We start from the raw sequence: 72,089 nt of genomic DNA, 5'->3' as shown, positions 1-72,089 counted from the left end.
TCTTGGTTCTGCGATGTACTCACTTGGTTCTGTGTTGCACCCTCTTGGTTCTGCGATGTACTCACTTGGTTCTGTGTTGCACCCTCTTCGTTCTGTGATGTACTCACTTGGTTCTGTGTTGTACCTTCTTGGTTTTGTGATGTACTCACTTGGTTCTTTGTTGTACCTTCTTGGCTCCGCGATGTACGTACTTTGTTCTGTGTTGTACGCTCTTGGTTTTGTGTTGTACCCTCTTGGTTTTGTGATGTACGCACTTGGTTCTGTGTTGTACACTCTTGGTTCTGCTATGTACCCTCTTGGTTTTGTGATGTACTCACTTGGTTCTGTGTTGTACCCTCTTGGTTCTGTGATGTATTCACTTGGTTCTGTGATGTACTCACTTGGTATTATGTTGTACGCTCTTGGTTTTGTGCTGTATCTTCTTGGTTCTGCGATGTACTCACTTGGTTCTGTGTTGCACCCTCTTGGTTTTGTGCTGTATCTTCTTGGTTCTGCGATGTACTCACTTGGTTCTGTGTTATAGCATGTTGTTCATGGTGTACATGGCGGTTCTGGGATTTTATTCCTTGGTACCATGTTCTGCTTATGAAGCATATATACTACACACCTTTCCAACAAGTGCTTACGCGGTTCTGTCTTTCGCCTTCTTTGTTCTATGTTGCCTTTTGTGTTTTTGTTTTTCCTTTTTATTTTTCATACCCTGTTGCATTCACGGGGTTGTATTTATTCTTATTGGTGTCATCTTGTGCTTACGCCGTTCTTTGTTGTTCCTTCGTTGTACTATGTTGTGGTTATGATACCTATGTGCTATACAGCTTTTGAAAAAGTTGAAACAGGTATTTTTATTCAGATTTATTAAAAATAATATGTGAGGATAATTTGTGTTTCGCGGGAAAACTCGAGTACTGGTCTTTTTTGTTTGCCGTTCAGCTGTCGGCGTGTCGTGATACAGTTATTGCCCCTGGCGGTTTGGCACGATTCGCCACGCCAGGCGGCGTTTTCTTGAGGGTAGGAGTCGCTTAAACACAGACATGTAGTCAAGTTTCTTCTCTGTTATCTCCTACCACTGTATTTATCGCTCTGAGTTTTGAAGCGATAATAACAGGACGTCATTTTCGCGGTTTTGAGAGCACGCTTACTCACAATTTTCATCATTATCGTCACGTATCTCGCCTTTTTAAGCATAATAACGCAGGTGGCGCAAAGCGATGCCATAGGCAGCCGCTAAAAGCGACAGTTGTAAATACATTCATTATTTTTGGCAAAAGCGAAAACTAGCTAGTGTTTGCCTGGGAAAGGAGACCTAATCAACAACTTACAGATTCGTAGATTAACAAAATTTGTGAAGAGTGAGATGTTTTGAAAGCTTAAGTTTGACATTGTCACAAAATGACTCAATGGTCCTGCAAAAGCTTTTCCATCCCTTGAATTCAACACCAATGCAACGGCCTAGTTGATTAAAAGTTCGTACCGTGCTATGGATAAGGACGATGTCTTTTTTTCTTAATGCATCGTTTTAATTTTTTCTTTGGGGATGGTGGCCTGGTCATACATCAATCGTACACAAAGTTATGGTTCAATCCCGGTGTTGGACAGGAAATTCCTATAATAAAATTCCTTCGTACACATTGTCCATGGAGCCTTGGTGAAAACACGAGGTGGAAATAGTTCGACGTTCTCATTGTCCATGGAGCCTTGGTGAAAACACGAGGTGGAAGTGGTTTGAAGCGGGTTTGATCTCTTGTTTACACTGCATTTCCAGCCAAGGTCCATGGGACATTATAAAATCCTTCAGCATTTACTTTGCCTGCATTCCCATGAATAAGTCGCATTGTACTTCAGTCACTGGCTCAGGACATAACTTTCAAAGTCAAACGCTCCGGCCGTAAGTGGAAAGGTCTGCCAGCAACTTGCGGATGGTCATGGGTTTCCCCGGGCTCTACCTGGTTTCCTCCCACCATAATGCTGGCCGCCGTTGTGTAAGCAAACATTCTTGAGTACGGCGTGAAACACCAATCAAATAAATAAGTGGACTACTGTACATCTTTCGGTGTTTCTTAGTGAGGCAGCAATATATGACCTAAATACCGTTTAAAAGCGACTTTAAACCCTAAACTATCAAATACAAATACCAATGTCTTCTCTGAAGTTACCATTTCCTCTGTTTTATATGTATATATAATTGCTATGATATATTACAATGCTTTGGCTTCCTTTGACATTCCGTTCGTGGGTTTCCACCCAAGTTGTGCTCGGTTTCCTCTCACTATAACGCTGATCGCCGTCGTATACGTGAAATATTCTTGCCTTTTGTCCCTTTCTCGTTGCTTTATTTATTTATAGATTCTAATGCATTACAGGTGTCAATAAGCTATGCAAAGAAATGTAAAGTAATGATAATATTGGAACATCTTCCTATGCGCTATATATAAACACCTTTCCTCTCATGCCATGGTCATTTCGATATTTTAATTAAAATCTTCCTTAACATAATGTAGTCTTGAACATGGACATGTTAAGATAAGCAGATGGTCCTAAAGTGTTATGGCTTTCAAGGTAAGTTGAACTCAACATTTGAAAGGCTCCAGCTCAAAAAAAATATTTCCTTTCAAAACGAAGTAGAGTTAAGCCTTCAGAGAGAAGAGAAGGTAAAGTAAGCCAGTGGGCAAGCAATTATCTCCCTTGGTTGGCGGAAGTGGCACCATCCGCACGTGCTGGCCGGTATCATGACGGCCCTGTGTGTTCTGCGCGGGTCTTGCTTCCGGTATATGTGACGGCCAGTTTTTACGGGCATTGTGATAATGGCGCAGAAATCAAGACACTGAGCGATAGAGTAATTGCACTATAATTTCTGCTCATTTGTTGTCAGACAAAGAACGATGAGGAAAATTGTTGTCGAAGAGCCGGGAGTGTCAAACACGAGGCTTTGCGGAAACTAACGCCGGTGAAGAGACGACACAGCTCTTCATCACCAGCTATTACGACCAAATTTTCGAGGAGTCGAAGACGCGTAAAATGACTCTTCGGTAATCAGCCTTATTAGGGCATGAAAGTGACATGAACAGCTGATTTCCCTCGGATCGCAACGACCCGACGGTTAAACATTTGTCACTTGTCACTGTAACTTCGACCATCTTGATCTCAATTCCTTCCATTACAGCGAATTATATCTGGTTTACTGCTCGGCGTTTGTAGCGCTGACGGCAGCAATCGGAAACGAGGGCCAACCCAACTGAAGACGCAGCCGGCCGGGTGTCCAATCCACCCGTCAACCCGTTTTTCTGCCAATTTTCTCTATTTTCTCAGGCGACAGGGCTAACCACCATTCCCTCTCCTCAACAGCGACGGTCACACGGGGTAGTAAATGGCACGCCGTTAACCAGGTGGATCAGACAAGACCCTGCTCTTTCCTATCTCGTCTTTCACCGATGTGATACTAACCGCATCTTCCAGAGCTCCTCATTCACTCTAAACACCGATCCTTTATCCACTTAAAAAACGACAAGTTGTCCACTTCGCTTAAAGGTCTTTTGTTGATACAGTGGCTTTTTCCTCCACTTGATTTGGAACTAGGAGCCAGTAATTGTGTAGAGGTTCGACAAAGTAGCTCTCTCTATTTCGACAGGATCAGGCGACTCCGGCTAACTGGTAGCATCTTGACAAATTCGATTTTAACGAGGTCCATTACCGTAACACTGGCGCGTACTAAGTTGGTCAAATTCGAACATGACGTGTTCAACCTATAATGCTGCTTACTCGCGTGTGCGATAAAACATTTCCAGGGGATCAGAAGCTATTGCAGAATTCTACTTAGTTCCCGTTAGAGTCATATCTTTCAGATCATAATGAATGACTATCTGATTATAATATACACTGAACTAGAGCTACATCATCCGTCGTGTAGTTAACATCAAGCACGTTTACGTATAAATGTCCACATCAAAAGATTAACATTTACATCAAACTTGGTGTGTGTCTATATTAAACCCAAACCAATCACGTTCACATCAAACACACTTACACAAAACACGTTTGCATCAAACACACTTACACCAATCGTCTACATCATACACGCTTACAGCAAACACGCTTACTTCCAACTTGTTTATATCAAAGACGCTTACATCAAACACGTTTATGTCAAATACACACCCATCACGTTCATATCAAGCAAATTTACATTAAATACATTTACAGCAAACGCGCTTACACCAAACGTCGACGTCATACATGCTTTAATACAACAAAAACAGATTTACTTCAAACTGGTTTATATCAAGCAAACTTACATCAAACACGTTTATGTCAAATACACACCCATCACGTTCATATCAAGCAAATTTACATTAAATACATTTACAGCAAACGCGCTTACACCAAACGTCGACGTCATAGATGCTTTAATACAACAAAAACAGATTTACTTCAAACTTGTTTATATCAAACACACTTACATCAAACACCTTTATGTCAAATACACACCCATCACGTTCATATCAAGCAAATTTACATTAAATACATTTACAGCAAACGCGCTTACACCAAACGTCGACGTCATAGATGCTTTAATACAACAAAAACAGATTTACTTCAAACTTGTTTATATCAAGCAAACTTACATCAAACACCTTTATGTCAAATACACACCCATCACGTTCATATCAAGCAAATTTACATTAAATACATTTACAGCAAACGCGCTTACACCAAACGTCGACGTCATAGATGCTTTAATACAACAAAAACAGATTTACTTCAAACTTGTTTATATCAAACACACTTACATCAAACACCTTTATGTCAAATACACACCCATCACGTTCATATCAAGCAAATTTACATTAAATACATTTACAGCAAACGCGCTTACACCAAACGTTGACGTCATAGATGCTTTAATACAACAAAAACAGATTTACTTCACACTTGTTTATATCAAGCAAACTTACATCAAACACCTTTATGTCAAATACACACCCATCACGTTCATATCGAGCAAATTTACATTAAAAAAATTTACTGCAAACGCGCTTACACCAAACGTCGACGTCATACATGCTTTAAATACAACAAAAACAGATTTACTTCAAACTTGTTTATATCAAACACACTTACATCAAACACGTTTACATGAAACTCACTCACATCAAACAGCCTATTTATCAAACATGCTTATATCAGACATACTTCAAACACGCTTACATTAAACACTTTAATCAAACATGTTTGAGTCAAAAGCTTATCATACACGTTCACAATAAACACAAATCAAACGCGTTTATATAAACAGACCTCTATCATAACATTCACATCAAACGCATCTACATCAAACACGCCCAAATCAATCGTAATCACATCCAACGAGCTAACATCGTAAACTTTTAAATCAAACACACTTGCATTAGACACGTTCAGGCCAAAGAACTTTTATATCAAACACATCAAGCAAGAGTGTTTATTTAAAAACACGTGCACATCAAGAGCGCTTGCATAAAATGTTTACATCAAGATAGTTACTGATCGTTGGTGGAATAAAATTAGACGGGGATGTAAATGAGTCACGTGATCTTGACCAGAATTTTAGTATTGCTAAAATTAAGAAGTTCCATGTGATAATTTGGGTTGGATGTTTAGTTCAAATACTGTGGCAACATCACGCTATCCTTTCAAAACTACACGTGTCGTTTGTAAGTTACTGAAAGCTGGACATTGAACTCACAGCCAGTTAACTACACAGGGTGCTTGTCAGTCACTGAACTCTTAACATTGACCTCAACATCAGTCAAACTACACGTGTGCTTGTCAGTTATTAAAAAAAGCTGAACATTGAATTCACAGTCACTCAGCTACACGTTGTGCTTGTCAGTTATTGAAAGTTGAACACTGAACTCACAGTTAGTCAACTACACATAGTACTTGTCAGTTACTGAAAGCAGAACACTGAACTCACTATTAGTCAGCTACACACATAGTGCTTGTCAGTTACTGAAAGCTGAACACTTAATTCACTGCCAGGCAACCACACGTAGTGCTTATCAGTTACTTAAACCAGAACACTTAATTCACTGCCAGATAAACTACAACGAGTGCTTGACACTTACTGAAAGCTGAGTATTAAACTCACAGCTAGTCAACTACACGTAGTTCTAGTCCGTTAGTGAAAGCAGGACACTGATCTGGCAGTTACTCAACTACACGTAATGCCTGTCAGTTATAGATAGCTAAACATTGATCTCACGTCAGTTATTAAAATCTCAAAAATTAATTCACAGTGATTCAGCTACGCGTAAACATGGAGTACTTGTCAGTCACTGAAAGCTAAACATTGGTAATTTATCTGAACACTCTTTTTAGTTCTCTAAAGCTGAACAACTTATTGAATATTTTACTAGAACAAAGAGCCGTAAGGGGATTTTAACACTGTAAGTGTGGATAAGAGGACAGGTCAGTCAAATAAAGACTTCTCGCTGAAGACTACATTTATTAATTTATTTGCCAGCAGTAGGATCACGAAGCTGTCTTATACTTAGTCAAACTTATTCTCAAATTTGGTATTACTCCTGAACTTAAACTCGATTGCAAAATAAACACTAGAAGAAACTGAGGTGCTGTAGAAACCATATCCATCTCTGACGTCATTACTGAAAGATGTGAAATATCAAAATGAAAAATCAAAGTTATTTTACATATCTTCAAATCTGTCTTTAAATCTTCTGTGCGATCAGACTTCATGTATTTTCTCTCAGTTTTGCGCACAATCGATGTGCTCTTAGAATTCAAGTCGAACGCATTTTTACCTAAATGAGCGCAAACAACACACTGATCATTAATTCTAACCACGGTATAAATATTAAAGGGAACCAGTGGTTGGTAAGTATCGGATATCGGTGTGAGTGAATGGTAGATGGCTTGTCCAAATGACACAGCATTGTGATGCCTTGTAAGTTATTCAGCGGTCTGACAATTGTCCGGGGTAAAATTTCTCCAGTAATTGCGATTTTTCCGGCTCGCTGGTCGACCCGGCTACCACGTCATCATGCCAAAACGACTGCTCGCCGTGTCGAACTTAACCCAATGGTCCTTCATCCGAGTCGACAATGGCTTTCGTCTGCGTCCGGGAAAGAAAAATGTATCAATTATGAAACAAACTGGAAACTGTGTCTTACAGCATGCAAGATTGGCCGGGTCGTCTTCTTCTCGTGTGCATTGTCGACATTCTGGCTGGGAACAAAAGACTTCTAGTTTTCTCGCCGCCTTTAGAAGTATCGTTTACGCATGACCAATGACGGTGAGGAAACACAGGCCCCTAGCGACAAGACATCGCTGTCCGTCACCTGTCTTGCATTCAGTCACTTTGAAACCTTATCCTTGTAACTTGTTTTCCGGCAAAGTGTCTTTTGATCCTGTGTGTCGAACCATGGCTGAACTCGACATAAGACCTTTCTCCTTCGTCATAGTTGAAAACATGTTTATGCACTCGAAGAGAATATTTAAAATTTAGGGCCGCTGGATAGCACAAAATGCAATACTTAAGCGAACATTTTCAAAGTTGATTAAAATGAATATGAACAGGAACTATTGAATTCTACCAGTCTTTCTTTTTCCTGAATTATGACTTGAACATCCGGAACGACTTGTTTTAAACAGAACATGGATAATTGAGAATCAGTTGGAATCCATGTTTTAACACTAACTCCGCTTTGTTGAATATCAGGAGAAACCGTGAGATGTTTGAGTTACAAAGACGTGATGACAGGAACCAGGCAAATGGTGATGTTTGTTAAGAAGGCCGTGACTAGGACTGAGAAACCCGAAAATTGGAAGGTTTATACCAGGCTCTATGACTGAGAAACCAGAAAATAGGAAGGTTTGTACACGATTTTTATGACTGAGAAACCAGAAAATGTATGTTTGTACAAGACTCTATGACTGAGAAATCAGTGAATGTTTGTACAGACTCAATGACTGAGAAACTAGAAAATGGGAAGGTTTATTACATAGACTAGAGGACTGAGAAACTAGAAAATGGGAAGGTTTATTACATAGACTCTTTTGCTGAGAAACCAGAAAATGGGTATGTTTGCTACATAGACTCTTTGGCTGAGAAACCAGAAAATGGATATGTTTGCTACATAGACTCTTTGGCTGAGAAACCAGAAAATGGGTATGTTTGCTACATACACTCTTTGGCTGAGAAACCAGAAAATGGGTATATTTGCTACATAAGCTCTATAACTGAGAAACCAGAAATGGGAATGTTTGTTACAAAAACTCTTTGACTGAGAAACCAGAAAATGGGAATGTTTGTACAGGACTCTATGACTGAAGAACCACAAAATGGGAATGTTTGTTTAAGACTCTATGACTGAGGAACCACGAATAGTTATGTTTGCACAAGACTCTGTGACAGACAAAACAGGAAATAGTTATGTTTGTTACAAAGGCTTTATGACTGGGAAAATTTGTTCGTTTCGGTCCATGACGTGATCGGATCGTTGGCATGTCTCCTCCATCAGTAAACCTGACTACTGTGGTATGGTAATCAAATATTCATAAAGGCGGTAAATATCACTAATGGGATAAATAAAATAAAATTAAATAAATAATGACAACTACTAAGATACTTGTGTAAGGAGACTTTTTATTTAGAGCTGGAATTACAAAGATGCCCTGCGGATGGTCGTGGGTTTCTCCCGTACTGTGCCCGGTTTCCTCCCACCATAATGCTGGCCGCCGTCGTAGAAGTGAAACATTCTTGAGTACGGCGTTAAACACTTATCAAATAAATAAATCAAAACAAAGATGTGTGAAAGGTTCTTGATTTTAGCGATAAACAACATTAAGTTACACGACAATGTATGCCTACTTCCTCTGTCACAAATAATCTATCGACTTTCGTTCATGTTTCATTGACTGTGACATTGTGACGCTGTAATGAGATTAATCAGCCAAGCCTTTGGGAGCTTGACTTTTTCACGTCACCAACATATGTGGCCATAGACTACATTTTTCAAACTGTCATATTTAACATTTTATGTGCAAATGCTATCGAAAAACTTAAATATTGACCTTTTTCTGTTGTAATCATTCCTTCAAAACAAAATGTAAAAAAGTCGTGTTTTGAGCATTACTGCAGATATAACTTCAATTTTTTTTTCACACCCTTACACAAATTTCAAAACATAATGATTTGTCAGTTAGTTTACAAAAAGCATTTACTCCTCCTGCATTGATTATTTGTAAATGAAACTTAATGAATCTTAAGCCTTTATCAGTTAATTTGATCGAGTAAATATAGCTGATCAGTTGTAATAAATATTGCAACCTGAACTTAAGTTAATGACGTGAAGTATATATTTGAAAAATGGCAGTAAGTTGTACACGTGACTATAATAAACAAGCAGATTGTGTGCTCATGGCCAAGAACAGAAGCACGGACATTATGTCTTGGATTTCAGGAGATGATATCTCGTAATTGCTACTCCGAGGAATATTTCATTAAAAGCTACAAGCTGCCATTTTAGGTATCAACGCATAGAAAAAAAACATGGACGTAGGGTGTACTTGACACGTTTTGTGCCAGTAATAAACGCTTTGTTGTGGGATCGTGACGTTGGATGGTGGGGGAGGGATGCTGAGACACAGGTAAGAAAACAAAATAACGGGTTTTAATCACCACACGCAGAGGTATATTTGATGAATGACCATATGCGTGATCCAGGTAAACGTACGTACAAGGGCTCGCCGAGACAATTCGCGTTGTTGGTTGCTTTGTGCCTTTCTAAGATCATTCATCATGCCTCCTGCAAACGTCAGCGTTCCGGCAGGGGGTCGGGCAATCTAAATTGGTGAGTTTCCTCAACACCATTCCTTGCGAAGGGAGAGAAGCTGAGCGAAACCCACACAACGTAGCGATCAAACTCGACGAAAACAAGGCGAGGTGCGGGATGACGACCGTGGGGCTAGACCGACCCCGTCCTCAATCGCAAACCTTTTAATCAGTAATTCATCGGGGTAATATTCACCATTGTACGATAAATTCAGAGGAGAAGTCGTTATAAATAACGGTTTGTCATCGTACAAAAGGCGACGCTAATGAATTCAAGGCACCAGCCGTCTAAAGAACACAGATTCAAGCGTCGACAATATCTGATGGCAGATCGCGCGCTCTATATTGGCATAACGTTACACGGGTAATCAAGACGCCTCTCGCTGCGACACCCATAAGGGGCCAAAAAAGGGCATCCATTTATTACCCCTGGGTCAGACTGGGTTAAGAGAGCACAGATGGAGACGATGAAAAATGACATTTGACATCGTGTAGTGATTTTTGTTGATCATTTGCTTTGCAGTTCGTCACATGGAGACCCTAGCAATTTTGAGTGTCATTTCACGATGTTAGCTGCTCATGATTTATCATGAAATACGGCTGCCTTCCTCTGTCTGACATTTGCAGTTTTAACACCATATCCCAACCAGGCTCTAATTTTCAGTGAATCTATGCGTCGCAAAAGACATTCGTACACCAGCAGACAACCAAAAAGGACTTTTCAGCTGACTATAATCGCAAGGTCAATTCAGATTTACAGTCTATAATATAAATCCTCTCTGTAAGCCTACCTAATAGATTTATTAACCACTAATTCAAATATATATATATATTTTCCATATATTTGTATATATATATATATATATATATATATATATATATATATATATATATATATATATATATATATATATATATATTTTCCAATAAATCAGTTGTTATACCGGTAAGTTAGACATTTGCTATTTCGGATATTTCCCCAATCATTTTTGTGATCAGTCAAGCAATCTATTTATCAGTCACTCCAGCAATCATTAACACCATGATAATACTATACAAGACGTACAGAATAGGGAGTAAATCCAGAGCAGCGACGAGTGTGGTAGCTGGCAAATGATCACACGTATCCGGTGAAATACAACCTCTTGTCAGTTTACATCAGTTAGGGTTTATTGTAGCTGTTCATGCATACCTATTGTAACCTGTAAATGCATAAACAGTAGCAATCTACACGCCGCCTAGCACAATGGCTTAAGCAGAATAAGGTAAAAAAATCCATTGATGTAAAATGAAATTTATGAGACGTCACTGCTCTAGAATTCCTAAAAATGCGGTGTTATCATCACATTTAATATACAATAACATTAAAACAATGCAAAGAGATGAGATGAAATATCGAGGGCATAGCTAACAATGCTCTGGTATAAGTTATTTTTTCGGATTCTCGGATAAAATGGTCGTAAAGCAAAGGAGATAGTTCCTAATGCTCACTCGCAAAGCCTACAGACTACCATCTGCACCATGTATTGTTCTAACTTGTTAATAGAGACATTGATTTCCGTCGCTCCGATAAAGCAATGAAATCAGAAATAGAAAATTACACAAGAATCTTAAATATTGGTAATAGAACGTGAAAGGAACTTCATATTCTCACATGCTCACATGTATAAAATTTTTCATTTTAAGGAAACATTTTATGTACAAAAGAAAGAAAGCCTTTCACCTGCTTGGGCTGAGTTACTTCCCTTGTTCTATAGCTCTTTGGGCAATATCTGTCATATCATAAGATATTTAACACCGAAGCTAATTTTGCCAATGTAATTACATTTTCAATGATTCTTCTGAGGAAACGCGTTGCCCTTCGGCATATATCTGGTTGAACATTTCAAAACGAGACATGCAATACATCAAAACAAGCGTTAACACAATCCGGAAACAGCGATGTTTTGATGCATATAGATAGACAGCATCTACGTTCGATATTTATTCTACATCAGCCACGATATTATGCAAAGTGAGCGGGTCTCTGATCTCTGTAGTCGTTGTCCAGTTACGTCCTACGATCGATCAAAGCGATAAGTGACTCTAGCTGGATTGCGACTTTACGTCAGGTGTGCCAGGGTTCTAGAACCAGGCGCGGCGGTTTCGTCAATGATCTTGAATACCGGGAGTTCAACGCCGTTTTGTTTCTCACATACTCTGGAGGGAAAACGTAAAAGTTTAATGAAAGAAATATGAATTTGAGTCAAAATACTGAAGAAAACTGTACAAAAAAAGTCTTAATAATAAGGTTGTAATTAAGAAAATGTAATAAATTACATAATTATGAAATGTAAATTTTCGTTGTCGTTGAATTGGTGATGCTAACGTTTTGGATAAAAAAGATACTGGTGTTTTGCTTTACATAGACATTTTATACATTTTCATCTTTTTTTCGTAAATTTATTCACAACCCTCCATCTCACATAAAATCTGCTATATTCATAGAATTACCTGGGGTCCGTTTTACAAAGCTGTCACAAAGCCACGTCAAGCGCATTCTCCATGGTGACGTATCTTTTCATTATAAATTGTTATGTAAGTAATTTGCGACTGCTTTGCAAAGCGGACCCTTAAACACTCTTGTAGCATTGCCTATTACGTTTGTGCTATATTTATATTGACAAATAAATTTACCTAAAATACTCTAGAAACTAAAGCACTGATTCGTAGGATGCCTTACTCATACGTCGACTTACATGTTTGTCAGAAAAGCCTTTCGTCCTCACGTCATAGGCTTATACCTTCATTACAGTAACCCAATCAAAATTTACCATTGCTAAGGCAACATTCGGGTTGAATTCGCCCACGACTATAGCCCTATCCGATTAACCGTGAGATTTTAGGCCGGGATCGAGGATGTAAGCCTAAACATCGTGTAACTTTCTCCGGCGTGTTTCAATCTCCAGTCTCCGAAAACTCAGATATAATATTGTGACAATCGATAAGGATTTAACTTAATCATTTCAAAGTGCAGAGTTTTATTCTGGTGCAAAATAAAAGAAAAAACACCAAATTAGTATTTAAAGCAGCTAGCCAGATAAGCAATTTTAAGGTGAGAGGTTTGAATGGATTGATTTTAATCAATTAACGCCAAAGTTAAACTGTAATCCTCTTAACGAATGAATGCCACATTAAAAACCGGTATATAGCTGGCATACAGGGTTTTTTGCTGCAAGAGATACGTTTTTTCTCTCTTAATTATAACGTTAATAGAAACAAACTATATAAATCAAACTACATGTATGTAAATTATCATTACTGAACTAGACAGTCTATATAAGGTGGCATATAGCAATCAGTTATCTTTAAAAAGATTTAGCTTTTTTACTGAAACGTTTTTATTTTTATTTTATTTTTTAGCTCATGAATTATTACTGGCGTTTGCAGTTATGCAGCGAATATTGTACAAAATTTGAACAATGAAATATTAGCATAGACATACATAGATGGGATCAAAATAAAACAGCAACCGGCATGAATTAAGATCATGTGGGCGAAAACATAAAGTTTGGATGAGCAGACATATGTCTTACTCTTTCTCCGATTTTGCTGCTAATTACTCTTTTTTGAACATCTCAGATATTTCGGCACGTTTTACCTATGCCGCCTGTGGATCCATGGCTCATGGCTTTTGTATATTTGCTTGTATGTGCCGCAGAAAAACCTACAAGTTAACTCTTGTCGTGTATATACCGGTATATGTGTTCTTCTATAGTATATTACAAATCACCCATTCTGATTGTCTTTTTTGCTCGACGTCGATCGCAAATATCTTTTCTGGCTTTAACAGTCACTAGGTTTGTCAGGTATCTGACGAAAGGCGGTATACTTTATTCTGGGAGATCCGATTTTCTCCACCCCACAAAGCTGACCAACGTTGTACACTGTGGTAATATGTTTCAGAACAACGCTAAATTCTAGTCATACAAATATAGTCTTATCAACCACCGTCATACTTTAAACACCTGTAATGTCATATAAAATCTCGGAGGAAAACATAAGTTGTTACCATTCCATTTAATACACAATATTTCGTTGTTTTTGTTTGATTTTTTTTTCTTACGCATTCAAGAATATTTTTTTCTATCGGTCAGGTAAAATGTGAAAAACCTTGACTGAGCCTCCACACGAAAAACTACCTCATGAAAAGTTTGATCACCGCGCCTACAAAATTTAACGTCTTGGAATGTTTTATTTACGGCATACAAATTACACATTCTTAATTATTAAGCTTCTTAAAAAATCAAGCTACCTGCTATAGTGATAGCTTGTATACAACAAAACTCGAAATAAAATTGATGAACAGGCTGTGTTAATTCAGTGTAGATTGGTTCAGTGTTAAACACCATCTGCAATTCGCCTTTAAAGTTTATTACTGCACATTACGCTTTCATGCCTTATTACAGAAGTACACTTTCAACGCCTTTATATTTTGTTACGGCACTGTGCCTTCATATTTTAGTATAGGGACTCCTCCCACCTTGATGCCGACAGCAGTTGTATGAGTGAAATGTTCTGAGTACATCGTAAAACACCGATCAAATAAATAAATAAATTTAGGGCCTACGACTTAATAATTATGTGTAGTAGTAAGTCTTTATATTTAATTTCGGCATATTTTATCATGGCTTTCGACTTCATTGTTTCGCAAAGTTGTAAGCTTTGATATTTCATTATGGCATTGTAGGCCTTCACATTTTCGTAGCGCCTGCAACTTTATAGCTTAGTACCGTGGTGCGTCTATATATCTAGTACGCCTCTATAGCACTGAACGGTCACACTGCTCTTATAAAGCTATAGCATACGTTCATGTACATCATGCAAAGAAAGTATAAAAAGCAAAGCAGCTTGACTGCAAACTACATAGCCTCATAATAAACAGTTCATCAACTTCCAGTATGACTGCTGCTAAGGATGACTGAGTCGCGTTTGGACGTGGCCCATGAGGATGGCTTGAGGAGTTTGCTACACTATAATAGTACGTGTGTGCTAGAAGTGTTGGTTTTATGTCCGCTTTAATAAAAGCAACCGCGATATGTACGATTCAGTCGAGGTCACACTCGGTCGGCGGTTTTGGCCTGCGCTGTTCAGGCTTCCTGGTGGCCTATCACTGGCTCACCAGAACACATGTTCTATCGAGCATAATAACATGACATGCGTCATTGTAATTACCCTGGTTTTGACTATGCCTGTTCCAGGGCGCCCCTATCGACTAGCTAACAAATGCACGGTCGAAGTAGCAGACTGGCGGTGCGCAAAAAAAAAGAATACAACTAACAGATATGGCGCCTGTAGTTATTATGTATGCATTCTAGAGTGCTGGCTGGGATTGGCCTATAACTCGCCTTCTCAACCTTTCTTATTTTTCCTTTAACAAACCATCACACGTAATGGGACGTACTGGATCCATGGCTTGAGCCGCTCGCGTTGACAGGATGTGTTTTAAAGTGTATGAGAAAATGGATGGAGGTTGACAGACGCTCAAAGCTGAAAACCTTCCCCGTATATGCGATAGGTGACGCATTACGACGCATTTTTTACCCCTTTCTCTGCATCAGGATGGGACATTGAACTTTACTGAATTGCCATATGATTGTTTTACAGCTTCCACATTTTGCGGATTTTTTTTATAAAAATCTGTTTTGAGACGCCATTGTGACGAAAAGCTGTGTCCGTGTCGGTTCAGATTTGCGTCGGAGCAAATTGCGTTGCCGAAAAATACGATTTCAGCTTCATTTGGCTAGCAACCAGTTGTTGTTGTTGTTGCTGCTGCTGTTGTGGCAGCAAGTGTTGCTTGTAGCAGCTTATGTGGTCACTCATTTCCTATGGATCGTTTACCTTAGCAGCACTGATGTCATGATCTTGTCTTCGATGAAATATTAAGTGGCAAAGGCCGGCGTGAAAGGCTATTGGCCAAGCCCCGCTATAGCGCCGTCGACATATGGTTTATGCCGGCTTGAAGTTCTAAGATTGCGCCAGCAGGAGAGACGGACACTTCAGGCGCTGTCGAGGAACACGCCTCCGACATAGAGCGCACCTAAACACATGTACCTGCCGTGACCAATCGCTGAGGAAAACTCATTAAGGTGATGAGACGGTGACGAAGTGGTCACCACACCGGAGTCCACATAGCAGCCTCTTTACACTTCACAGAGGCAACAGTCGCACAACCCAGCTTCTTGTAATCTTAAGCCGTGGAGAAACAAAAACCACACAGACCGAGAAGGGTGCCGACTTTTTGGCAAGAAACCTTATACATTCCAGTCAGCGGGTATTAGTTTGCCTCAGCATATTTTTTTTCCTTTTAGTTGTTGGTTTCCTGAATGGACAATGGCGTACAATCCGTTTTTCTTACATCGCCCGTCGGAGTTCAACATGAACTCCTTCTTAGCTCAGCAGCACGGCTACCTTCCCGCCTTCCCCTTCCCTACGACCGGATTACCACCGTCTCTGATACCCAAACTTCAGCAGTCCATGGTAAGGTCGCCTCTCACCGCTGCCGACATGCTAGCCCATCATCAGCATCTAAGGCCTCTCAGGACCCTTGAGCCTGTTGAGTCCGACATCCAGGACGATCCAAAAGTGGATCTTGACTCCAAAGATTTATGGGACCAGTTCCATGAGCTCGGAACGGAGATGGTCATCACGAAATCCGGCAGGTAAGTTTGACACATCCTTGTATACGTATAGGTGAATTAAAAAGACCTACAACAGGTGTTTACCAATATTTGAAACCCAACAAATAGCCAAAGAATAGACAAACATACAGGACATTACAAACGCTAATTACACTTCAGCCAATGCTACTCCCTGCTGTAGATAAAACTCTTAACTTTAAAAAAAAAAGAGCTTTAAAAAAAGATTTGACTTCATTTTAGAGTTTCAAGAAAACTGACTTCATCTTTTGAAGTGTGTGAACCGCTTAACTTGACAGAAGTGAGGTAGATAAACGAAGACAGGAGCCTGGGGAAAATGTTAGGGAGTCATAGACGTCTAATAATTGATGGTGGGGTAAATTAGGAGAATAAAGTATACAGAGAGGTTATCGGGTTGTGTTGTACAGGGGGGTGGAGACGAAAGACGGATCCCGGTTCCACCCGAATGCCCCCATCGTCGGGAGACGGGTGGGCTCTGTGCCTAGCCACGTGCCTATGGCTTTTTACCGCGGCTTTCTTTTCTGAGGGTACAATGGTGCCCCTGGGTGCGATCTGAGAGGGCTTACGGCCAAAACCAATTATTTACATTTCCGAGAGAAAGGATTCCTTAAGGAGCGACATTAAGGCTGCTTTATAAAGCTGTAGAGGAGAACCTGGTTTTAGTTCTGACACAAGAAAAGCTCGGTATTTGTCCCGAATCTTGTCGAGTAGACTAATTGTCAAAGCGACAATGCGATACTGATTGACGTCCACTGGACGACATTTTGAGAATAAAGCACGGAACAATTCTGTCAACTTGTCGCCATACTCCGGCCGTATGGGAAAACCAACACAGACGGCTATATCGCCCTTCCCTCCAGCCGCCGCCCTTCTCCGCTCTTGTTACAGAATAGTCACTGCATGAAACAATGTGTTTTTCAAAATGAAAACCTGACTCCTTGAAAATTCGCCTGGAGCGGACTGGCGGCGATGCGTCGCTGTAGGTCCGAGGCGACTTTAGAGTCAGGTCAAGTATTAACACAGACCCAATCACTTGGGCGATTAACATACATCAAAATTCTGCCTTTGCTGATATAGCATCAATCTGTTTTTAGCTCAGCTCTTTTGTAAACTTAAGGTGTTCAGTGTTGCGAAAAGTTAAGATTAGATGTAAAATTTAACTAAACTTATTGGGAATGATGTTAAAATAGATCGATTAAATTTGCTTATTTAAAATGAAATGTTCCGCTTTAACTGCATGCATTAATACTTTTCATTTTATCCATTTTTAGCATAGAACAAAACACGATGGAATTAATTTCTAACCTTTTGCGTTGTAAATCTAAAACTTACAACACACTTTTCTGTAACAAATACCCGCTTCTCCAAATAAACCAAAGGCTCAAAATGCTCATAATTTACAATTTGCATTTTTATGCAAAAATGTTCTCTGAGCAACACATATATTGTTTATATTTTCTTATATCTTTGATCACTACCAGCGTAGGATACTTTTCAGATTTCAAAATTAGTATTTCTGAAGCAGACGTCGAAAGACCATGTAAATTAGTGAGTTTTCGTTCATTTACTAAATTGTTCCAACAATCTTCTCCATTATTAACCTCCGTGCCCCGATCACCTGCAGGGTAATCCCGTTGTATCTGGTTCTCAGGAAAATGTGTCTATACTCAGTATGTAATTTTTTCCCAATGTACTTAATATAATAAATTAATTATTTATATTACACTAAAATAAGTATTTTAAAATGAGTAAATGAGTACTAAAAAAGTATTCTAGCTTGGCTCATGATATGAATGATATCAACACCTAAACTCTGTTAATAAAAGTTAATTTATGTTAAGAGTCATGCCCTTGGGGCGGAATTATTACTAGATAACGAATTTCTGAGTGTTTCAAAATGTCTTTGGAATCCATGTTCTTTCTTTTGATCTTCAACATCGAAAAATATTGCTTTAACTTAAAATTCAATCCAAAATTATTGCAAGTCATTTCAGCATTAGTTATTAATAAAACTACTCTCTTTTGTGGATAAATGTTAGATTTGTTGTATGAATACGATTGTAAGAAAATGACGAAATAGAACAGATGTACATTCAACGACGGATTGTGGGTATCACAGAATGTACTTTACACCTGAAACGTGCGATAATGACAATTTTGACCGAATAAAAAACAGTGTTCAAAGTTAAATTCCCTAATGACTCGTTTCATTTACAGAAGCTAAGATTCACTAACGAAACCAAAGCGGTGTCAAATGATTCGTCAATAACGCAACCGAAGCAGTGCCCAAAGTTAAATACGTGAAGATTCGTTTCATTTACAGAATTACGTCAACGCAAGTTCGTCAATGCAAGCAAAACAAGCTTGAGTCCCATGCCTCGTTTCTTTAACCAAATCCCAAATTCGTCGACGAAACCAAAACAGCGCTGAAAGGTTAATTCCAAATCATTCATTTCCTTAACAAAATCATATTAGTTTTGTGTGAAGAATTAAATACAATATAAAATTGAACACGAAAAGTTATAGATTACGTTCAGAAATATGGATTAATTCATATATGGAATATTAATCATATAATAAAGCCGGTATATGGACTTGGATGATCATTTTCAGCTAGGCATTAACTTGATAATAGTCAGGTAGCATGTCAAACGCACATGTAGCCGTTGATAGAAGTTTGTTGATATAATCCCTTTGCCAAGTTTAGGGCAAAATGAACTGTATACTAAATGAGCTTCAAAGTGACAGGGTACATGATTAAATTAAGATTAAATTTAAAAGAGTCACGCGTGTGAAAACTGTCATGTTAAATTTTGTTTAATTAAATAAATGAAAAAAAAAAACCATTTTCACCAAAACTGTCACAATTTTGCAGAGAATGTGATATGTCAAGAAAATTAATAAAAAGGTTAATATTATTTATAATTACTACATCCTGCTCGAAATGTTATCTTACACATCTTGCTGTATATAGTGTTTAGATTGTAACAGTTGTCTGGGCATAAACGGGTGCAAAGAACTGTTATCTAGATTTACATATGTATGTATGCTTGGGTTTTTCTAGATTTGCATACAAGGAGATTTACTTGCTTCAGTCCGAAATCTAATTGTATCAAAATTCGCAACGAAATGTATAACATTTAGTTTTTAAAATTCATATCCTTAGTGTCATGCAGGATTGGATATATATGCTTAGTGCTCGCATAACAAACGCCTAAAGCAATTGCGGTAGCAGATATTTGAACATGGAGTGATTGTTTTTCCGTAGAAACCGTTATACAATCTCATAATGTAGAAGCTTTACACGATCTGCAATTTATCCGTGTATGAAATCATCCATGAATGCTGTTATAAATGGATATTTTGAAAAATTTAGCCAAACCAGATGTTGTTCGCTATCATGTCCTAGGGCACGGGTATTCTACAACTTAAGTATGGAGGACTTTAAATCAATATACGCGGTATAAATGTGGAGCGTATATAACTGTGGTATTTTTTTTTAATAGTTTATATTTAATACATTAAATAAGTTTATTCCTTGTTGGTAATATTTCGATAATGTATATTACCGCCGTGAGAATGCATATACATGGACGTGAAGTAGTCTTTTCCATATCTAATTATTGAGGTTAGTATATACTTAGTGCAACCATGCCTAAGACACGACTTACCTAAGGCAAGTAAGCTGCCCCAGCTGAAAACCCTTGAACTTGAAGGCATTCTCTTATTAATTAATACATTTAAAGATTTGAACGTTTTTCAAATGATTGCCTTTTTCACGTTGATATACCAGAACTGATTGTTCTGCATGTTTCCGTAAGAAGACAGAAGACAGAAGAGCAACGGTCATTTTCTTTAATATGATTTTTGTTTCGTATATGACAAGTGTACCTATGTATTTTCATTATGATTAATAGAATAGTATATCCAAGAGAATGAAAAAATATGCAGTTGTGAAGAAATTTCTTTCTGCGATTATTCCATGAAAGGAATAAGGGAACCTTTTGATCAAAACCAAAATATCAGTCGTAATGAGTTTGACAAATCTTGCATTCATATGTCTGATTTTATCTACACCACTCGAACTGACGGAATCCAACCACGAATCTGCAAAGACAGATCTAAAATAACAAGCCAGTCAGTTTAACAAAATTTAGTGAGGCGGTTATTATTAATGTATCCACTGTGTACAACACGTACAAGTGTCCGTTAAAGACAGGTATTTTTGTGAGGCAGTTATTGTTTTTTTTAGAGAGCTTTTGTAAAGAGTAAATCAAATTTTCTTTCTGAATAACAATAAAATTCACAGGCGTATAACTCGCAATATTATACGAGTTTTAGGTTAAAATAATTCGTACTAGACGAGTACATTGCCTTAAGCTATGGAAATGCGACGACTGAGAACAACATTAGAAAAGCTTTCCACTTAACTGAAGCACTGACAAATATAAAAGACTGCGGCAAACCCAGAGCATTGACCACAGTGTGATGGTGTATGGTCACACGTACATTGTCGATAAAAATGCGGCTGCTTAACACTTTATAGGGTTTTATTTCAACTATTCCTGTATATGCTCAAAGGTAGCAATGTATACCCGTCCTAGCAACATGGCTTAAGTAGAATAAGAGCAAAACAAGGGCACTTTCGGAAAGAGCTAATGATATCGGCATATGTACAGTCATGTAAGTACTATCTACGCGTTAGAAGTCACGTCAGTAACACAGTATTTACTCTCCGTGCTACAATGAACGTGTTAATATAAGTTATGTAAAGTCGTATCATTTATAAGGAGTCATTCCAGTCGCACATAACACGTGGTGTGCATGGATATGCCATACTGAACGTGTCAGTTAGCATATGTGATGTAAAGTCCTATCATTTATATGGCATCCTGTCAGTCACACATAACACAGGGCGTACATGTATGCCATACTGAACGTGTCAGTTGGCATATGTGATGTAAAGTCGTATCGTTTATATGGCATCCTATTAGTCACACATAACACAGGGCGTACATGTATGCCATACTGAACGTGTCAGTTGGCATATGTGATGTAAAGTCGTATCATTTATATGGCATCCTATCAGGCACACACAACACAGGGCGTACATGTATGCCATACTGAACGTGTCAATTAACATATGTGATGTAAAGTCCTATCATTTATTTGATGGTGTGTCTTTCACATATAACACACGGTGTGCATGTATATGACATACTGAACGTGTCAATTAACATATGTGATGTAAAGTCCTATCATTTATATGATGGTGTGTCATTCACATATAACACACGGTGTGCATGTATATGACATACTGAACGTGTCAATTAACATATGTGATGTAAAGTCCTATCATTTATTTGATGGTGTGTCTTTCACATATAACACACGGTGTGCATGTATATGACATACTGACGTGTCAATTAACATATGTGATGTAAAGTCCTATCATTTATATGATGGTGTGTCATTCACATATAACACACGGTGTGCATGTATATGACATACTGAACGTGTCAATTAACATATGTGATGTAAAGTCCTATCATTTATATGATGGTGTGTCATTCACATATAACAGGCGGTGTGCATGTATATGACATACTGAACGTGTCAATTAACATATGTGATGTAAAGTGCTATCATTTATATGATGGTGTGTCATTCACATATAACAGGCGGTGTGCATGTATATGACATACTGAACGTGTCAATTAACATATGTGATGTAAAGTGCTATCATTTATATGATGGTGTGTCATTCACATATAACACACGGTGTGCATGTATATGACATACTGAACGTGTCAATTAACATATGTGATGTAAAGTCCTATCATTTATTTGATGGTGTGTCTTTCACATATAACACACGGTGTGCATGTATATGACATACTGAACGTGTCAATTAACATATGTGATGTAAAGTGCTATCATTTATATGATGGTGTGTCATTCACATATAACACACGGTGTGCATGTATATGACATACTGAACGTGTCAATTAACATATGTGATGTAAAGTCCTATCATTTATTTGATGGTGTGTCTTTCACATATAACACACGGTGTGCATGTATATGACATACTGAACGTGTCAATTAACATATGTGATGTAAAGTCCTATCATTTATTTGATGGTGTGTCATTCACATATAACAGGCGGTGTGCATGTATATGACATACTGAACGTGTCAATTAACATATGTGATGTAAAGTCCTATCATTTATTTGATGGTGTGTCTTTCACATATAACACACGGTGTGCATGTATATGACATACTGAACGTGTCAATTAGCATGTGTGATGTAATGACGTATCAGTTATTTGGTGGTATGTCATTCACATATAACACACGGTGTACGTTTATCATATGTTACACTGACCATGATATGATGTCTGGTATGATACTGATATGAATTCATATAAAAATGGCACGATTTCATATAAGCTATATATAGGCCTACACTATGATATATCAGATGTAAAGCCCATCAGTTACAGTAAGTCATATCAATCACGTTCACCATACGCTTTACACGTGCGACACATTGAACGTGGAGTGATATGAATGTGGATTATGTTATAAGTGATGTCAGTCATATAAAGTACTTTGTACTTGTATACCATATTGAACGTGTTAAGCTAACACCAGTCAGTCATGTCAAGTCTTATCAGTTATATCAAGTCATATCAGTCAAACGAGGAAAAACTGTATTCTGATGATAGTGCCGATGACAAGCATTTAAAGCATTTATTACGATGGTAACCGCAATGAGCACTGCGTTACTGATGATACAGGCGAATGAATATGCAAAACAAAAGAACATGACCTAGACTCTTTTTATTCATTGATACATTGAATAAATCAACATCTAGAGAGAAATACGGAATGAACAAGACAGCGCCCATTCCCTACCCTGGGGAATGTCTTAAATTTCACTTCCGTTTTATATTTTTCCTAATTTAGTTCAGTTTACGAACGTTATGGCGTCTGGAAGAAATTGTCTTGTATGTGACACTGAACTTGTGTCAAAGGAATCCCACGCTGTGTGTAATTCTTTGAATGAATTACGTGATTGCTAGTTAATAAGGCGTTAACTCAAGTCGTCAGTGTGCAAAGCTATTCAGAAAGTAGTGAGTGCACATTAGGTATTCACTTAAGTCGTCAGTGTGCAAAGCTATTCACAAAGTAACGAGTGCACGTTAGGTATTCACTTAAGTCGTCAGTGTGCAAAGCTATTCACAAAGTAGCGAGTGCACATCAGGTATTCACTTCAGTCGTCAGTGTGCAAAGCTAGTCACAAAGTAGCGAGTGCACATTAGGTATTCACTTAAGTCGTCAGTGTGCAAAGCTAGTCACAAAGTACCAAGTGCACATTAGGTATTCACTTCAGTTGTCAGTGTGCAAAGCTAGTCACAAAGTAGCGAGTGCACATTAGGTATTCACTTAAGTCGTCAGTGTGCAAAGCTAGTCACAAATTAGCGAGTGCACATTAGGTATTCACTTAAGTCGTCAGTGTGCAAAGCTAGTCACAAATTAGCCAGTGTTCATCAGTTACTCACAATGTAGTCAGGGATTACATGAATTATTCACAAAGTACTCATTATTCAAAAAAATAGGTAGAGTGGTGCAGTTGTATGGTTACTTCAAAAAGTACTCAGTGTACATCAGTTATCGACAAAGTGGTGAATGTGCATCAGTTATACGGCTACTTCACAAGGTAATTAGTTTGCAAATGGTTATAGCCCCTTCGCAGAACAGTGAGCGTGCATCATTTAAATGGCCGATTTACGAAGCAGCCTGTATATATACATCAGTGACATATGCTGAGAGTGATGAACGTGTAACATCCAAACTGCTTGAACTGTTGTGATTTACGTTTGTCTTTTCAGACAAGATCGCCAACAGTTGTAAACCCTTTGTACTAATTAAGGAAAACATTGTTTGAAGAAGATAGAATCTCGATTTACGGGCTAACCACAGATGAAATATTTTGGGAGCTTGCTCGCCTCGGGCAAGCCTATAGACGCACGTCAAGCGTTTGTTCATTTTTTTATCCCGTACAGGGATTTATTTTTGTTTCATTCTTTTCTCCGTTTCAGAGCAGAAATGTTATGTTTTGGGAAAACCACACTGCTCGTCGCTAAAAGGAAACTTTTTTATTTTGCGTAAACCAACGCCTTAAGGAGGCACCAAGAGCCGAATACTTTCTCACCTTATGTCGCTATTTATACTCCGTGATACACATGTTCTAACAACGCACCTGTTTAACCTGGGTTAACATTTTACAACACTTTGCAGGTATTAACGTGGGATATGATCTGAAGTCGGAAAGACAACACTACCAACATGACAAGATTCATAAAATAATCATTTGAACAACTAAATGAATACTAAATAAACGTCTGGACAGTGATACAAGATACACAGGTTTGATCATCGTATACAAAACTTTCCTTCTGTAAGTTTAACTGAAGAACGAAAGACTTTAGATTAATTATTCATAGTTTGATCTGATATGTTTAACACCTGGCAAATATAGTCATCGACCAGCATGTATCTGAGATAACTATTTGCATGCTGTCGTTTTCCAGTCAGAAAGAAGTCTTTCTGGAAAATAAAGTCAAATCAAAAATTTATGTAGATAATTTAATTCTGCGAAATACTTTGTCTACAAGCCAATCCAATTCCTCCTGGGATAAGGCTGGTTTTGTATAGCAGGCAGTACAAGAGATAATTTGCCGATCTGATCTTTGATATTCGAACTATTTATTGTTTTGCCCTGAAAAAATATTTTCTAATTTATACAACACTTTATATTGTAGCCAGATAATAAATTGTTTTCCTTTATATTTCATTTATAAATTCAAACGTATGGATAAAATCCCATGAAAAGGGACTTTGGATAATTTTTATTTAGCACTTCAAACGTGAATATGTTATAAAATTCATTTATTTATTTGATTGATATTTTACGCCGTACTCAATAATATTTCATTTATACGACGGCGGCCAGCAGTATGGTGGAGGAGACCAGGCAGAGCCCGGGGATACCCACGACCATGTTATAAGATACAGAGCAAATTTGTTCATATAATATATTCTCGTTTTATACGGCTAGACTATCTTTTTGCTAAACAAATACGTGGGTTTCCCTAGTGCTTTGCCCGGTTTGCTCCCACCATAATGCTGGCCGCCGTCGTATAAGTGAAATATTCCTGAGTACGGCGTAAAACACCAATCAAATAAATAAATAAACAAATACGTGCCAGGGTGCCAGGGTGCCAGGGTGCCAGGGTCATTAACATATAGCAAGTTAATCAAACTTTCTATCCGTTGTTAACATAATATCAGAATGTTTCATTTAAAAGTCTGATATAGCCACCCATATTAGTGGATGTAAACTATACACTATTCGTGGTATATATTTCAGCATTTGAACTAAAAACTGAAATAAAAAATTTATGTATATTACAGATACCTTTTAACCAAAAAAATCAGCTATCAATTAGTTTTATTTGTTTATTTTTTTTCTATTTTGTTGATTTGTTATTTTATCAATTGTTTTATTTTATGTAATCTATAATTTTGCAACATTGTTGCCTAATTCATGACAGCTGAAGTTATGGTATATCCATTGGTGTAGGCCTAGGAATTTAGCTTCTAAAATTACGTGAAAGTTTGATGATAATCTGACAACGATTTATGTAAAATGAACTGTTCACACATACTATCTGGTGGCGTGAGTACATTTGTGTATAGATTTACACTTTGTACATACCGGTAGCAGTTGCATTGGAAAGGCACATATGGGGTATTTAAGGGATATGTTGTGTGGAGTGCAGTGCAGGGAAACATTGTGACGATATGTACATCATAATAACAATGTTATATATGCATTGTTTTAATGTGATTGTACGTTGAAGGCGATGACAACACAGTGTTTGAATAATTCTAGACTGGTGAACTAGTGACGTCTTACAAATTGTAACCACTGCACTGTTTTACCTTATTCTGCATAATGTAAGGTGCCAGAGGAAGTGAAAGTTGCTACGTTTTAAGCATTTACATGAATAGTTAGAATAAACCTTAAATGACCTAAGTTAATAAGACGTCATATGTCACTCGTGATACATATGACCATTAGCGTACCACAATACCTTCGTCGCTGCTCTGGTATTGCTCTCTATGCCCTTGTCTTTTATTTATGCCACATATTCACTTGCTCACGATCTTTGGAAGGCGACGATGTTTATATTTTCACCCTATCTCACATAAAGAAATACTTGTTAAGCTGAAGATAAAAAATTCCTAATCTGGACAGAAATAAAGGCTATAAGAGAACGTTGACATGATTTGATATAACTCTTTCACTGGTGATACAAATTACAAAACTATATGGGTGCTTCTGCCCGAAGAGTAGGGATCGATATGGGTCGTTCACATGTGTAGAGGCTCAGTTAGTTAGCGCGCTAGCGCAGGGTAATGACCGAGGAGTCTTACCAATGCGGTCGCTGTGAGTTCAAGCTCATGCTGGCTTCCTCTCCGGCTGTATGTGGGAAGGTCTGCCAGCAACCTGCGGATGGTCATGTGTTTCCCCCACCCGGTTTCCTCCCACCATAATGCTGGCCGCCGTCGTATAAGTGAAATATTCTTGAGTAAATAAATAAAATAAACATGTGTAGAGGAAACAATACCCCGGTGTTCTCTATATATCCACGTATGTTCAAGTAATATGGAACAGTGTTCTAATTTTATCTTTCAGTTCAAGTAAAATGGAACAGAATGTTAATTTTTCCTCTCAATTCAAGTAAAATGGAACAGATTGTTAATTTTTCCTTTCAGTTCAAGTAACAGATTATTAATTGTAACTATGCGCATTTTGGCAAAAGTGCGTTAATTTTATCTATGCGTTCAAGTAAAATCGAACAGTGTGGTCATTTTTTCAATATGCATGCAAGTAAAGTGAAACAGTGCGTTAATTTTCCTATATACATTCAAGTAAGTTGCAGAAAAAACAGGAGAAGGCTTTTTTCAATTTTCTGATAGTTTTACACATTTTTAACGGAAGCACTGTAAATAATAAGTGAGGTATTCAAATCACAGTTATGATCTTCAGCTTGAAAAACAAGTTCCTAAGTTTCGTTATTAATATCTCACAATTATGCATTATTTTTCAGAAAATAGTTGTATTCCTGAAAGTAGAAGTAGCCAACAGTGATGTATGTAATATCCGATCCGTCAAACCCAATAGGTCGTCCACGTCACTTTATGTTTCAACATTGAAAGGTCCACATTTACATTAAACGCAGTATCTTGCTATAAAGCGAGAAAGGGTATTTTAATTTAATGTTTTCCTACAGTATATATGTTTTCACATTTATAGAGCACAATCTGCCATACATGCTATATTATAAATGGCAGATTTCAATGTTACGATTTATACTAAGGAATAAATTGTTTATATATAATATATAAATACAGGAGTGTTTATATCGATAACACGTGACTATTCTAAACACACAACTCATTTGCTCACAAGTGTACGTTATAATATAGCCCCAGTATTCGGAATAGGCTGCTTACTTGTATTTCTCCGCTAATATACATTCACTCGATCTAACTGGTGGTTTGTATAGTGTGTCATGAAGCTAGACAATTATAACTGTAAGGGTTAAGCTTTCGCGAAAAGAAGGATACAAAATATACAGCCAATGCCAGCAAAAGTCGATACATTCTTAGAATGAAGGGCCCTCAAGGTGCCCTAATTCCATTATCATGTCAGCTGCTAAGCGTCTCAAATATTAGAGATCCAGTAGACTAATATTTTGTGGCTTGCGATCTTCTAAAGCCAAATATGCATGTGTAGAACAAAACGTCTCATTGAGTAAGACATCAACATGGCTTCAATATCATTCCGTTACCCTTTTTATATCAGCATTTGCCCCGCGGGCGTCATGAATTTACAGCTTGGTTATATCTTATTGTATTAGACATTTGCAACAGATTAAAATTTTTGGACCGGCTGTGATGACGATACCAGACTCATCGCCATTTATGTCACAACTTTGGGTCATTAGAATACATTATAGTTAAGATTTGGAGTGACGCTATGCATTGATTTGGTCTCGTAGAGTGTCGGCATGCGCACTGTTTTATCTGCACGCCAGGGTCAAATCGAGAAGATAAACGTCTATATGTATGTATTTATGTGTGTGTACGAGCTAATATCATTTTTTTATCTTTCGGAGATCGTAGTCAACTACAAATAACCACATAAATAAAGTGGTACATACGATAATCCGTGGGCAATTGCAGACAGCACATACAGCATCATGTTTGATCTGTCCGGTGATTTATTGGGCCTTGATGTAAATCAGGCGGTGAGATTTTACCTGCGGACAAGGCTATAATGCTGTATTGGCAATTAAATTGTCTAGGCTTTAAAGACACGAAAAGACGATTTAACCTCGTTTTCGTCGCCAAATGCTCGAAACAATGTCTTTTCATGACTGTGGTGCCGATGATTGAAAAAGTGTCACAGGATGACTGTGTTTGGGCGCTGTTGGTATAAGGACTGAGACGCTTCGATTGAAGACGGTCGTAGAGGAGAGAGACACAACAGTGTTTGTGGCCGCGGTAAAGGCAGGCAAACAACAACAGCGGAGTCCTGTATGTGACAGTGACGAATTGAGCACTGCCCCAAGACATATGTTCGACTAGACACTAGTATGTCGTATTGTCTATACAGACATCCCTGACGATTATATATCCTTGATGAGACGATATACATATAATTAAACTCGAGTCAGATCTTCAGATTTTTTGTAAAACTAGTTTTCGTTGATGTTGAAGAAGACCACCCTGTTGTACACCATTTATCGTAGGCTAAATTTCTGTCAGAATCTCAGAAGGTGAGAACAGGAGCTTGTAACTCGGTCTGGTCGTCTCCGGTCTTCCCCGAGTCGTCAGCTCGTCTCGACATGAAGGCAACTACACGATGTTCCCGCTGTGGCCAAGAAGAACCCTCAGGGCAAACTGGCCGCGAGATTATTAGAAAGTCTGCTATCACTGAGACTTTCAAACCTCTCTAACGTTTAAGTTCGCCGGCGAGGAATATAAACTTAGCCTCGACTTTTAACACAAACCATGAGAAAATCGATCTTTGTTCTTCTCTATCACATGACCATACTCATGGACGGATGCTGATTAAATGGCGAACGATCTTGGGGGGGGGGGGGGAGGACAAATTGAACATATGGGTATTCTTGTGTGTTAGGCCATACTCAAAAATATTTCACTTATACGACAGCATTACTGGGGGAGGGGGGAACCGAGTTAAATTGCTTGAATGTGTATCATGACGAGAATCAGCAGTGACGCACAAATACATTTGTGTTCTAATTTTAAGTGTCATAACAATGAACGATCGTTACAATATGTTATTCCATACAGTTGGTTCGACCTTAAAATAACCCCGGGTTTGGCTGATCATCTCACATATAAACATCTCCATGCTATGAAAAGAAATGTAAGTCAGCTAGGTAGCTAAGGGCTGGTATACTCTTTGTACCCTTCACATATAAACCTGATGTAAGCAAAATATTCTCCAGCAAGGTGTGAAACAATAATTAAATAATGATCATAAAACTGTAAAGGTTTACAGGTTGGTGTTTCGAATATTGATGTGGGTCAGTTCTCCTGAGAGACATGGACCGGGTTCATGAAGCTTACTTAGCGTTAAGTTGCCCTTAGCTAAGTACACTGTATATTTCTACAACGTACGTTGTCATGGTAGTTAAGGGTTTGCTTTTGCTAAGGGAGTTTCATAAATCCGGCCCCTGATTCACACCACAACTATATGGACATCTGCGAAAATTCTAATTTAACTCGACCTCTGCGGCAACTACAGTATTATACTATATAATTTTATGAAGTGTGTATTTATGAAGTAAATTTCAGTATAATATGCTGACGTTAGTTATTTGGCGATGGAATAGTAATCAAGTTGCATCCAACTTAAAATTGAAATAAATCGGCTTTTCAACCCGCCCCCATCCCGCCACCAGCTCATCCTACTCAGCTCCCCCACCCCACCCACCTCACCCCGCCACCAACTCAACCTACTCTGCTCCCCCACCCACCCCATCCCGCCACCAACTCATCCCACTTTGCTCCCCCACCCACCTCACCCCGCCACCAACTCAACTACTCTGCTCCCCCACCCACCCCATCCCGTCACCAACTCATCCTACTCTGCTCCCCCACCCACCCCATCCCGTCACCAACTCATCCTACTCTGCTCCCCCACCCACCCCATCCCGCCACCAACTCATCCCACTTTGCTCCCCCACCCACCTCAGCCCGCCACCAACTCAACCTACTCTGCTCCCCCACCCACCCCATCCCGTCACCAACTCATCCTACTCTGCTCCCCACCCACCCCATCCCGTCACCAACTCATCCTACTCTGCTCCCCCACCCCACCCACCTCACCCCGCCCACCAACTCAACCTACTCTGCTCCCCCACCCACCCCATCCCGCGACCAACTCATCCCACTTTGCTCCCCCACCCACCTCACCCCGCCACCAACTCAACCTACTCTGCTCCCCCACCCACCCCATCCCGTCACCAACTCATCCTACTCTGCTCCCCACCCACCCCATCCCGTCACCAACTCATCCTACTCTGCTCCCCCACCCACCCCATCCCGTCACCAACTCATCCTACTCTGCTCCCCACCCACCATCTCGCCACCAACCCATCCTACTTTGCGCCAAAACCCCACCCACCCATCCCGTCACCAACTCATCCTACTCTGCTCCCCCACCCCCCATCCCGCCACCAACTCATCCTACTCTCCCCCCTCTCCCCTACCTTTCACATAACCTTGCACACAGTGGACGTGCCACTGTAATACATTAACTGAGTAACATATTCTATGTTGATTTCAAAATATTAACATTATTTTGAAGATGAGCTGTATTGAAAAAAATAACATTGACAGTGGTTTAAAGCAATATTTTTTCTTGTTTTATATAATTAATGTACAAATGTGATCATAATCCCTTAAATTATTTATTTATTTGATTTTCGTTTAACGCGAAATTCAAACTAATTTCAGTTATAATACGGTGCCCACCAGTGTTATGGGTGGAGGAGAACGGAGTGCCGAGGTTAAACCCACAACCTGCGGCAAGTGACTTTCCGCCGTGCTGCGGCACAGATATCGTTTATTACTCTGCCCTATCGTTTATTGCCGTAATCCACAAAGAGAATGACGGAATCCAAAAAACCCTTGACCAAGGCCTCACCCTGCACGTCGCGTGTCCTACCGATGGACAGGCAACTGCCCTGACCACTCGGCCACGCCCCGCTGCCGTCATCACCCCTTAAGCATGCGCCGTGAACCTGGGTATGAATCAGACAAGCGTTGGCCATGCATTTGGCGCTTTTCCTTTCAATACTTAACTAGTATTAACTAGGTGTACGGTACAGCGTGATCAGGTTATGAATAGTCACCGTGCTGGGAGTGAAATACCATGCCGATTTACCCTTCAGATATAACCAGAAATGTACTATACGCAGATTTGATTCCATGTGACTTGTACTGGCTTAACTCCTTGTTTAAGCATCTTCAGTGGGGAAGAATTCCTTGATTATACACACTTACTGTTTTTTCTTTAGTTAAATGCTTGTCCTGATACAAGAAGCTAATGAAAACTATTTTGGCACAATTCAGAATAAAAAATGAATAGAAATGTAAAAGGGATAAAGAATAAAACATATTTAGACAAAATGCAGAAGATTTATTTGTCTTTATTTCCCTGACTCCGCTGTGCCCGGTAGCCAACGCACCATATATAGAACTGGACCACCGTTGTGGAAGTGAGAAATTTTGAACATGTGGTTGTTGCATATACTATCACTTTTCTGAAAAACGCCAATGGTTGTAAAAATCCCCACCATATGTATTTTATCAGACTATCAATATAACGTCAAGAAATAAAGAAGGGATGTATAATATACTTATAATAATATTTAATAATCCCAACTGACTCAGAAGGGAAAAAATTATTATTACCAACAAAGGAATTTTAAAGACGCACAATGACAATAATCATTTAATTATCTATTGTTATAAGTATGTCGGTCTTGAAATGATCTGTTCTAGCCTCATCTTTTCCTTTTTTGACGATCTAGCCAATTTCTGTATCTTTCAGCACATCACATTTTGTACACCACTTCATTGCTGAGAAAATATTTCCCAAGCTAGACGCTTTCGGTTAGAAATTTCTTTAATTTAAGGCAATATTCAGGGCCTATGTGGAGCGTTTGATTGCAGCTATGGTGATATCGATTCGCCTTTTTCTCAGCCCACTCCATGTCCCTAATATCTCCCCCACCTCACTCCACAGCAGCAGAACCCAAAGCCACGGTCCACGTATCTTTGAATATATTCACGATACTTCACCCCCACATAACTCAAATCCCTTTCCGCAATATACCGAGTAACACGACGCAACAGTCAATTGGATTATAGGAAAGGGAAAATTTGTTCGCGCATGCGCCTTTTGCTCTAATCAATTAAAGGTAATCAAATCAGATAAATGTCCGTGTACGAATTGAATATCCCAATTACCGCGGGAGGGTTTTGCGCACATGTAGTTAGAATGAATTAATGATATATCGGCGGATGAAATCGTTTTCAAATCAACACAGCATATCCCATGAAGTTCAAAGCCTATCGCTAAGGGTTACAATTTTCGGAACGTTTAACGAAATGGTTTCCGGGGAAAAAGAAAAAACAGCACATGATGTATAAGATTTTTTTTGTGCAAGGACCATTTATATTAATATAAATTGATAAAAGTTGATAATAAGTTGCGTAAGAGTCATGGTTATGGAATGAAAGAATAACTATTACTGCGCCTTTGCTCAAGACAGTGTAACGTGAAATTTTTGTTTGTTCTTTTTGGTCTCAGGATGTCATCATATTTTAACGAGCGTATTTATTTCTTGTAACTCTGTAGAGTTTAAGACAACGGTATACCAGCTGTCAACGAATAACCAATAATAATCGCAAAAACCAATTTCCAGATATAGGTTCAACCACCAAAAAGCTAAATCAGTATTTAAAGTAAGAATTAGGACAGATTCATCTAATTATGACACTGAGAAAGCATAATTAAAGAAAAAACACTGCGCAAACAGAACTGTTAAAATATACATGTATTCAAAGCAAGGTTTATCATCATCGCATGTTTTCTATCGTTGAAACATGTCTAGTGTATACATTTTGTTATGAGTATACATTAAACGTTAGATCATATAGTATACGTGAATGGTTTTGTCATGCATTAAAATGTAGTTAATTACGTAACATTTAAATTACTGAAATTGGCAAAAATGCATAATTGTAGGTGCTCATGGATATTTCGAATTTGCCTGAAAAGCCCCCTTTTGGTAACATGACGTTTGCCGACAGTTTGATTATCGTCATGGGATAGCAGGGACAACAATTTAGAATCTCTTTTTTTTCAATACAAATAAATCCTTCAGTGTATAACATTCAACATTCAGTATATATATTCAGTATATACAACAAATATGTGGGAAGCTGATGTGAATTATCAGTGTTTACTATATGTAGTAGCTGATCAGCGATTGAAACCAAGACGATGTCACATCATCAACTTTCATGCTGTCACCAAAAGCCAAATCCTCAAGGTATATCTGCTTCACAGACTGTTCGTTGCCGCCAAATTAACATGTTCGAATTCAAGACGTTAGACTGAGGATATAATGGCATTTGAATATCACCTGACATACTATATATATATATATATATATATATATATATATATATATATATATATATATATATATATATATATATATATATATATATATATATATATATATATATATATATATATATATATATATATATATATATATATATATATATACCCTTTAGTCATCCATAAGATGTCAGTTATTCGCATGCGATACTAGCATATCGTTTTTTGACTACAGGATTTGCAAAATAAAAGGCAGTTCGTATAGGAAAAGGTGTCGTTTAAATTCGGTTATGTATCAGTTATATGCAAGGAAGATTCAATTGTTTTTAGGTAAATATGGTCTCTCACGTTTCAATAAAAACGGACATTTAAGGACATGATAATCATTGTTCGTTTTATCCCTATTTCGTACCTTTCTGCTCCATGCACGTGGGTGAAGTATGTTTTTTTTATGACTGTATCAGGAAACAATCTGTTTTGTTGTTCAGAGATTCGACATTACATGTTGATCAACACATTCAGAGATCGCTTCGCAAAAGCATGTTCTGTTTATCATAGTTTGTTCTTTTATAATGTGTTTATAACTTTGAAAGTAGGTAGATTATACACACTAGTCTTTCGTCTGTGATGTAGCGAGCTCGATTCCAGCTGTCGCCAGTGTCTCATCATGCAGGCGTATAAAGGAGTCCGTTTGGCATTAGTTTTGGAATCGTATTCTTGATTGCGCGGCTGTATCGTGCAGTGCAAGGTTATAAAGTGTTATCAACAGTTATACGACATTTGTATCAGCATTTGTATCACAGGAGAATTCTCTCAATGGTAAGCGAACGGGGAAAATATACCGTTAGAAAGGAGAGTGCACTATTATAATGGTAAATGTTACAATGACAATGTAGTGTTGTAAAACTGAAAGCTGAGTGCGTATGATTGAATTTTACTTCATTATTGTACTTCAAGCTACTATCTTACCAAGCGGTCTGTATCTGCTGCCTCAGATTAGACTTCGAGTCCTTGACCAGTGACGTCGCAGGTTCTAACCCAGCTGTTGCCAGTTTGGTTATATCTTTACGTGAGCATAAGTTATTGAGGTATATCTGACGCCAGATGGTGGTTTCTTGCAGGCTGTACCTGGTTTCCGACTATAAATCTTCATTGTATAAGTGAAATATTTATGATGTAAATAGAACAACTCCATTAAATAGAAACACATATGTAGTTTATTTTTTTGTTCTTTCTATCTTTTCTTTTAGACGGATGTTCCCTCCATATAAGGCCAAAGTCTCAGGCTTGGACAAACGCGCGAAATATATATTGTTGATGGACATTGTGGCGGTCGACGATTGTCGTTATAAATTCCACAACAGCCGATGGATGGTGGCCGGAAAGGCCGATCCGGAAATGCCAAAGCGCATGTACATCCATCCGGACTCACCAAGCACCGGCGAGCAGTGGATGCAGAAAGTGGTGTCCTTCCACAAGCTCAAACTCACCAACAACATCTCCGATAAACACGGATTTGTAAGTACTTCATTGTTTTCATTGATATGTACGGAGTTGATGAATTAAGTATTAAATATTGGGTAATATATATAGTCATCGTCTAGACTGATTGATCGCTTTCTGGACTGGTAGATGTAATTCTGAAACACGTTTAACAACAATTGATTGATTGGTTCTTGTGATAGACTAATTTTTTAATCAGTAATCATTCTTTAAAGCAGCAATCATCTATCCAATGTAAGTAGGAACCAAGCCGGGTAAAATCGAATCGTACAGAAGCGTTACCTGCTGTAATACTTGTGTATTACGTCATTGCTTCATGCACATATGCACAGAAAACTCTGACGAATCCCAGAAAATGAAGTGTGTTGTATATAACGTCACTGAAGCTGGTGTATACATGATTGCTTCAAGTGCGCATATACACAGATAATGTATGACGAATCTCATAAGAGAATTAAGTACCTTAATTGTGTATAACGTCAGTCAATAGTGCAATACGCCATTGTGTTATGAAAAAATACACAGAAAATCTGTGGCGAATCATGGAGAAGAAGGCATCTTGTGAATAGCGTCACTGCTATTAGTGCAGATCAATCCGTTAATGACCTCATGCCGAAGATATAAGATATGCTGTGACCAACAGAAGTTCTCTAGCAAATGACATCCAAAGTTCCAAATAGCTTGAACAATGCCGCCTTTGAATGTTGGTATAAACAGTCAAAACAGCACCATAGTGAGTCATCACTCTTGCACGACTGTTTCTAGTGGGGGTTGGGGGGCGTGGGCTTGTGGTGGGAAGGTGGGGGGAGAGTGACAGACGCAATTAAGAATGAATTTTACTTCTTACTCCACATTTACAGTATATTTAAGTCATACAGTCGCCATTATTATAAATATTTGCTCTGATGAAAACAAAACCAAGGCTAAAGTGAAAGTTTTAATTGGATGTATTTATGCTTCATAAGTTAAATATTATAACGATACGACATACAAAGGCGCCTCCGTGGCTCCGTTGGTGAGCGCGATAGCACAGCGTAATGACCTAGGAACCTCTCATCAATGCGGTGAGTTCAAGTCCAACTCATGCCGTACGTGGGAAGGTCTGCTGCAACCTGCGGATGGTCGTGGGTTTCCCCCGGGCTCTTCCCGGTTTCCACCCACCATAATGCTGGCCGCCGTCGTATGAGCGAAATATTCTTGAGTACGGCGTAAAACAACAATCAAATAAATAAAATAAATAAATAAAGATAAACCAACAACCATAATTCTGTATAAACATACGCCGTAATATGCATGTGTTGAGGCCAGGCTGACAAAGGATGCAGTTTCTCAAGTTCCGAAAAAGTCATATAAACAAATCAGAAATTTGACTTCGCAATTATGTTGCGAAACTTACCGATATTTTGAGATATATGTATACATGTGTATATATGTATATATTACCGCTTAATCGAGAAAATGCTTTTACGATCAAACTTTCTACTGTAAAAGACAGTTGAGAAATATTATTTGTCGCCGTCAGCTTGTACGCATTGCAGCTTAATCGCTGTTTCCGGTAAGTCTACAGAGAGGATGTCGATGGTATTTTATTTATGTTCACTTTATACATCAATGTATTAATGTTGCAGCTTGACATTTATTTTTGGATTCCTTCATATAAATTTTGGAGAGTAGGTCTCAATTTATATATGAATTTCCCTAGTTAGCGTATTTTCTCTTATTTTTCTTTACTCGTTTTTAACGAGAAATATTACATAACATCACATGCTCAGAGAAGGACGTTCGTTGTGTTAAATAGTGCATTCTGATAATAGCAATTGTAATTAAGGTTCAAGTCACAATTTATTATTCATTTTTCATGTTTGTCTGCACGATATTCACTCGTAGCTCCATTTCTCTTTAACTAAAGTCCTATTGACTATTTATATGGGATTCCCATATTAATTGATTCCTCGTACCAGAAAATACGTCTAATAACCTTTCACCTAAAGCGGACAGCAATAGCTATAGCTACCAGAGCTCTGTATAGCACATACATCCATAAGAGAAGGGCTTGTTTGCCTGTGGCAGATATTACTGTTACGCCGACTGTTACATAAGGGAGTAAACTTACAGATATAACACAGTTAAAATTATAATTATTAAAATTATAATAGTTATTATACAAAACCAATATACAGTATAAACATGCAATGAAAATTTACAGTATATTTATAATTATTGTATAATAATACACTTAAACTATAATCATTCATGTATTTAATGATTGCATCAATCCGTTGTTTAATTGACTTATACAGACCTATCTGCATGGTTTTCACCGACACTCCAGTTTCCTCCTCCCAAAATACTAGTAGCCACCTGTAGGTGCCCTTTTGTTCAGGCACATTTATAAGATGTATAACCTGCTCTGCAGGTACATGCGGATACCTGGTTGTTTTCTCTTCAGGGACGTACATGTCTTGTTGCCTACTTCAGAGACATGCCGACACTGTCGCCTTCTCTCCGATATATACAGGCACTCTTGCCTTCTCTTCGGAGACATGCACGCCTTCACTTTGAGACATACAGACACTGTTGCCTTCTCTTTGGAGACAGGCAGACATTGTTGCCTTCTCTTAGATACGTACAGACACTGTTGTCTTCTCTTGGATACATACAGACACTGTTGTCTTCTCTTAGATACATACAGACACTGTTGTCTTCTCTTAGATACATACAGACACTGTTGTCTTCTCTTAGATACGTACAGACACTGTTGTCTTCTCTTAGATACATACAGACACTGCTGTCTTCTCTTAGATACATACAAACACTGTTGTCTTCTCTTAGATACATACAGGCGCTGTTGCCTTCTCTTAGAAACACAATAACTTGTTGCCTTAGGACTTATAATTACGTTAACCTATAACTATCCTTCGGGAAGGATACCTTGCTCTGTCACCACTGTAGCTTAGAAAATCGCACCAGATTTCTAATAAGCAAAGTAATGAATATAACATGTACAGTTTTATCTCCGTTTTCCTGTCACCAGACAAAATGTTTACACCCGTAACACATATGGACTTTTACATTCGTATTCTGGATGGTCGTTTTAGTTTCACATCGTTGCTTTCACGTGGAAGTAAGCTTACACATGTAAATATTCCAGTCTGGGAGGTGTTTCCAAGAGTGTGTCATGTAGAAAGCGCTGAAATTTTTTCTAACATTAAGCACTATAGCAAAAACTTAAATTTTTTTTACAATTTGACGAGATAGTCCCAGTATTGTAAGCCTGTTTCTTCCCACCGTAATGCTGACCGCAGTCGTATAAGTGAAATATACTGGAGTAAAGCGTAAAACACCAATCAAATTAATATATAAATTCGCTTCCAGTTAAATTAAAATTTTCGGATTTTGATGTATTCGTCACTTAATTCAAATGCTTCATTTTTTGCATTTTACACCACTTACTGCACTAATTATATTGTTCCAGGAAATTGTTAATTATATAATATATATATTATGTATATGTGACCTGTTACAACAGGAATGCCAAGCTATGAATATTTGTCCTATTTCAGGTGATGGCGAAAATTTGAAAACCTCTTTGAAGATTATATACTTCATTTGAGGGGGAAACAAATGTGAAATGTTATGTTCGTTACGACAGGGCCGTGGGGTTGAATCACACGGTCCGTGAGTAACAAGCGGTACTGAAATATCTGTTTGATTACTTCGTTATTCTTATAAACAAAATCACTTTTACCTAATTTCAGCACAGATATGAAATAACATAACTATGGCGGTGGGAAATTTTCAACCACTCGTACATTTGCTATACAGACTTCAGAATGTCGGTGAGATCGTTACAAGCAATAGGAAAACGTTCTGTTATTAGGCAAACTCAAAATTCTATAGTCTTCTTTCAAATATTTTTACAGAAATGGATATTTTCGTCTCCCATAAGTGGCCCAGGACATTTTCCAAGCGTGAGTATTGAATTCTATACCCATCTAACCCGGTTTTCTCACTAACTCCAACACATGTATGGGACCTATAACCATTGTCAACGAGTGCCATTCCAACCGTGGAAAATTTTCCTTCGCATTTGCCATTTATATCGGAAGCTATTCCAAAACAGTTTTAATTTTAGTCCTGGGTCATTTTGTTCAATAGGTGGATGTGGAAAATTTGCTATAAGCCCATGATAATGTTTATCATTGTCATATTTACTGAATCATAAAATATTCACTGATGTGTCCAATCCTGTTCATACGAAAGGGTAGCGTAATTTAGCTTCTCCAATGATTGGTCGCAATGAATGAATGATAAGGCTTTCATATCTCACCAATATCAGAATGTAACATTTGCAATTTAACATGTAAAAAATTTGAGGACACACTTGCTGAAAAAGAAACAAAAATAGCTGCAATATTGTATTAAAAACAACAAAGGTTATCTTCAATAGTATTATTTTAAGTTACAGCTGTCTATCAAGTATTACTTCAACGTACACAAACAGACTGATAAAATCTCCCATAATCCCTCACAGTTAGGTCGGTTTAAAAAATCAACACATTTGTTTAACACTCAATTTTTTTTTGGAAGGGAACAGGAAAATTGTATCTTCAATAAATTGTGCTTTTACCGCATCTGGTCTCACGGTGCCGGGTTATGTCATCAATGGCGATACATTAGAAGTACCCAAACCGTCTGTCACTTGCAGTGATAGTTGTATTTAGACATTTAACTATAGGCTACTTACGTTATTTACATTCAGATATATATCGACAATATTAGTGTTTGTTTTTAAAAGTTCGATGCAACATTTGTACAAATTGTTATAAGATCCAACCGTAAAGCCCTTTGGATATTTCACCGAACCAGGGTTTTTCCCTTCATCGTGTGTACGTTGAAAGTATTGCCTGGACGCCATCCTCGGGGAAACAAACGAATACGGTACTTAGAAACTGAACGGCAAAGTTAAATCGCGACATGCATGTCCTGGATTTCCTCACGTCAATAATTGATATTTCGATGTTATCTCGGTAGAGATCATTTCATGCCAATCTGGTTCCATTTCTAACCTATCTCCTCCTGCTCCCCTTATCTCGGCCTACCATCGCGCCTGCGCATGGAAGTCCTTAGCAACCTGCATGTACTGTCGCAGAGATAAGGTTGATGCTGGTGGTTACATGGTCACATAATCCGATCAAACTACTGCGTCGTAAGCATTATTTGTGGGTTTACTACAGTGACCTTTTCAGTTGTTGGTTTTGAGCGTTTTATGGTTAGGGCGAAGTTCTTTCCTGCACCCATAAATCTGACCGCCGACAGTACAGGTCGATTAAAAATGTAAATAAATCAAATAAACATTAATGAAATAAATTAAACTTAAAATGAAAAACGTAACAACTGCTATACTAACAATGTGTTATTGTGTTTTATTAGACTTACCTGATTAGACTTACCTGATTAGACTTACCTCATTACCAAAGAAAGTATATGTACGAACTTCAGCCTCACATACAAAGTAAAACGTTGGACCAAGCCCAAATAAAGGAAATAAACGAATTATGGTAGGGCCAAAACAGACAAAGCCCGGAAGAAACCCACATCCACCCACATGACCATATCAATTCAGTGGGAGTCTAAAAATGAACCTTACCGATTCAGTGGGAAGGTAAAAGTCAGTCCTTATCGATTCAGTGAGACAGTAAAATCTGTCCTTGTCGATTTGGTGGGAAAATAAACGTCAGTCCTTAACCATCCAGTGGAGCAGTAAAATCAACCCTGATCAATAAATTCAGTCGGAAAGATTTAGTGGGAAAGTAAAAATCAGCCTGGGTCGATTCAGTGGGAAAGTGAAAATCAGCCTGTATCGATTCAGTGGGAAAATAAAACTTGGGCTTTACTGATGCATTTGGAAAGTAAAAAATCTGCCTGTATCGATTCAGTGGGAAAGTAAAAATCAGTCCTTACTGATTCAATGGGAAAGTGGAAATCAGCTCATGGTGATCAAGCAATTGATATAATTAAAACATTAAACATCGATTCAGTAAGTAGGTAAAAGTTAGCCTTCATCGATCAGAAAAGTCGGTCTAACTCAATTAGCCCTTGTCGATTGAGTCGGTAGGTAAAGGTTATAGAAGCCTTGAGGATATAGATGGGAGGTGTTGATACTAACCTCCTTCGATTCAACCGAAACAAAAGCCATGTCTTTACAAGGTACATGTATCGATAATTAACGGAAGCCTCCATTCCTTGACGATTGAGTCAGTAAGTGATTGAGTCAGTAAGTGATTGAGTTAGTAAGTGATTGAGTCAGTAAGTGATTGAGTCAGTAAGTGATTGAGTCAGTAAGTGATTGACTCAGTAAGTGATTGACTCAGTAAGTGAAGAAGTGAGAGAGCCCTTGTCAAATATATGAGAAGATCAGTCAGTGTTATATTGAGGGCTAACTTTTACCAGTGCCACAGGTGCAGGAAATCTCAGTGGTCGGCGTAAATCATCGACCTTTGGCAAGTTATTGACAAACTTTTCTACCTGTGACCTAAAGATGTGAATGTTGCCGTTCATAAAAAGACACAAACAGTGAGAGCGAGAAAAATATACACATTCCCTGTGCAAGGTAGGGTTTGATAGTGTGTCCTAGCGATTTAATTGATATGCGTAGGTGCCACGTTCGTTAGTTCGGATTCCGATTCTCAATATATTCCTGGTTTTCATTGCTTAGTACAACATATACATTGTATGTGAATGTAGCAAATGTGGATATGCAGGTAGCCATATTTCATGAAACTATAACGACAAAAGCTAACCGAAATCTAAAATTCTTAACAAACGTGTAATTATATTTGATCGATGTTTTTTAATTAAATTTTAATATATATATATATATATATATATATATATATATATATATATATATATATATATATATATATATATATATATATATATATATATATATATATATATATATATATATATATATATATATATATATATATTGTCTATTGCTTTCTCATAAAATGTCATCTCTGGAACCGGAATTCTTATAAAGGTGAATTTCATAGTCTGAAGACACGACATGATTTATGATTTATTCTATAACTGTTTGTAGACATGGCGCCAATTTGCTCTTTGTTGAAAAGCGAGCAGCACCTACGATAATAATTCATTTACATAAAATCCTCGTTAGTTTTAATAAATTCTTTGAGAATTTCTTTTCCATGAGTTTATCAGATTAAGATTCAGGATTAACATACAAAGTCCGATTTTTTAAGACAACTTATGACCTAGGCGTATGTTCGAGACTGTGTTTTAATTAAACAGTTCTTTTAATTAAACAATCAAACAACACACCCCTCTATATCGTTACATGGCCAAATAAAGCTATGTTTAATTAAATAATTAAATGAAAGACAACCGCTGCATGAATTCACATACAAAAACTCAATTTTTAAAACTTAATTATGAAACTCGGCGGATTTCTCTACTCATTTGAAAGCGTGTTTGAGCTGTGACCTGGCAGAGGTATTTCACGTATCAGGTCTAATTTAGTACCAATTTCAAAACAAACAGGAAACGCTTCCTTTTTGTGACATTATTAACAGATCATAGATAAGGAAGTGTATACTGATAAGTGTTTGAGCGCCCGCTCTCTCTATACATTCTCCACAAATCGATTTTTTTCTGTTGATTATAAAGGCTATAGCACGACTGTACATGTAAAAGCTTAAGTTTATATACTATACTAGTTGGAGTAGGGCTACACTTGTGAAATACGGAGGTATTTAGAACAGCTGAAAATGCGACATTAATTGCGACCGCAAAGGGGAAATACTGCATATAAAGTATGGCGGTATTTGGAAAAATTGAAAATGCGACATTAATTGCGACGGCAAAGGGAAAATATTGCATGTGAAGTATGGCGGTATTTGGAAAAGCTGAAAATGCGACATTAATTGCGACGGCAAACAGGAAATACCGCATGTGAAGTATGGCTTTAATTCATTAAAACCAGTCGCAAAAGAAAATGTTGGTTTGGGTATTCGATGACGTGAACAATGGCGCCTCCTACAAGTTCTAAGAACTTTAAAGCCTTATAGGATCTCTTCCACGAAACAGACATTCGTACAGCAGTCGTCAACCATAATAGATGTGTCGGGTAAATGTTTAACAGACCAATTTCCAAACGACGTTTAACAAAAGCCACCGAAGAACTAAAACAAACAAAAATAACTAAGAAATTAGGAGAGATCAGGCAAGGATAAGGAGTCGAACAGTCGAACTGTACATTGTTTCCAAATTGTCTCTCTGTGGATGACACGATATACGTATGTGTGCTAACACAAGGTAAGAATTAGACTATCTGTTACATTATCTAAGGCATGTAGCCCACTAAGCCAGCTTGTGACTTAAAGTAAAATTTTAGATTTGCTTCTACTGCTAATTTCTATACCCTTGGTTTTAAAATTGAGAACACGTCGAAGGAGCCATGTTCTGACTAATATGTCCCAACTTGAAGTTCTAAGGACTTAAGTTATGCAAAATATTGAAGTTTTAAATTTCCATTTAATGAGTCAAAACTGGTTTTGCGTGTGGAATCGGCCCGTGTTTGACTCTCTGCACAAGGTAATATTTTCTTGATGAAGATGTCCGTTAGTTTGTTTTCATTTATAATTTGACATATCGCTTTATTTTTGTTTTCAATTTCTTTAATTTTGCCTTTATATTGCATTAAGCATTTTTCAATTTGGGAGCAGATTGTGAAAAGTAGGGGTAGTTTTCAGCATTGTTAGCTTCCTAACACACAATGTATTTCAAGGAAAAGAGACCCATGTCTACGCGACAGGCGTCATGTGACAGTCTATATAGGAAAAACTAGACTCATATCGTGAGACAATTCAAGATGGCGTATTCATTGGCACATATAATTTTGCACGTGATGTGTCAGCTCAGAAGGGTGTATTCCGAAAGTAGCGTCAAAAGTTGCCCGTTTGTCTGCCATCAGATATGCTCACCATATTAAACCACCGCCATAATTTGGATAATGATCGGCATTTTTACTGATGAGGGTAACAGAATATCTGTAAATATCCACGTTATGGTGTAATATTTCGAGCAAAACGCGTTGAAACGAATCTAACAATATAACGTGACTAAGCCAATTTCTCTTTAACATCCAGGAAAATGTAGGGTGGCAAATTTGTCGCGTGATGAAGAAAATTATGGGTTGTAAAACTTGACTCCACCATGCTCTACATAATCAACTCGGTGGGTAAAAACAACACTGAGGCAAAGCATGGTGATGTCATCATAATTCTAATTTTATATAAATATACCAGCGCTGTTGGTGGTTTTGTGCTTGATTGTTGGTCTACATTGCGAACTGAAGCCATTCAGTTTATTCGGTAACAGTGCCGATTGTGAATTTGACTTTACAAATGCGTCATTTGCTTTTTAAAATTAATGGCGTACAAAGTTGGTTGGAAAAATGTCATTTCCAGGTACTTGTTGGTGTCCTTCAAATGAAAGGAAACAAAAATGTACATAATGTATCAGTGGAAAGGCCACTGTAAAGTATACCCAAATCGGTCTTCGTGTTTATTTTTTTCCAGGATTTTGTTTTACATGGAGAAAATCCATCAAAATGTTTCAATTCCAGGGGTGATCTATTGGGGCCATTCTTAAGCGTCGATGATACTTGGTATTTCATAGAAAAAACCCCAATTAATGTTGCAGCAGTTTTTTATGTGCTTGACTAGACGCTGAACTGTGGTGTCACAAGAAATTCGTCCAAAAGAGAAACTAATAATACAACGACCGGAATTCACCTAAGTGGCATCCATCATTACAAAGATGGTCCGTCCAGTTCGCCTTAGATTTCAGCAGTTTCACTGGCTTTTTTTCTGATTATTTTTTTCTTTGCCTGTTTTGAGTTCTTTAATTTTATTTCATTTTAACCCACTCCAGGCCATATTATTTGTTATTGGTATATAGGATACGGTTGTTATTTCATCACGCTGAAAATCTTGCAAATTTCTGGCTAATACCCTGTTGAAAAGTTGGTTGGTAAGTTAATATATAAAGCCTATTTACCTGTCTACGCCTATAGGTGATGCTCTTTAAGCTACTGTATCTTCTGTATAGCAATAGCTGCTTAAAAGGCCAAAATAAATTCTTTATAAAGAATATGTCTTTGTTTTACAAAAATATATTTTGGATCAGAGGAACGTAACTGTTTCTCCACAAAATCAGACTTAAAGCCTGTTATTTGCATTCAGGTGTATTAAACTGTATAACCATGTGAAAATAGAGACCGATAAGACAGTAATAATGTTTGGAATCTTTATGTACGTCACGTTAAAATTATAACCCATTACACCTAGGTACACGTGAACTCAGTGAAGGTTGGACGGTTCCTGGAAACGCTTACACTACACAGAAAACGTTATACATGCATTAATTGTATATAGCAAACTCTCTCCGATCGATTTAGAATCTTGTCTGTTCCACTGAAGCTGTTTTCATCTATACAGGCGTGTATTGTCTCAACAACAGTGCGTTACACTTTCTATGTGAGATAAATAGGTAAGGCGATGAGGAACTCTCTAAACCATCCTTCTCAACACACAGAGGGAACATATAGACAATCATTGATATAGATGGACCAATAGAAAGGCAATGTTTGTTAAGCCACCAGATACGACGCCACCCTCAGTTGCTATATATAATGATATACAGAGGGTATAGATCAGTACTATTCCAACTTTCATTTTTTTTAAAAATCACTCCATCAGCTTCTTGAGTCATTCTAGGACCAAACTATCGGCCAGTCAATATTCCAACATATCGGTCATTTTTGTGGCACCAATGTCGTATGAAAACTTACCTGTGGCTGAGGTAAATTGACAAGAGACCGGATTTCACCGGCTACGTGTGACCATTTGACAGCTACCACACTGCCTCTGGTTTCACTCTCTGTGCTGTAACCGTATTTCACCGGTTGCGTGTGACCAGTTGCCAACTATCACACTCCCGTCTCTGCTCTGGTTTTTCTCTATGCTGTAGCCGTATTTCACCGGTTACGTGTGACCAGTTGCCAACTATTACACCGTCGTCGCTGCTCTGATTTTATTCTCTATGCCATATTTAGTCTTGTTTATAATTTATTTAGCTAATGAACTTCATTCATTTTTAACGTGGCATTTCATAAATGGAGACGAAAATATTGCGATAAACTATGATTTATTGTTATTATTATTGCACAAATATATTAAGCTTTCGTCAAATTTAATGTACATAGCTTTTGTTCTTAACGATTGAACAGTAGGCTTACGTGACAGGCTTGAAGGCATTTTGGCCATTACCACCTGCAGCGTTATAAAGTGGCAAAGCTAGTGGCCACTTTCAAAGCCTTAACCGTCTTTCATGTGGGATTTAAAGCGCGGTTTTCTTGCCTCACCAACTTCGTCCTCCGCGGCAGTAACTTCCAGAAAATAGAATCGCCTAAGGTTTTGATAGTGATCAACAGATTAAAAATTTACGGGTGCCGATTAGGAATAGGCAGATTAAATTAGTATAAGTCCTTGTGCTGGGCACAGGAAAGACGTGCCAGAGAAAGCAAAGCCCGAAGCCTTTTTCGTGGACCCGATGGCGCAGGCGAAGCAAATAATTCATAATAAAACCTTGTTTCCATCTATTTGCAATGATCCCTTATACATTATTGCTTACTGCGTTTTTTGTCCCTTCCAAAGCAATCGTGGATTAGTTTCTAGCCTTGAGGCCTATCATGGATATTATCCATTTGACTGTTGGCTTCCCAGGCTTGACGAACAGCGTGGCTATTGCGGAGGTTAACTTCTTGTCTTTATGAACTTTGATTCACGTGAGATGCGCAGATGCGTTGCTATTTTTCAAGACGTCCAATGGACCTCATTAATTTACAATGGATCGATCAAAGCACAATCCTTGGGAATCAGGAAACAAGTTAAACAAAATGCATAGCTCATTTTAGAGTTTCAGTTTCGAGTGAAACTGTGCAGCGCTGATATTAAATGAATATACATGGCCGAGGATATTTGTCAAGTCATGTTGATGCAGCGTTTCCTACTGAATTCAGTTATTAAATTTCATATTTCATACGACATTTCCAGCCATGGAATTGAATGATATGTCGGTGTATTGACATGATGATTGTTTTGTTTTTGGTCCTGCCAAATTAATTACAAAACTTTTAAAAACTGAAATGAAATGTTGTATATAACTTCAATGAAGTTAAATTCAAGATACGTGTGCACAATGTATCTATACTATTACATGAACAATTACTTTAACACTTCACAAAACTCTAAGACTATGCTGTAATCTAAAGATAAAAATTATTTGAATAGTCAAATAAACAATTCATGCAGGTGTTGTGTTTCACACCTTTATGATGCGTTTTGCATTGCAAATATTACATAATGCCGTGTAATGTAACTAGTAAACAATCATGCATTAAACTGCATGACATTTTAAAATGTTAGTACTCACATTTTACAACATTTTACACATTGTATCATTATGACGGTTAGAACATTTTGAAAATCTAACATTTGCGTTTTAAGAATGAAACCAATCAATCACTGATCGATTGTCAGAATAGTTTGGTGATACCTGTTTTCTTCATGTCTATTCTGCCTCTTCCATTCCACGCTGATATGACCTTTGAAGAAACGCTCATTATCCGTGCTTGTCCCACGTACGGTGATATCCGTTCACAATTTTTGCATAAATACTTCTTAACTTTCATGGTGCTCATAGTTTCCAATGACAACTATCTATAAAGAAAAAAGATATTTTCCTAGTATTTGCCTTCCTTTGCAAGGTAGTCTAGTTGAATATTCTGAAAATCAGATGTGTTGTGTTAAGGGTATAATGTAAGCATTATTGATAGGGAATGTAGTCAACGAGTGCCTGAACCACTTACAGTTAGCGTTATTATTATTATCAGATTTTTTTCTTGGTGTGTTATTCGAAACATGGAAGGCAGAGTCAGACAAAAATCAAAGATTGAGCATGCTGGAAAAACTTGTGTCTTTTCACAGTTTTCTTTTTCAAAGTGAACATATCTGCAAGCAGTATTGTCGTGAATGATTAAGTATAGAAATTACCGCTGATGTACATATACAGCGGTTTTAACAGGAAAAAAAATGATTTTACACGTTCCTTTTTTTACAAACATTCTAAAATAAGAATTTCTGAATTAATTTCATCTCTGTGTGCTTGTACACTTCACATATCCTTGAAAAGACATACCGCATGTAAGATATTCAGCCTGACGTGTACATATTTATCAGCTGTCTTGTCTGTATAAAAGCGTTAGGCCTAAATGTGAAAGTATAACTTTGTATATTGTCATGATATTGTCATGGATTTTGCTGTACGTTTTTATGTTTATTAAAGGAAACTTGTTACATACATTTAACAAATACTGGCATATAGTATTTGGGTTAGAGAATATACATTTTTCTTCTTGGTTATGACAACTAGGAAATCGGGAAATTCGATACTTTTTTTATCATGCATTTAGCGGCTCCCACACCCCATAATCCTTCCTTTCACGCCAATAATCCCCCATGAACGAGGTTTGAACAATGACAGGGCTCCGTTGTGGATACAGAGCTCGTATCAACATAGGTAACCTAGGTGTCGAATTGCTATATAATTTAGAAATTTGTCCCACACTCGTCAGATCTGTTGAATAAAACAGTAACCGATACCTGTCGAAATGAAAGGTTCTTGAAAAGAAACTTGTTTGCCATTGTCAAATTTATTCAGGAATTACCAGGGCACTGGGTGCAGGGTGAAGGCAGGTGCCTCAAACTCTGACCTCTTTTTTGTTGCGTAGTGTTACACGGTACACCGCCCGTGAATGGCGCATGGAGGGACGCTTAAAGAGGATCGTATTACACAGCACATTATCTCGCGAGATGACGAGACTTACACAGGGAGACAACAAGCATAGCATTCACAAGCCATGACAACCCGTGCCTTAGCTATTGTATTCTGACAAACACCGTTTGATTTTTGCCGACTTAATTACCTTGTGCTACAAAAGATCATGAGAATACTGACATGGCGCACAAGAGCGGTTTCGTAAAATTTTGCAGCCGATTTTGATGCGTGCACATCGTGTCGTTTGGAATTAGCGTTGTCTACACCTCCCACAAAGCGGCATAATTTGAGTTCACCAAGAGACGAGTAGTTTATTACCTCCCGGTGCTTTTGTCTTCAGCGGCATTGTTTTTTCTAGCGATCTGTCCTTCCTTACATAATCTGTAATCTGTTGTCTTCATAATGATAAGTATTAAAAAGTCAATTCATAGAACCACAAAATGGACCGCCCGTTGCTACAGCAAGTAAAGCATTTATATAACCATCTCAGCTGCCTGATGCTATTAGACCTAGCGTCAGTTGATACAAAACTGTTCTAATTTCCTCCCTCCGCAGAAAATGCAGCAGGGGTAAAACATGCTAGACTATGCTAGAAAATCGGTTTACTTGAAATGTTGTCAAACTTTGAAAAATAAATAATTATTTGAGGGTGTGTGCAATCTGAGGTTATTTTACTGGTCATTACTGGCAAACCCTGACCATATCTTAATAGCTTTTGCTTTCATTGTCTTTCGCGAATTTCACCCATGTTTATTGTCAGGATGAGAAGAGATTTCATAAAACAGGAACTTCAGCCTGAAAATCTAACCTAGTTTGAAAATGTGAAGATCCAAAACACCTATTCAAGCTCAGTTCATTCCATGAATAACTTTAACAGCTTTATGAAAATGGTTATGTTTTCCACACGTAGCCAGTAGGTTGGCTTGTTCGCTGCTCGATTTTGCAACACAAATCTAATGGCAAGATAAAGTCAGCAACATTTTTTGGTCAAAGACTTAGTTATGGCTGTTTTTTTTTTTCTTTATGGCATGGCAATTTTTAGTCAGTTCAACCGCCCATAGACATTATTAATAGTATTAATCACAGTTATTTAAGGAAAACGTTTTTGGCATTAAGACAGAGATAATTACAGGGTTTATAAATTTTGAAACGATTTCATTCCTTTATTCATATTATGCATAGCAAACATTTTGGCTCCTCGTTTGGATCTTGACTTTCTGGGTTTCATTTCAGAACAACGCCGCATGCACGGAGAGCGTTTCTGGCACTGGTCGTTTAGTTCGAAATATGTATCCACATGATTGTATCTGTGAGGCACTTGCATGTATGTAATACCATTTCCTGAGGAAAGTTTCATGCGAATGTTTTCGTTATGTTTGCAGGTAATCCTTAATTCAATGCATAAGTACCAGCCTCGGTTTCATATAGTTCGCGCCAATGACATCCTCCAGCTGCCTTATAGCGCCTTCCGGACATATGTGTTTAAAGAGACCGAGTTCATCGCTGTGACGGCTTACCAAAATGAAAAGGTGAGAGTTAATATTATGTTTTTACCATTCATTTACTTTTGTTTTGGTAATATTTCTCCTTGCTACATTTATTTCAGGTTTTGCTGAACGTTTCCTATCTGCCTAAGAAACAATTGAACCAAGCAGTCAAGCAGTTTTTCTTTTTCCTTTCTTTTTTTTTTTTTTTTTTTGGTGGTGGTGGGTGAGGGGAGGGGCTTTCGTTCCCATTTTATGTTTAAGATTCAGTTAAACATTACACTCTTTACACCAAGCGTTCCGTGACTATAGCTGTTGAGCGATCTGAAAATATCGGATTTCCAGCTTCAACATGTGGAGGTTGCGGTGGCGTTCTACGTAATATCGCATAGTATCGCGTAATAACGTTGACATTTTCATTTCCAATTTTGGTTTAAACTCTCGCTTCAGCAAGTTATGTCAGAATAAGTGACGTTAATTGAGTAATGTTTACTCTGACACTATATACTGAAATTACGAGACTGCAAACATTTGCTCTTGTGATGTCCAAGGCTGCTAACGAACTAATTGACTGCGCGGAGGAAAGATGACAAATGAAATTTTGTACATTATGATAATTACTCGGCTGTGTGGAGGTGTTTTTTTCCATGCTGCAATCTCCTCCAACAGAGTTGCTGCTTTTTGCATTAAACGCCTCGCCACTCGGAGAGATAATTGGGAGATGGGAAGCATATGCTTCCCGCTTATGATTCTCAAAGCGATCTGTGTAATTTGGCTTAAAAAAAAACACAGCCCTCGAGACCGAAAGGTATCCATCTGGACCCATGTCACCTGTCTGGCGTTGTGTGACGCCGGGTCCTCGCAACGGTGGGTCTGCATACAGAGCTAATGGAGGAGAAGGATAACGCCGACCGTCCACTCCTCGAGCCGTCCACTCGTGGTACCCCTTTGATGATATTGAGACGATAGAGGCATAAATGTTTCACATCCGTTGTTTTCCTTGAGCACGATCCGGGAATCTTTACAAATAGAATAATTAAAGACAGAAATAGTTCGTTATTTATCCGTAAGATGGCACGGTGCCTCTCACATTTAAATGCGCTCCACTAATCAAAGCCTGCGTCTCGCATTTAGCATGATTCATAAGTAAAGCGTTGATGTATTGTCATCAGGCGCTTTCACTGATTAACTTCAAAGGCGGACTTGCTCAGGTAGAGACAGAAGTGAGGTAAGTTTATCATAAGATGGAAGCATTTTCTCATACGAACTCACAATGACGTAAACCTACCTTTCATTGCGCAGACGCGATTGTGTGCGCGTCTACCCAAGAGGTTCTTATAGGGGTTTCTCTCTTTGAGTGGTACAGGAAACATGAAGCTCCCAAACTCATGCAATATTTCAACGGATGAAGTAATTCATGTATGTATACATTTGTACGTATTTAATTTTTGGAAAGTACAACTATTATATTTTGATGCTATGTACAGTAGGAATTCATTGTACTTCGGAATAGGTACAGTTAAAATAAGTAACGAAACGAGACTGTGTTTGAAAAAAGATTTTGCATTTATGTATGTATATGTGTGCATGTTACTTGTATATATAAATATACACCTTATTAATGCAAAACTAGTTAATTGATTCGAATGTCAATTTGATTGGTTTGCAAAACACTCGAAACATTATAACAAGAATTCAGTTAATCAATACATCAATCAGATTCGGTGAATGTATCACCATCGACCAATCGTGAGCAATAGATCGGGTTTGGAAAGTCTTCGAGCAATCACTAAATTTCGTTCAAAAATTGAATAACGTATGCTATGTTTATTACTGATCAGTTTCTTTTCTTCCCAACAGATCACGCAGTTAAAAATAGACAACAATCCGTTTGCTAAAGGATTCCGTGATACGGGTGGAGGCAAAAGGGAAAAGAAGTAAGCCGACTTAGTTATTGACGTTCTCTTTGCCACCGAACGTTTAATATTTAACAAACAAAGCTGAGAGGAACCATTAAAAGGTCTTATTGCGAAGAAACAAAACACCCGATCGTAAAATTGCCGATACAACCCGGGTGGCTTGTCGCCCGCCATCTCAGTTTACTGGTTAAAGCACGAGATGATGGTTTTATGCCCGGCGGATCATCGAGGATCGGTTTTCGGGAGTTTTCAGGTCTTACTCTTCCCTCAGAGCTTTATTCGCGACAAAGATATATCATCAAAGTATTTCATATTGGGTTCCAGCGAAATCAATCCGTGATCACACATCGCGCGGTGAATTGCAAGAGGGATACCTTTGAAGAAAGAATTTCTAACAGACTTGTGTCTTTGTCATATGATCAACATAGAATAGTGCTTGCTCGTTTGTAAATTGAGTGAGTGTGACGATGCTTTAAAAAAGCAAGCTGTTGAAGCTGGGTGTAATAAACAAGGTTGGTTTCTCATCAGAGGATTAAAAGTTTGATCCCTGCTCTGTATTGATCAGTCTCAAGTCAGTCGATATCAGTGCAGACGAGCGGTTCTTAAAGCGGAACAGAACCGACGCTGATTGGCTGACAGTGGAGATTGGTTTTCCTGGGTTAAATCTTGCAGCCTTGGTCACCCAGGAATCACTTTTGAGTACTATACCTAAAATTAAGCCTAAACAAGGCATAGCCTGAACTTTAGTATCTCTCACATGGGCCAGTCAGACTGGATTATGTATCCATTTAACCAATGAGGTGGCTAGAATCCGGCTTTAAGTCTGTAGTTTTGTCAGGTACATGGCAATGGGCAGTTCTGTCCAGTGTTTCTCCACCGATAACCCAAGGTCAACTCACAAATTTCGTGAATTAATTTTGGCGTTACTTTTCATGGCACTGAAGCTTGCAGACATCTTCATGAGAAATACATATGCACAATGTTCTGGTGTAAATCACTGTGACACAAATCCAAATAGGTTAGAATACAGCGTAATCCCACAATCCTATAAATAAATAATGTCATCAATCCCCCTGACAGATGATTCCCAAAAAGGATTTTTTTTTCAATTATTCGCAACATTCTAGAGAACAGCAGAATTGTTTGGTATATTTTAAGAAATGGGTGTTCTTGTTCCTTAGGCGCCCACTCATGCCTGGATCAACTACCCTCGTGCGGCAAAATGACAGCGCCACCTCGGATACTAAAGGGAGGCTACCCTCTCTGGACCATGACCTGGATGACGACGAGGAAAACCAAGAGAAGGATGCTGAGGATATGGATATCTGTGTGATAGATCCGGAGGAGGATCCGGTGCCCTCTTTATCTTCTCCGAAAACGCCGGAACATAAAGGTAAGGTATAAAGAATCGAAACTGCTTTGAAGGCAGTGGGGTTGGGTTTATACATACCTTGTGAGTAAAGGTATGAGAACAACGGATCTACACGTCAACTCGTACATTCGTATACCACTCGAAGACTTGAGGATGTTCAAAGTCGATGATAGCAGCATAAAAGACTACAGCACAGTCAAACCGGAGCAGTGATGACAGTGTGAGTTGGCAAATGATCACACCCAACTGGTGAAATACGACCTCTTTGTCAATTTTATTCTAACTGCTCATGTAAATGCTTAAACAGTAGGAATTATATGCACCTTAAACAGCTTGGCTTAACAATAATTATGTAAAAAAGAAATTGTGCAATGATATCATGTGCAATATATTAGACGTCACTGGTCGAGAATTCTAAAAATGATGTATTGCCATTACATTTAATATATAAATACATTAAGACAATGCATGGCAGATTTCCAAACAACTTAAAACACCAGTTGCGAAGCTTGTAATTAAAGTTTAAAAGTAAAATAGTGAAAATCCAGACCGCTTTGTGGGTTTTGTGCTATTGATACATACGACAGGAAGACCTTTATAGCGTGATAAGTCCATACTGCCAAGTGAGTGAATGACGAAGTCGAAGTCCTTAAAGTGTATACTCCCACGTAAGTGAATGCGCCAGAAACCTGGAACTGCAGACGAAATCCTAAAAGTCCCACTCAGCTGAAATTACAAAACCTAGTGAAACCCTCAAGGATATTTTTCAGTGAGACACCACTGTCTTGCCACGAAGTAAAATTAGTACATTTACATGAAAATTAGTTAGCTGAGAAGAGTAGTCGCAAAAAGATTAAATTGACAATGCATTAATATGATTATAGAACGCGCAATGCCTCCCATGAACTTTACTGACCAATATATTTTATGTGTTTGGTGAACGTACGATGTTGTTGATGATTCTCATTGGTCTGTAGATTTTGTGTATTTGATAAGTCTACCATGACAGAAATTTTTAGGTTTTATTAACCTGTGATGCTGTGTATGAACTCTGTTAACCAATATGTTTTACACGTTTGAAGAATTTACAGTATTGTTCACCAACAATATTGCCCAGTGTTTCGTTTGTCGATGATATTGTTCATCAACTCTATTAACCTATATATTTTATACGTTTGCATAAGCCCTGTTTTATATTTCGATGAGCCTGCAATTTTGTTTTTCTACTCTGTATATGTAACATGTTAGATGAAACTTACGGTGCTGTTCCTCAAATTCTTTGACCAAATCATATATTTAATATTTCTGATAACCCCACAATGCCATCCGTCTGGCTGATCAATATGTTTATTATTTTTGATAACCCCACAATACCGTCCGTCTAGTTGACCAATATATTTTATATTTTTGATGAACCCACAATGCCATCCGTCTAGTTAACCAATATATTTTATATTTTTGATGAACCCACAATGCCATCCGTCTAGTTAACCAATATATTTATATTTTTGATGAACCCACGATGCTTGTCATCAATTCTGCTGTCATATGTAGTTTACATTTTGGATGGCGTTGAGTTGCCTCCTATTTGTGGCATATTTGCAAGCAGAATAAACGCTTTCCTTTGGTTTTGTGGTACTGACCGCATGTGATTTTTTTTGCTATGTTATGCTTTTTTCAACATTTATTTCATTTTCTGTTTCAGACGACAAACTTGTACCCGAATATGACAGAGACAAGGAGCATCAAAAAGCTAAGAAGGACAATGAAGATTCCGTGAACGGTCACGATGCACCTAATCCATCGGAGGATAAGAGAGATAAAATTGAGGAGGCTCCAACAAGAAAATCTCCAGACCCATGTACCAGTCCAAACAGCATGGAAGAGGGTTCCAAATCACCAAACATGGTTCCAGATAATTCGGGTAAACCGCCTGTTCTTCTCATGAAACCAGACGTCAAAGACGTCTCTTCAAGGGAGCGAAATCTGTATCCAGACCGGGAGAGTATTGAGCAGCGTGTAGAGAGACTGCAGAGCCTGAGTCCGACGCGGAGCAACGATTTCAAATCAGAAAGCGAGAAGTCAAGTACGCCGGAGCCGGAGCGTCGTCTGGGTGAACCAGCCGTCGAGGAAATCCCTCCGCGGATTAACGGCCCTTTGTGTCCGCCGCCATTTTCATTTCTATACCCTTCGGCTTATCCGGATGGTTCCAGTCCGTTTTCCAGCCAGCTCGGTCACATGCTTCTTAACAACGGTGCACCTCATTTTCACAACGAAAGCCTATTGACTTTACCTTACTACAACATGGCGTCTACCGGGTCCGGAATAGACTTATCCAGTCTGTCACCTACGTACACCCAAGCAGCTATTGCCCAGAACTTACTAAATATGGGTGGTCACCCATCCCACCCGCAACTCTTCTGTTCCAACGGCATGCTGGGATCAGTGATGGGACTCGGGGACCACTCCACCCAACTTTTGCCCGGCATGTCTTTGGGGCCAGTGCTCAATTCTCGAACAAAGAGCAGATTTTCTCCTTATAACATTCAAAATTCGACTCGTTCCTCAGCAGCTTCATGTCCTTCGTCCACCGTCCATCATTTGTGTTCTCCACCGTCAGCCTCGGGCTCCCTGAGACCCGGAAACAACTTGTCTCAACACATGGACAATCACCACAGTGCTCATGTCACTCCCGGAAGAGTCAGCAAATCTCCACCCAGTACGCATGCTCATGCGCATCCGCACACGCATTCGTCGTCCAGGGAAAGCACTTCTGGTCGTGAACTCAAGCATATGGAGAGGTTGTTAAATGGGTTGGACATACATAAACCACGGCGATCCGAAGGGCTAAGTTTACCCTCACGATCGTACGACAAAGGAGAAGGGTAATGCAAATGCTACTCCCCTCCGTGTTCATGAGGGAGTGTTGGCATAAGGGGGTGGAGCTGTGTGCGTATGTGGGGATAGATGTGATGGGGGATGGGGATTGGGTGGGATGGGGAAAAGCCAGGGTCTGATGTATATTCATTAAATCTATGACTTTATTGTGATTGCCAGAGGAATGTGCGCCTTTCATCGAGTTTTTCTTTGTATATCGCGGGTATATACTCTTCTAGTCACCGAAGGTTATACATATTTATTAGATTCTCGCTCCGTCTGTGGCATAATGAAGCTTGAGGGTGCTTTTCATGGATTTCCCTCATGCACACGAGATTAGAACTCCTTATACGCAGGGATATCATTTGTTTTTCGTTTTCTTTTTATTCCTCCTATCGAATTGCTTAGGAGTTTGTCGCTTTTTAAGGAAATAAATGTTAACTGTATACACATCACAACTCAGTAAAATTTTTGGCGCATGTACGCAAGTGTGTCAGTGTGATGGTATATTACGTGAAGTTCTTTAATAAAACTGTATGGCGTCTGATGCTGGTCACGTGTCCTATCCTCAAGGGAAAATTCCTTTATCAGTCAAATGTGTCGTGGATTAGTCATTTGTTCCAATGTATCGTGATACAAAATAAGTCAAACTGTATTCCAGAAATTCCAGAATCTCACTGTTTTTTTTTCTTCTTATTATGTTCTTTTCTTTTGTTTTTCAATTAATTCATTATACCCAATGTAAAAGCAATAGCATTTGCGATGTATCAAAACCATCATGTTAAAGCGAGATAAAAAGAAAATTTCAACAAACAAAAAATGGTTATACTTTTGTGTTGCTTTATATATAGATATGTATAGACATGGCCCTCGCTAGCTCTTCCGTGTAACGCGTTGGTCTCGACACAACTGACCTGTTGTTGAACAAATAAGTTGCAGGTTAAAATCCGTTCCTTGCTGGTTCAGTTCCAGTTTCATTTCAGGTGCTGGGTTTGTGATCAGTGAGGTCGCGTGTTCGAATCCAGCTTTCGCTGCATCGGCCGAAGCTTGAAGTCAGGCGATTTTTCACCTACCTGTCGAAGTGCGGTGGTTTATTTCGTGAACTTCAGTTTTCTTCACCCTTAAATCTGACTACAGTAGTATAAGTGAAAATATCTTTGGTGCGTCTTCAACCCCAGTCAGTAAATTGATTTTATGGGCTAATTTTGTGGTTCTACCTCGATATAGTGTACTTAATGTATCTTATATGCAATTTCAACCACAGCGCACTTTTCGTTAATCAGGTTCAGGGTCTTGATCTAGCGCATTTTGTGTTTTTATCGCAGGAGCTTTGAAAGTATGATGCATGTACATCATCTACATTTATTTATTTATTTATTTATTTATTTATTTATTTATTTATTTATTTATTTATTTATTTATTTATTTATTTATTTATTTATTTATTTATTTATTTATTTATTTATTCATTTACCTACTTGTTTCTTAACGTATTTCTTGTACAGTGAAATAATTTTAACAGCACAAGTAATGTAAGACTTATCACAAAAAGAAAACAAGAAGAAGAGCAGCATCAAACAACATGTTTTCAGTGTATGATTTCCATTTAATTCTAACTTGCTTGTGGTTACAAACGTCACAGTATCCGTATCGCCGGAACAGATATCTCTTGGCAATCAACATAGCTATTTTCTCTGCATAAGAGAGACTGGCCAAATACTTGTCTGCCTGGTGCCAATATGCTGTAAATGCTTGGGGCACCATGTCTGGTGTCGATTTACTGACTCCTTGCGGTGTCATGTCTGGTGTATGTACTGTGACTGCTTTGGGAGCCATGTATGGTGTCGATATACTGTGACTGCTTGGGTGTGATGTCTGGTGTCGATATATCGAGGCTGTTTGGGGTGCCACGTCTGGTGTCTGTGTATTGTTACTGCTTTGGGCATCGTGTCTGGTGACGATATCATGTGATGGCTTGGGGTGTCATGTTTGATGTCGATATATTGTGACGGCTTGGGGTGTAATGTATGATGTCGATATATTGTGACTGCTTGGGGTGTCATGTCTGGTGTCGATATAATGTGACTGCTTGGGATGTCATGTATGGTGTCGATATACTCTGTTTGTCTGGGATGTTATTTCTAGTGTCGATATATCAAGACTGGGATGTCATGCCTGGTCTCGATATACTGTTGCTGCTTGGGGTGTCATCTCTGGTGTCCTCAGCATTATGTTCCAGTCCGACAGCGCTCAATATAGTTTGTTCTTAAAGAAAAAAGACAACACAGAATGAAATCACCGTCACTTGGCTTTACGTTTTTTACGAACAGAATTAATAAATGCTTGGGCGTCATGTCTGGTGTCGATATATTGTTACTTCTTAAGGCGTCATGTCTAGTGTCGGTATACTCTGATTGTTTGAGGTGTTGTGTATGGTGTCGATAAATTGTGACTGCTTGGGATGTCATGTATGGTGTCGATATACTGTGACTACGTGGGGTTTCATATCTGATATCTATATATTGTGACTACTTTGGGTGCCATGTATGGTGACGATATAATGTGATTGCTTTGGGTGTCATGTTTGGTCTCGATATATTGTGACGGCTTGGGGTGTCATGTATGATGTCGATATACTGTGACTGCGTTGGGTGTCATGTCTGGTGTCGATATACTGTAACTACTTGCAGTGTCACGTATGGTGTCGATATTTTGTGACGGTTTGGAGTGTCACCTATGATGTTGATATACTGTTACTGCCTCGGTGTCATTTATGGTGTTAATATACAGTGGCTGCTTAGAGTGTCATCTCAGGTGTCTTCAGCATTATGTTCCGACAGCGCTCAATATAGTTTGTTCTTAAAGAAAAAAGACAACACAGAATGAAATCATCGTCACTTGGTTTTACCTTTTTTGGAAAAGACTTAACACGAACAGAATGCTTTCATTTATCCCCATTCTAAAAGGGAGATTATGGACCATATTAAAACCGGTAGATGTCATCAATGTCATGAGGTTTTCTTTTTTTATCTTAAACATTTATCTGAAACATTTATATTTACGATCAAAACAACTCCACAGTTGTACTATAATGCACGTTACACGATGCTTTTCACAAGCTTTCAAAAAAATTTTTTTTAACTTTCAAAAATTATCTGTGACGACGCCATATAATGTAAAGGCGTGCTCTTAATCTCGCCTTAAAATTCTAATACTTTATTGCTTTTTATGTCAGATTTTCAGAAACTTTTTTTAAAAATTTAGATTTTTATTAACATTTTTCCACGGTGAATCTACATAACCTTACTCTTGCTGTATTCCCTTAAATCCTCGTGGTATTTAAGCATATTACGAACTATTCTTCAATATGGCGCTACACCCTCATTAAAGTAAACAAACATTATTTAGAAAGCGTCGAAGTGGAACCATATATATTCAGCCATAGATAACATTAGAACAACATGAGGGAACATGGACGTTCACAGAGGTTACGGAATTAAGCATTTATTGATACATGGGACATAGATTAATCTCTTTCGGTCATCTTAAAGGTTTGAGCTCAGGTTCTAACAACAAATCAGGATTTACTGACTTGATTTATTGAGTTACTGAGTTAGTTACTTATTTAATTACATGGTGTTTTGCGCCGTGCGCTCAATGATATTTCACTTACTCGACGACGGTATTTTGTGGTGGGGAAAAAAGGGGATATTTTGTGAGAAAAAGGGAAATCTAAGACAGTACGCAGGTTGCTGCAGCTGCAGACCTTCTCACGTACGGCCGGTGTGTGTGTGTGGGGGGGGGGGGGAAGGTGCAGCCAGCAAAAGCTGGACTTTCACCTCACAGCGAGCGCATTGGTCAGAGGCAACTGGGTCATTGTGCTGTGCTAATAAATGATAATGCGTAATCATTTATCAATAAGACCTGGAAGCTGTGGCGGGTTTTACAGCTCTTTCTCTATTATAACTTGTTGCATTAAGAAGGTACTACAACTTGTAACATTACACAATCATTGCAGATAGTAGCATCAATAAAGCATTAAAATTATATCAATGAAAACCGCTGTCAAATTGTAATACAGAGCAGCTATAAACAAATTTTAACAATGTAAACCACCATTGCACTTTGTAGCATCAAGTTAGCATTGTAAGATGCAGCATTATTAAACAGTTATAATTTACTACATCAAGCAAATAGTAGCAACAAAGTAAATTGTGGCAACAAATTAAAAATTGTAAATTGTTGCAACAAAGAGAAACATTGCAAATTGTGGCAACAAAGTAAACATTGTAAATTAAAATATCACACAGCGATTGTTAACTTCAGCATTAGGGGCAGTAGCCCTTGTAACAATACGAAACTTTATAAATTGCAATATTATATAATTTAGAACTCGATGCCTATATGGTCACTGTTTGATAGCTCGATTTATTTAATTATTTTATTGGTGATTTACTCCGTACAAATATTTCACCTATATACTACAGCGGCCAGCATTATGCACAGAGAGAACCGAAGGGAACCCGCAACCACCAGCAGGTAGCTTCATGACTTTCTCATGTAAAACCGGAAAGGAAACCATCATGAGCTGAACTTGAACTGCGTTGCGATTTCGTTGTTGAGAGACCTGTTGCGAGGCCATTCTACAGCGCTAACACACTGACCACTGTCAGGCACGGAATTTGTAGATTCCCAGCTCTCTCTATTCGTTGGACCTTGTTGACAATAAGTTGTGTGACCGTTTAGCGTAGTCTCGTCAGTAACATGCCAGTAGCATGGTGGTTTATCCCGGAACTTCCATTTACCTCAACCCATAATATTGACGGCCATGTTATGAGTGAACAGTTCTTGAGTGAGGCGTTAAACAAGAATTAAGTACATAAATAAATCGTAGAAATAAATAAGAGGAAAATGAAAGTTCTCGTCGTGTTGGTCGACATAAAACTTGAAGTACTGAGTCATGTCCAGTGTCTATTTGGTAATGATTTTGTGATGCAGCACAAGTTTAACAAAAACGTAGTGCTTACCTGAACACCACAATCGAAGTGCGACCCAGATACCAATATTTGTATTCGACCTGGAAATTATTAACGGATTTCGAGTCTGAAATTTGATCTGTATGCCACATCTAGAGTATCGACAGCCTTCCTGCTCCACTGAAAACTGAGTACTTCTTCTCTATTACATTTATTTATTTATTTATTTGATTGGTGTTTTACGCCGTACTCAAGAAGATCTTCTCTATGACATGCTATCAGTTTTGTTTGCTAAATATAAAACTAATCCTCGCACATTCCTCTTGGAAATTGTGTTTTAGGTTGTTATGAGAATTGCCGTTGTGATTACTGACTTGGAAAATTACTGCATTTAAACATTTACATCAACGGGAAAAACCTGCGGATGGGGGTGGTTCGGCCATACTTGGTAGTACCACCGTAATGCTAGCCGCCGTCACATAAGTGAAATATTGTTGAGTACAACAAAATAAACAAATCAACAGGTAAACAAAACCTAACTGAGATAAATTCTCAATATACCGGATTTCAGCGGTAACAAGTGCCCATTTGACAACTATCCACATGATCGTCGCCGCTCTGGTTTTACTCGCCGTATGCTGTAGTCTAATGCATTTCATAACCTACGAGTAGCACATGATTGTTGAGCTTGACGCTTAGACTCTACATATATGATAAGCACGGTGTAGGTTAGATCAGAATATTTTGCGTAAAAGAGACGATGAAAATGTCTAAATAATTGGCTATAAACTTTTGGACTGGTTTGACTCTTGTGTCTTATTTACACGTCTGTTCTCTTGTTTAGTCTTAAATGCCATTTCTTTTATTATTTTTGTTGGTTTTCTTTCTTTGAGCTATTTGAGTTTATTTCAGATGTACAGCCGTTTCATCATCAACTGGGATTTACATCTATGATAAACGTTAAGAAATACACACAAGGGATATCGTCTATAAAGCATATCAATGATTGATGTTCCATAGGTCACATCTCCCTATGTTCAAAGCATAATCACACATAATAACTCATACAGACAAGCATTGAGGATGTTTAGTGTCTGATTGCTATTGGATATGAAACTGCATGGCACAGATTTATATCACAAATAACCATCGTGACATGAGAATTTTTTTCCGTCAATTTTACTTTTATTTAATTTTTGCTCACCTGTGGTGAGCATGCTTCACGTGTAACAGGTATATTAAATGTACCCTCACGTGTTTTACTTTTATTTTCGTCTCAAAAAATCTTTAGAAGACGTCAACAATTTTTTATGCGTGTTTTCTACCTACCTGGCCAGGTAAACACTTTGTCACGAGTTTTACCTGCCCGTTAATTAGCCTTTATTAAAGCAGGTAGCCAACTTCCTGTGGAGGCGGAATCCTGACAAAGAACTTCGTGTACGGCTAGATGAAGAAAAACCGTTATATCAGCAGCAAGAAAAAACCATTAGGTAGTGAGTTAAATTATAGAAAGCCTTCCCTGGGTAGAACAAAGAGATCTGTCGGTGCATCGCCATTATCCACTTTCCTTTTGCCTTGTTGTGGAGAAATCCTCGTTCTCTGCAGGAGTCTAGCGTCATCCAAGCGCGAGCAGATGACCGCTTGATTGGATTGGACAGTTTACCTGGCGCGGACCTGAGCGAGGGCAGGGAGAAGGTTACCCTGTGTCTCCGCTCAGCGCTTAGCTCACGCGGCTGTGCAATCGATTAATTAGTGGGGTGGTACGAAAAAAAATGCAGAGAGTGAAAAATCCTTGCAACCTCGTGCTCTTTCATTACGTTGACTAGTTCAGATGCTCCGGCAAAACGCCTAATGTGCGTGGACATCATACGAAACTCACGCAAATGGGGAGCGACAGACTTCTCTTAGCATCGACAAACCATGGTCATTACGGCGTTTAAGATGCGGTCGGATGTGATGTCTGTTTTCAACGGCTGAAAAGACCCTTGATCACTAGAAGGGGAGGAGGGAGGGCCGTGGGAGGGGATTACTATGGGCTGTCGTGCTGAGAACAGAAAGTGATCCGAGAGAGAAGCCCCGAAGTTGAAAAGGGTTTAAAGTACCTGTTAGTAAGTGAGCCTGTTGTGAGGCTTTGGAGCTGATCGTCAACATATGGCGAAGCGTCTGTGCCTGCTTCCGTGCATGTTGTGTGGATCTCATCATACATCCGGCCGTTTACTCTTCTCCATTGTGTGTACAAAAGTAACCAGTGGGTTTGACACTTTTTGCTGAAAAATAAATAATATTAAAATCATGTGTAAAGAATGGTTTGATCAATTTGACACGACACATTATTTCCTGAATTTTAAGAAGGTTATGTTAGTAAGAGTAATGGCAGAAAAATATACATGATCATGATTGGCTATAGCTATGCGGCTAATTCTTGACCATAATATGTGTTTCTGTTCTAAGTTGGTTTGAATGGCGCCTGTTAAATTTTCACAGCAAACTCCCTATTCCTTCACCTGAAATTGAAACTAATCACCCCAGTTAACAGTAACTAAATATACATATATATATATATATATATATATATATATATATATATATATATATATATATATATATATATATATATATATATATATATATATATATATATATATATATATATATATATATAGGAAGAGGCTGTGTCATAAGCTCTTCATGTTTAGTCGAGCTAAGGAAATTTTGGACCAACGCGTAAGATAACAGACGGGAAATTAAGGAATAAGGCAAGATGTAACCCAGAGAAAGGAAATAAAGAGTCAGGCAACCGGTTTACCAAAGAGAAGAAATAGAGGCAACGCGTAACTCAGAGATAGGGAAGGAAAGGACGGGCCAACATGTCTGTTACAACATACTGTTAACTGCGGTAATTAGATTAAATTTTAGGTGAAGGAACAGGGAGTTAGCTGTGAAAATTGAACAGGCGTCATTCAAACCAACTTAGAACAGAAACACATATTATGGTCAAGAATTAATAACAAAATAACATTAATAACATAACCTTCTTAAAATTCAGGAAATAATGTGTCGTGTCAAATTGATCAAACCATTCTTTACACATGATTTTAATATTATTTATTTTTCAACAAAAAGTGTCAAACCCACTGGTTATTTTCGTCTACGAACGAGAAGAAACAGAGGCAACGCATAGCTCAGATATAGGGAATGAAGGAATTAATGGAATGTATCAATATGTAAAAATTATGTCGATGGTGCAAAATCAAAGGCACTTTTTAATTGTTTTTTTTTTACTATGATCTCAAATGTCAGCGAAAAATCTGCCTTCTGTGGAAGAATACAAATGAAAACATATCAATGTCCAGGTCAAGGCTTTCCCAGGTAGAATATCACAAAAAGAACTCGTAGTCATATGACTGAAAAATTGTTAACTTTACGAAGGTAAACCCCCAAGCGTGCAAACATATATAAAAAGAACACGATGTAAATCATATCTAAATTTTGCTCGGAATCTCGTATGATGAGATTGTGTACTCTACAAGGGCTGTTTTTAATCACTGGTTCCTTCTATCACAAACTGTATAACGAGTTTATGATATTTATAACAAAGATCGTGGACATACAATGCTTCTCATTTGTTTCACGTGATTAAGCTAAGACAATCCTTCTGACCGTGCAGCAAGACTTTGACGTGTGTGTGTGTGGATGTAGTGGTTCATTGAAGTATGTTTAGTCGCGCAGATGTTCAGCTTGGGGTCGTTTTGGCTTTGGAACCTTATAGAGTGGTGACGCCCTGGCGTGAGCACATTTTGATATTAGGGAGGTTTTGGCGTGGACGTTTGGCGCGACAACGTTTTAGCGTCGCGGCGCTTTGTGTTGGGGGATTTTTTGCACACAGACGTTTTACGACGGCGTTTTGGTGTGGGAGCCGTCTGGGCTGGAGACGTTTTGAAGTAGATGAGGACGTTGCCGGCGTGGAGGAGTCTAGCTGTAGGAACGTTTTAGCGGCGGGAAACTTTGTCATTGGAAGTTTTTAATGAGAAGACGTTTTGGCGTTGGGACGTTTTGACACACAAGTCCCACGCAAACAATGAACTCAGTTGTCTGTGAAAAAGACATGCGTTGTGCATTCTAAAGTTAACGTTATAAAATTCAGAAAAAACGATCAGACGATAATGAACAGAATGTGTAGGTGCTATCAAAGTTGGTGAAATGCACGTTATAAGTTGTCACGAGGAAGCCGTTAAGTAAGCAAAGATTAGCAGATTAGTTTGTGCATGGTTTGGGATTACGGTTCGCACGAGGAATCTCTAAGATAACGATTTAAATGTATTTAACCCTGACGTTTTCATCTTCATCGACAGAATCGCCTGAAGTTTCATTTCGGTCCGATCCCAAGCTTCTTATATTGCAGCTGACAAGCCGCAGCCTTTCGCTTCCAGTTTGTCGCTAGGAGAGGCTAAAGAGATCAAAGCTCTGATTTACCTGGGCTATGAAATATCGCGTCCTACCTGGCAAAGGTATCCGTTTATTTTCGGCTTTAGGGGTAAAGTGATTACCTGGGCCCAATGCGATTAAGCGAGCAACGCGCGTAGGAAACACCAAATGCACGAGTTGCCATCGATTTAACCAGTCGGACATAAAAGAGCAGGAAAAAAACGTCCATGGACTTCACAAGAAAGGTTAATATGGGAGTGAAGCCCGAGAAAACATGTCTATCGTCAGGCCTTACCTGTCCCATTAAGGAAATTATCTTAATGCCATGAGGATGCCGCTCGCGACCTCCCCTCCTTTCTAATCAGCATCAAAGACGCCGACAATCCACAGGTAACGTAGGTCGAGCACCTTTTCACCTGTCTAGTTAGCAGGGCAGCTGTTCAATAGGACACCCTCTCATCCGAATGCAGCATGTAGAAAATGGTCGAAAAAATAATACCTTGTGACAATGATGGCTCGCTGGCCTGCTAAGTAAGAAAAATGCCTTAACTAATCTGATATAATTAAGCGTGTGCTCTCCAGGGACAAAGCACGATGGACATTTGGAAAGCTTTCCTCGTCAGATCATCGGGATTTATCAGCTTCCATTTCATTTGATTTTCTAAAACAGCCTAAAACAAAAACGCGTGCCTAGACACGGGCCACAATACAAATAACAGTGCATAAATGCCAGTTTTATCAAAGACATGCGACTGTAAAATGTATATTTGGCCAAGAGATACAACAGTTCAGGATTAGACAGTATAAAATGTAAAAAAACGTCTTCTACATTTAGCATCACAGCTGAAGGGAAACAAAGCATAGCGCCGGCGATATCTAAATATTTATTTGCTAATTTACTGTAGTATGACAAATTTTTCACTTGTATAACGGCGATCAGGTTTGCAGACTGAGAGAACTGGACTATCCATCGTTAATCACCGATTTCGAACAGGTTCGTGACAGGCCTCCGGACTAAAATAAAACGAAATGATGCAGCGAGAGGTGGGTTCGAACCTGGTATCCAGCGCTTTCAGCGTCTGAGCCTCCGAGAGCTCACCACCATCACTACCACACCCCTATAGTTATCATATCACCTGAAGATATCGAAAAGTGTCAAAGATTTATTCTGTTTACTGGTACGTCAGTTCATGTTTCATGATATAGTTCAGGACCAGGGTGTGGCAGGTGTCTAGAAACCACATATACGCAACTCATCATAGCTAAGCAGAATCCACTGCTATATGTTTATCTGTAGTAGCCTTATACCCTACTCTTTTCTTAGATTCTCTCTGTGAATCGCCACAATTTCCGTGATGTTTACCTAAGCTATTGTTTATCAGAGTTTTACATGAGTGAGTGAGTGAATGAGTGCTTGGGGTTTAACGTCGCACTTCACAATTTTTCAGTCATATGACGACAGAGGAGTCTTTAAAGTGTATAATGTGCCTCCTTGCTGTGAGACGGATTTCCACCGCTCTTTTATCTAGTGCTGCTTCACTGAGGCGACTTACCGAAGGTAAGTAAGGCGCCCCGCCCGAGACATTATACTGCTAAGGGTTAACCAGTCGTTGCACTATCCCTTTAATGCTGAACGCCGAGCGAGGACGTTACAATTTCCTCTTTCAAGGCCTTAGCTGTGACCCGACCCAGGATTGACCCTGGATCTGCCATCTCCTACCAGTTTCATTTCCCCGTTTGTTATTTATTTATTTATTTGATTTGTGTTTTACCCTTTTACGTTTTACTCAAGAATATTTCACATTTACTATGGTGACCAGCATTATGGTGGGAGGAAACCGGACAGAGCCCGGGGGAAACCCACGACCATCCGCAGGCTGCGAGCAGATCTTACCACTTACGGCCGGAGAGGAAGCCAGCATGAGCTGGACTTGGTGAGAGGCCGCATTAGTGAGAGGCTCCTGGGTCATTACGCTGCGCTAGCGCGCTAACCAACTGAGCCACTTAGGACCCTTTCCACGTTTGTGTTTGCACATGATACCTTCGTGCTACGCTTCATTTCCACGTTTGTGTTTGCTGTGATACTTACGTGTTACGCTTCATTTCCACGTTTGTGTTTGCTGTGATACTTGCGTGCTACGCTTCATTTCCACGTTTGTGTTTGCTGTGATACCTGTGTGCTACGATTCATTTCTACGTTTGTGTTTGCTGTGATACTTTCGTGTTATGCTTCATTTCCACGTTTGTGTTTGCTGTGATACTTGCGTGCTACGCTTCATTTCCGCGTTTGTGTTTGCTATGTTACCTGCGTGTTACGCTTCATTTCCACGTTTGTGTTTGCTGTGATACTTTCGTGTTACGCTTCATTCCCACGTTCGTGTTTGCTGTGATACTTTCTGTGTATGGTGTGTGATGTTTTATTCTTTGTTTTCTGTGATACTTCCTGAGCCGTGATAGGGTCCATTTTCCGTGTATGGTGTGTAGCGTTTTACTTAGAAGGTTGTGTTTTTTTCTGTCATAGCGTCTGTGATACGGTCCAATGTTCCATGTGTGGTGGGTGGCGTTTTACTCAGACGTTTGTATTTCCCGTGATACATTCTGTCATATGGTCCATTTTCCGTGTATGGCGTGTTGCGTTTTACTCAGGTGTTTTTGTTTTTTTGTTTTCCGCGATGTACTTCCTTCTGTGTACGTTGCCTTTTCTCTGATGGTGCTAGGTTTCGGTTGCGTATGTATACTAACGATATGTGGCAAGGCCAGTCCAAAGTGCTGCCGCCACTGAAGTATCATACCGAGGACACCAGACATGACACTCCATCCAGTCACGCTATACTCACAGCGGGTCAACCAGTCGTTTTTCCCTGCTCTAATGTCTCAGTGTTGAGCACCAAGCGAGGTAGCAGCAAGTATCACTGCTTCAAATCATTGACATGAACAGACCCAGGTTTGATCCCAGCTCTCAGAACTCTGATTCCGCCATTCAAAGGTTACGTCACCGAAGCGATCGTTTTTCTGTAATGTACCAGGACCGTCACCTAAAACCAATTTTACTGACCACACGCGCTGTCGACCACCTGTGGAGGAGGGTGGGGTGGGTGATGGGGTAGGGATCTAGGCAAAGTTTCCCTATTCGAGGCTAACGTTTAACCAACATATATCATGGGTGCGTCTTATGACGATTGGAAATAAAACATCTTGTGCCAACGCCTTCCACCACCACACGCCCAACAACTGAACTTGTACTGAGCGCCTTTTTCTTAAACATGGCACCAAATCACAACACGGAAACGTCTGTCATAATGTGTTGTATTTGTGCTTAAACTCAAACTTCAATGAATTTACAGTTCAAACCTAAATCTTAACTCGTCTAGGTCTAGTTTGCATATTGAACCCATTGGTTGTTAATTATGACTATGTAAATTTGTTTCAATCTACATATTAAAATACGTTTCTTCGTTACACTCCGGTTATTTTATCGCCCTAATCCCACCCACCCTCACTCTCCTCCAAAAACGGCAATAAATTTGTTTCAGTTGGTATATCAGGTATAGATACTGTCATTTCGAGTCCAGTTTTCGTGAGTGATCACGCGCAAAATTAACTTGTGAATCTCCTGTGCCGAAGGATATTTTGCAGGTGAAGCAGAGAACGTGATGTCGGTAGATTACGAGAGACCCCGCTGTCAGTTCTACCTGCGACCCGGAAACAAGCAGAGTGTTTAAGACAATCCGATTACAGACTGAGCTGATTACAAAATTTTTCTCGTTCGTTGACAGCTCGTCGCTGGCCTCCCGCGCTTGGTCCGCTTAGCTTTACCTTGGCGCCAAATTCAGCCCGTGATATTAAAGCGTGTTGCGCCGAATACAGTAAAGGTAGAAACAGTTAAGAACAAACACGCGAGTCTATGACACGTCGACTTATAGCAACTTAACATCCCTTTGCAATCAATTAACCAGGTAAATCAGTCCCGGCCAGTCCGCAAAGCGACGCCATCGGCTTTACGAAGTCGTCGGCTTATGCCCCGCTCCAGGCATTAGCTGCTTAACGCGTTAAATGAATAACTCCGAGCTGGCAGGTAGGGAAAATTAAGTCATAATCCTCTCTGACAGCTCGGAAAATCTGAGGTGAAAGTTCATGCGATTTACATGCAAAAATTGCGTACGAGTTTCACCACGTCGTGCAAACAAACAAAAAGCGACACCAGGCGGCGCCACCATTCTGCCGCCACGACGACCACGTTTGCTCCGAAATTTCGAATGACCTTTAGACCGTACATGTAAAGAAAAGACATGATACGCCCGTATTTCGTTTGTCTCACAGACACATTCGCCTGATCTGAAGCTGACGTTAGACAATTTTTTTCTTGTTTGATTGGCTGGTTTCTTATTTTTCTCGTTTATTCGGCAGACTGCACGGCGTCATCATCACTCTATATCAGCGGCCCGCCATTTTCTTCGTGCGAATCCAAGACAGCAGAAAAAAAGCCGTAAATTTAAATTAGCAAGGTGGTCGAGTCAAAGGTTGAAGGTATCACTGGAAATTGAAGATTAACTTTATCTGCAAACAGACTAAAAATGCTAGTGCTAGTTTTAGCGATACAATAAAGCATTATTCGAGCAAAGTAATCTTTAACAGTACTGACAATGTACTAAAACTCATCTCACACAATCAATTCATTTTCAAATCTGTATTCAGATGAACTGTGCTATTTTCATCAGTATGCAAAGATATAGCATTAACTGGCCTCGTATAGCAGCTCGGTTACACTGAATAAATAATTATGGTCCACCCACCACTTGGTGTGACTGCAGTACTGCAGTCATATCGCACTGACGGTCTCGTTGAAAAATTACGTATAGTTATCAGTAACATAAACATATGTTTAAGTTATGCTTAAGTTATGCGTATGTGTGTACATTCATTACTTCATCGTACACTTAACCCCCTTTTACTTGCATCTGTGGAGCATGTAATTGGTAGGACTACTTAACAGAAAAGGGGCCTTCGTGGCCGAGGTGGTAAGCGTGCCAGCGCGGCGCAATGACCCAGGAGCCCCTCACCAATGCGGTTGTTGTAAGTTCAAGTCCAGCTCATGCTGGCTTCCTCACCGGCCGTACGAGGAAAGGTCTGCCAGTGACCAGTAGATGATCGTGGTTTTCCCTCGGGTTTACTACCACCATAATGCTGGCTGCTGTCGTATAAGTAAAATGATTTTCAGTACAGCGTAAAACACCGATTAAATAAATAAATAAATAACAGGAA

General features: G+C 38.7%; 1 protein-coding gene across 2 annotated transcripts; it reads left to right on the top strand.

Moving 5' to 3' along the window:
* The first annotated feature begins 16,201 nt into the window (after positions 1 to 16,201).
* On the top strand, positions 16,202 to 57,502 carry LOC135476691 (T-box transcription factor TBX2-like). 2 transcript variants are annotated; one of them, XM_064756803.1, is made up of 7 exons: positions 16,522 to 16,530; positions 35,593 to 35,860; positions 39,769 to 39,816; positions 51,157 to 51,303; positions 53,119 to 53,195; positions 54,359 to 54,570; positions 56,255 to 57,502. In XM_064756803.1, exons 2-7 carry the CDS (start codon positions 35,597 to 35,599, stop codon positions 57,436 to 57,438), a joined length of 1,932 nt encoding a protein of 643 aa, XP_064612873.1. In that variant the 5' UTR covers positions 16,522 to 16,530; positions 35,593 to 35,596; the 3' UTR covers positions 57,439 to 57,502. The 2 variants fall into 2 exon arrangements, with proteins under 2 accessions (XP_064612872.1, XP_064612873.1); XM_064756802.1 differs by lacking the exon at positions 39,769 to 39,816 and having other exon boundaries at positions 16,202 to 16,530.
* The last annotated feature ends 14,587 nt before the right edge of the window (positions 57,503 to 72,089 follow it).

The sequence above is a fragment of the Liolophura sinensis genome, chromosome 10 (genome assembly GCF_032854445.1).
Source record: "Liolophura sinensis isolate JHLJ2023 chromosome 10, CUHK_Ljap_v2, whole genome shotgun sequence".
NCBI classification, from domain to species: domain Eukaryota; kingdom Metazoa; phylum Mollusca; class Polyplacophora; order Chitonida; family Chitonidae; genus Liolophura; species Liolophura sinensis.
Note: the sequence above shows the minus strand (reverse complement) of the source record. Positions and strands in the feature narration are given on the sequence as shown.

What these genes read in the sequence shown, in the direction of transcription:
- LOC135476691 (XM_064756802.1), top strand. Translation starts at nt 16,202, where the DNA reads ATGGCGTACAATCCGTTTTTCTTACATCGCCCGTCGGAGTTCAACATG. An exon ending in TCTCCGATAAACACGGATTT is followed by an intron (nt 35,861 to 51,156) that starts GTAAGTACTTCA and finishes TTATGTTTGCAG; the next exon opens with GTAATCCTTAATTCAATGCA. An exon ending in CGGCTTACCAAAATGAAAAG is followed by an intron (nt 51,304 to 53,118) that starts GTGAGAGTTAAT and finishes TCTTCCCAACAG; the next exon opens with ATCACGCAGTTAAAAATAGA.